Source organism: Sarcophilus harrisii, chromosome 4 (assembly GCF_902635505.1).
Source record: "Sarcophilus harrisii chromosome 4, mSarHar1.11, whole genome shotgun sequence".
NCBI classification, from domain to species: domain Eukaryota; kingdom Metazoa; phylum Chordata; class Mammalia; order Dasyuromorphia; family Dasyuridae; genus Sarcophilus; species Sarcophilus harrisii.
In genome coordinates this window covers 293,327,466-293,394,615 of record NC_045429.1, presented here as the reverse complement: position 1 = coordinate 293,394,615, position 67,150 = coordinate 293,327,466, and the positions used below count along the sequence as shown (strand labels likewise).

Sequence of the window (67,150 nt, the reverse complement as noted above, 5' to 3'; positions counted from 1 at the left end):
CAGTCTAGTGTTATACAAAAAAAAAAAAGTCCAGAAACTGGAAGATAGAGGAGGTGAACCTAGGAATCCAAAATATCATTAGAAGCCAACAGACAGGGGAAAGCGAGTTAACAGGTAAAGTTCAAGAAAGTAGGCCAGAAGCCTACTACAAGAAGAGAAGTTGTACCAGGAAAGCCAGCCTCAAGCCAGTTTGAACCAAACCTAGATTACTATGCTGAATTATCAGGAAAAAAAAAAAAATAGGGGTTAGAGATGTGGCCCAGAGGTCACTATGCCTAGCTATAACTCCTCATACCCCTGAAAGGCACATCAGGAGACAGGACCAAATCAGTGCTTTAGATAGGTTTGTATGGTCAGCTAAGAGTGGGAATATAAGACTTAGCAATCAAGAGCATGAACAACAGTTATGGGGCTTCCATATGTTTGGTTAACATTACATTTGGTTTCAGTTAAAATTTCCTATCAGTATGTATTTTAATTAAGTTTTCAACAAACATATAGCCATTTTTAAAGAGAACTTTGTATATGTATGTTTTCTTAGATTCCATCTGAGACATTCTTTTGCATTTGTCAAATGACCCCCTACTTAATATTTTAAAAATATTTTCTTTTTGTTATAAATTTGAAAAACATCACAAAAACATATACATTTCCCAATACCAATAAGAACAGAAAAGGAAGAAATTGAATCTCTACTCTGTACAGAATGGAGCTTTTTTATATTTCAAATTTTACAAGATAAAAGCCATTTCCTTCTCCAGATCATTTTAAAAGATGAGGAAACTTAGGCAAACAATGTTAAGTGATTGGCCCAATGTCACATAGCTAGTAAGTGTGAAAAGCCAAATGTGAACTCAGGAAGATGAGTTTTTCTTACTCCAGGCCTATCACTGTGCCATCTACCTAACCCTCATACAAGAAATAGCAAATCATAAAATAAATTGAATAATAAAAGAAAAAAATCCATTGATGATGAATTTAAAGAACTCAGACTGTAAAAGAATTAAAATGAAATTAATAGTTATGTAGAACAAAATAATACTTAAGAAAAAATATTATTTTAAAAATAATTTTAAATTGTATTGAAATTCCAGAGATTATTTTAAAGGAAAAATAATTAAATATTATATTTGAGAAACTAATTAGAGAAATCTTCCTAGAATGTACAATATAAGATAGAAAAATTTCACAAGAAACCAACTTTGGTATAACTTAATATACGTCTTTAAGGTACATAATGACTTGATTTCAAAATTATAAAGTTGAAGAAAGGATCTTCCAAGTTAAAAAAAAAAAAAAAAGAAAAGATAACTTATTTAAAATGCTGACTACATTACTTTAAATTTCTCAACCAAAACAGAAAAAAGAACTGGATAAAAATATATCTTAATGACAAAAAAGTAGAATCTGAAATTACATATCCTTGAACATATCATTTAAAAATGAAATAACATTGTAAAAATGAACAAGGCCTTAAAAACCTTATTTAAAAATTTACAATAAAAACATTCCCACAAAGAGCAGAGGAAGAATTTCAGATTAATTAAAGAAATGCTTCTTAAAAGTAATAACATACTTTAAGCTTGTTATTACTTATAGTAAAGATTATAAAGCAAGATATATAAACTCTGGTAAATATGATAGAAACAACCAAATTACAGCTTAAGTCTTACGATCAACAAAATATGTCATTAAAGGGTTGGTTATCGAGTATCTACAAAGAAAAGCAATGACCATAAAAAGTTATCAGAATTGAATCAAGAATAGGTCATGTTCAATTTTCGGATGGAGAAATTGAAACTATTTCCAGTCATGTGAAAAGGTGCTCCAAATCATTATTAATCACAGAAAAGCAAATTAAGACAACTCTGAGATACCACTACACTTCTCTCACATTGGCTAAGATGACAGGAAAAGATAATGATGAATGTTGGAGGGATGTGGAAAAACTGGGACACTGATACATTGTTGGTAGAATTGTGAATGAATCCAATCATTCTGGAGAGCAATTTGGAACTATGCTCAGAAAGTTATCAAACTGTGCATACCCTTTGATCCAGCAGTGTTACTACTTATAAGTGGGCTTATATCTCAAAGAGATCTTAAAGGAGGGAAAGAGACCTGTATGTGCAAAATTGTTTGTGGCAGCCCTTTTTGTAGTGGCTAGAAACTGGAAATTGAATGGATGCCCGTCAATTGGAGAATGGCTGAGTAAATTGTAGTAAATGAATGTTATGGAATTTTATTATTCTGTAAGAAATGACCAGCAGGATGATTTCAGAGAGGCCTGGAGAGACTTACATGAACTGATGCTAAATGAAATGAGCAGAACCAGGAGATCATTATGCACTTCAACAACAATACTACGTGATGATCAATTCTGATGGATGTGGATCTCTTCAACAATGAGATGATCCAAATCAGTTCCAAATGTTCAGTAATGAAGAGTACCAGCTACACCCAGTGAAAGAACACTGGGAAATGAGTGTGGACCACAACATAGCATTTACACTCTTTCTGTTATTGTTTGCTTGCATTTTTGTTTTCCTTCTCAGGTTATTTTTACCTTCTTTCTAAATCCGATTTTTCTTGTGCAGCAAGATAACTGTAAAAATATGTATACATATACTGTATTTAACATATACTTTAACATATTTAACATGTATTGGACTATCTGCCATCTAGGGGAGGGAGTCGGGGAAAGGAGGATAAAAGATGGAACAGAAGGTTTTGCAAGAGTCATTGTTGAAAAATTATCCATGCATAAGTTTTGTAAATAAAAAGTTATAATAATAATAAAAAAGAGATAATTCAAATGCCAAAAAAAAAAAAAAAAATAGGTCATGTTAGGCTAACCTCAGGTCCTTTCCTGAGAGTGTTATTAGGTTGATAGATCAGTGAAGTGGGATAGATATATTTTACCTAGATTTTAGAGGAGCATTTTACAGTCTTTTATGTTATATTTGTGGAAAACTTTAAGGGATGTAGCTTGCATGCATATTTGGTTTTGGAACTGATTAAATGCCTGGACATATATAATATTATTGAACGAGTTCTGTTCAACATGATGGGACATTTGAGGTCTTATGGTGTTTAACATAAGTTATACATTTTGGACTGTAAGGGATCTTAGAAGTCATTGATTTCGACACTCTAAATTCATAGTTAAGAAAACTGAGTACTGGAGAGGTTAAACAATTTATCCGACCTTGGACTCAAAATGCAGAACACTTTCCACTGCATCTCACTGTCTTTAATTGTGATAGTCACAATGGGAATATTTATCAAATCTGTGAATGACACACAACTATGGAAGAGATCTAATTTATTGAATGACAGAAAGTCAGGATCTTGATTGGCTAAAACATTGGGATGAATCTCATGAAATAAAATTAAATAGAAAGAAATATAAATACAAATACAAACATGGATGGCAAAGACTAGACAATTGCTGTTCCGGTACACTGGGAGCTTGGTATGAATCAATAATATAATAAATATAGCCAAAGAAAATTAATGTGATCATAAGCTACACTTAGGATAACAATAATGTAACACTTTCATATAACACTTTGAACTTTACAAAGTGCTTTAACATATGACTACATTTGAACCTTACCACAAACCAAAATTATTTTATACCACACATATATCATTCTAATCCATACCCCTAAATCCTTAATCCAAGACATGTCTTCCTTCTTTTGCACAGACTGAGCTAATCAAACTGATTAGCCTGTTTCCAAATCATTTCAACTAAAAAAGAATATTGTTGGAAAGCCACTATGGGGAGCAGCCAAGTCATTTTACTGTTGAAGAAACTGAACCCTAGAGGGTTTAGATAAATAACTTAAATGCTTAAGGTGTCATAGGTAGTAAAATAAAAAGACTGAGTGCCAAACTCAAGTCTTCTGACTCCAAATCCACTAATCTTTCTCCTTCATCACGCTATTTCAGTTATTGATAACTTGACTTGGATAAATAATAGAGTAGATTATATTTCCAGTTGAAAAATATACAACATAAAAAGGATGGAATAAGATAAAATTTTAATCTTAATTCTAAGGACAGAGATAAATTGGTGTGTAAAAAACTAATAGAAGAAATTATTCTCAATTTCATAAAAATTTTAAACTTCTATACACTGGAAAAAGATAATTAAGAAAAATAAACTGAAAAAATAGGAATATATGGAATACATGACATACAAATTTAGCATGAAAAAATTGTAAATAATTTATTAAAATATCATCAAAGCATATGGACAAAAGAGAAAACAAAAATTATAATTACTAGGAGGAATTTCAACTTTACTAATAAAATAATTAAAATAAATTTCAAAGTATTTCTTTGAAAAGTGGCAAAAAAATTGGTTTCAAATGACAAAATTCAGTAAGGACAGGGCTCTGAAAAAATCTGATAGTCATATATTAGTGGTAAAATAATAAAGTGATGATAACTTTAAAAATTCTTCTGGAAGTACATCTCAAAAGTTACAAAATAATCGCTTATCTTTTGACCTAATAATTCCAGGCTGGGAAATACATGCTAAGAATATTATTAAAAAGAAAAAAAAATTAAAAACATTTACAGAATCATTTTTATTACTGTGGGGGGGAAACTCAAAATATATCACATGTCTATTAAGTGGGAAATAGTTGAATAAATTCTGATGTATTAATGTAATATTATAATGTGATCAAGGTTGACAAGCATAAGGAATATAATGAAACCTGTTGGAATTATATTAAATAATACAAAGAAAGCAGAAGCAGAAAAACAGAATATACATTGACTAGGAAAAGTACACACAAATACATAATAACAAACAGACAAAAAACAGTTAAAAGGAAAATAGAATATAGCTAATAAGCTATTTAGGGCAATTAAGTGGCATGGTAGATAGAGCATCTGACTAGTCTCAGACACTAGCTAGAATACCTTGGACAAGTCACTTAACCCTGGGTTTGCCTCATGTCCCCATCTGTAAAATGAACTGGAGAAGGATATGGCAAACCAAACCACTCCTTATCTTTGCCACAAAAACCCAAATGGGGTCATGAAGAGTTGAACATCACTAAAAATGACTGAATAAATTATTTTGTATGTTGAAATGGATGTATTCAAATGTAAATGGTTGTAAAATTTTTCATTTACTTTGTTGATGTTAAATTCAGAATAAATAATGTTTTTGAAAAAAGAAATACATATATACTTCCCCATGGTTTTCTGGATTTAAAAAGAGCTGAATATTTTACTTTCAGTACTACTGAAATATTCACTGAGATATGTATCTCAATTGTTAAATTTACCCAAGACACAGGTCTATCATAGACTATATAGCCTCTCTGAATCCAAGAGGCAGAGTTTTGTAAGGAGCTGGAAGTGATGATGTGGTTTGATGTTTAAGTGAGAATTTGATTCTTCATGTTGGCTCACTGAAAGTCTTTCTATAGGGGCAATTCCTCCCCTTTCAGTAGCAACATATTGGCTAGGCAATATTATGTTATCCCACAGTGCAGAGACAACAATTGACTTTTAAGCAATATGATTTTCTGAAAGAGTGTATTGGGGTAAGCTACTAACAGCTGTACTGTCTCAGTTTCTGTTGATAAAAACCACATCCTGAATTCAGCATTTGTAGATAAAGGTCAAGGTGTCAAATAATTTTGATCAAGTTCCTAATAGTAAGCCTTGCCGACTAAATTTATGACTTAGCTCTAGATATAGTCTTAGAAAAATTCCCATGTGTGCCTATGGCATTTTCACTATCACCTGAATGACATAAAGTGGGAAAATTTCCTCAAACCACTTTGTGATATCCTGCAGGAATTTTGAGGAGATTTATATTCAGTGGAAGGAATCACTGGCACAGAGTGAAGAAGATCTGACTTAACTACAAATGCTCAAATAGAGTTCTGGGATAGCAATCAGATTTTTCACAATTATCATCAACTTTTGTCTTGCTAGCATATCAGGGTGATCCCTCTTTTTCAGAGACAAATAATTCATCATCTTCCTTATCTGTACCTGGAGGAGCCAGACAAAAAACTGACATCTTATAAGTACTAGTTTTGCAGTCAGATTCTTCAACAGAGCTCTTACTCATGTTTTGCTCGTGGACTGACTACTCATTTTAAGATACACATCCAATAGATACAGTTTCTGAATCTGTAGATAACAGAAGCCAGCTACTACCTTCTTTTTTCTGATTCATTCTTTTTGTTTTGTTTTGTTTTTTGCTTTTTGGCTAAAATAGACTTCTCAAGAAAGCTCTGGGGAGCCCAAGACACAAGAATAACTACATAAATTCCCAGTGAAATCATTTTGTTGTTTAATTCAGGCAGATTAGTCTGGCAGAAATCCAAAGGGAGAAAAATTTTCTAATTCCCAGGAGAGGAAGACTACCTCTGTAAAATCTATGAAGTAGAAGTAACAAACCCCAAATGGGAGAATCTGAAGCAGATCCAACTCGAGTAAAAGCCTTAATATACCGCTGCTGTGGAAACACAACCCAACTCAAGAGGTTAAAAAAAAAAAAAAAAAAAAAAAAAGCTCCCGATGTTACAAGGAGCCCAATGTAGGCAAAAATTTTCATGTGATTTGGAAGGGGAAAAGGGAAAATTTCCACGTGATATCTCAAGAAAAGTTGTGGGTTACAAAATTTTTCCTTGTTCCCCAAAGGATGTGGGTGTTATCATTGAGGTGACCTGAGGATTTCCCCATATGACATCATATGAGAAATCTTCTCATGCTATGGTTAGGAGGAGGTAGAAGACACCACAGGGTTAATAGTTTGAATGACAGTGGAGGAACTTTAACATTATTTACTATTTAACATTATTACTGACAACTCAATCTCTTGCTAGACTGGGCCCCTGAATCTCCCCTGAAACTGGTGTACAATTATATATCCTTATTTAAGTCCTGGACCCTAAACCAAAACACATTGGTTAAATCCAGATTAGGTCAAGTTAACTTTAGAATGTCCCCTGGAGAGCCATAAACATTATCATTACTTAAGGTATCTTATCGAATATGATGCTGTTATGCAAAGAAAATTACATAGGATTGGTTTCAATTAAACTCCTAGTTTATTTCCCTTCAGGAACTTACACAATGGATTATTCAGAGTAAATATTTATTTAATAGAATTGAAATCTAAATCAGAAGTTTATCTATTGAGATTAAAAGAAGGGGTAGAGCCAAGATGGCAGAATAGAACTCACCTGAACTCTCACCATTCTCCTCCAAACCACTTTAAAATAATACCTCAAATAGAATTCTATAATGGCAGAACCAACAAAAGGTCAGGGTGAAAATTTTCCTGCCCAAGACAATTTAGGAATCTAGCCGGAACATTGCACAGGCAGCAGACCTTGGCAGATGGCTGCAACAGTAGCAGCAGTTTTCAGAGTTCTCAGTTCATAGACAGTAAGGGATTTAGACAAATGGTCAGAAAGAGATTACAAAAGATCCTTTGCTGATGCTGGGTTCAGGCCTCCATTGCATTGACTATAAGTAGTTCGGAGTCACAGTTTCAGGGCAAAGAGGAATATTAGGGTTTGAAGCTCTGTTTTTAGAACAGAGGTCTGGTCACAGCTCCAGAGTGCTTGTGGTCATTCATAAAGGAGCAGGGGTCAGGTCTTGGTTGCAAGGCACAAGACACACTAGTACTTATGGAGAAAGAAGGTCAGGGGACCTGGTCGCAGTTGTAGCACCAAGAGGAGCACCAGAACTTGTTCTTACAAGGTAAGGTAAAGACCAGAGCACAGACCACATGAACAGTAACCACACCTGTCCTTAGATCATACCACTTTTGAAGCACCAAAAACTTACAGACCAGGAACTAGTTTTGAAAACAGTACACACAAAGCTTGGGACAATGCCCTCTCCACTCAGGAAGCAAAGCTCCACCTTGTCATAAAGTTACAGCCTAAAATAGGCTGTAAAAATGAGCAAAGAACAAAAAAGAATCTGACCAAAAAAGTTATTATGGCAAATGGGAAGATCAAGACACAAACTCAGAAGATGACATTGATTTCAAAACAGCTGACAAGCAAAGTCTCAAAGAAAAGATATGAATTGGACACAAATACAATAAGAATTCCTTGAAGTACTCAAAAAGAATTGTAAAAGTAATTTAAGAAAGATAGAGGAAAGATGGAGAAAGAAATGAGATAAAAGAATATTATGAAAAAAGAGTCAACAGTTTTGGTAAAAAATGCACAAAAAATACTGAAGAATAAAATAGCTTAAAAACCAGAAGTAGTCAATTGATTAAAGAAACATAAAAATTCACTGAAGGGAAGAACTCCTTAAAAAGCAAAATTGTCCAAATGGGAAAAAAAGATGTACAAAAATTCAATAAAGAAAATAATTTCTTAAAATTATAATTGGGCAAGTAGAAGTTAAAGAGTCCATGAGACCTCAAGAAACAATAATAATAAAAAAAAAAAGTTATAAAAAAAGTTAAAAGAATGAAAATAAGAGAAAATGTGGAAAAACAATTGACTGATAAAATAAATTAAGAAGTACTACTTTATGAATTATTGGACCACCTCAAAGGCATAATCAATAAAAATGTCTAGGCATCATTATATCGTAGAAAGAAAAAATTCATGGAGCCATATTCAGGATCACATAAGATTTTTTAAAATAGTATTTTATTTTTCCAAATACATGCAAAGGAAGTTTTCAATATTCATTTTTGTAAAACTTTGTGTTCCAAATTTTTCTTCCTCTCACTCTTACTTCCACCATCCCCAAAGTAGCAATCAATCTGATGCAGGTTAAATATGTACAATTCTTTTAAACATATTTTTTATTTGTCATGTTGTACAAGAAAAATCAGATCAAAAGGGAAAACATCATGAGAAAAAAAAACACACATAAGCAAACAAACAACAACAATTTAATAAAAAAGAACACAAGATTTAATAGCTTCCACATTAAAAGAATTGTAATAAGACATTCAAGATGGCAAAGACGCTGGATTACAATAAACAATAACCTAACTAAGTAAAATCCTTTCAAGGGAAAAAAATAAATATTCAATGAAATAGGGGACTTTCAAACATTCCTAATAAAAAGACAAGAGCTAAATAGAAAATATGACTTTCAAATACAAATCTCAAGAGAAACATAAAAAGAAAGAGAAATCATAAGGAACTCAATAAAAATAAACTGTTTACATTCCCATATGGGAATATGATCTTAAGAATTTTATCCCTATTGGTGGAGTTAGAAGGAGTCTATATAATTAGATGGCATGAGTTAACCATGATCGTAAAAACAAAATGAAGGGGTGAAAAAGAGAGAAGATGAAGAAAAACATCTCATAAGAGGCATGCAAGAAAGCACTTTTACAGTGGAAGGGGAAATGAGGGATGGAGTGGCAGACAATGCTTGAACCTCACTACCATCACAATTGGTTCAAAGAGAGAATAACATACATACTCAATTGGCTATATAAATATATATATATTATATATATAATATAAATATATATATTATATATATAATATATATATATATATATATATATATATATATATAAATTTATTCTATAGGGAAGTAGGTTAAAAGAGGACAACAGAAAGGACATTTTGATAGACGAGAGGGTGGATTAAGGGAGGCAGTGGTCAAAAGCAGAAAAGATTTTTGAGGAAGGATAGAATAAAAAAGAAAGAGAAGGATAAACAAGGAGAAATGGGATAGAGGGAAATAGTTACTAATCATAATTAGAAATGTAAATGTAATGAACTCATCCATAAAACAGTAAAAGAAAGCAGAAGAGATTAGAAACTAGAATCCAACAATATGTATGTACCAAATGATATAACATCCAAATTCCTAAAAGAAAAAGTTAAATGAGTTATAGGAGAAAATAGAAAGGAAAACTTACACTATTAGAAGATCTTCACTTCCTTTTCTCAGTACTAGATAAATCTGAGCACAAAATAAACAGAAAACAAGTTAAGGAGATGAATAGAATTTTTTAAAAAATTAGATATGATAGTCCTCTGGGGAAAACTGAATGGAAACAGTTGTATACAGCACCTTCACAAAAACTGACCATGTATTAAGGCAATAAAACTCTCAAAAATGCAGAAAAGCAAAAATATTAAATACAAAATTAGATTAGAGATTAGAGACCAAATTAAACACCAAATTGGAAATTCTGAAAATAAAAGGAGAAACTAAACACACACACATACACAAAGGAAATCCACTGAACTGATAAATACAAGTAGGAGCTGATAACATTAGCTAATTTGATTTTAAAAAGGAGAAAGAAGAAAACCAAACTACCAGTATAAAAAATTAAAGGGGTAAAAGTTTCACCAATAAAAATGAAATTAAAACAATTATGAGGAGCTATTTTGCCAATATATACCAATAAGTCTGATGATCTCAGTAATATGAATATTGTAAAAATATACATTTTCCAGATTAACAGAAGAAACAGGATAGGGGGAAGGGAAGGGCAGGGCAGGGCAGGGCAGGGTAGGGCAGGGCAGGGCAGGGAAGGGAAGGGAAGGGAAGGGGAACCATAAATGAGTACTCTAAGGAAAAATCCCCAGGACTAGATGGATTCATAAGTGAACACTACAAAATATTAATTAAGAACAATTAATTCCAACATGTAAAAAAAAGAGTTTTAAAAAATTCTTTTATGACACAAATATAGTGCACATATCCAAACCAGGAAGAGCAAAAACAATAAGAAAACTGTAGACTTATTTCCTTAATGAAAAATGATGCAAAAAATTTAAATAAAATATTAGTAAAACAATTATGGATATGTCACAAAGCTCATATATTAAAGCCAGGTGGGATTTATACCAGGAATGCATCACTGCTTCAGTATTAGAAAAAATTTCTTTATAACTGACCTATCAATAACAAAAATAACCAAAAAATCAGATGATTATCTCAAAAGGTGCAGAAAAACCTTTTTGACAAACTACAATTCATTTCTATTAAACAATAGAAAGAACAGGAATAAATGGAGTTTTCCTTAAAATGATAAATAGCATCTGGCATCAATCATAAACATTATCTATAATGGGGATAAATTACAACCTTTTCCATTAAGATGAGGGGCAAAGCAAGGATGCCCATTATCACCATTATTATTTGCAATATTAACAAGAGGAGAAAAAGAAACTGAAGGAATTAGAATTGGTAAATGAGGAAACAAAACTATCACTCTTTGCAGATGATATAATAGTATCTTAGAGAATCTACTAAAAAACTAATTGAAAGAATTAACAACCTTTTTGATGGACATGGCTCTTTTCAACAGATGATTCAGGCCAATTCCAATGACCTTGTGATAAAGAGAGCCATTTATACCCAGAGAGAAAGCTGTGAGAACTGAGTGTGGATCACAACATAACATTTTCACTCTTGTTGTTTGCTTGCATTTTATTTTCTTTCTCATTTTTTCCCTTTTTGATCTGATTTTTCTTGTACAGCAATATAACTGTATAAATATGTATGCATATATTGGATTTAACATATATTTTTACCATGTTTAGCATTACTTGCCATCTAGAGGAAGTGGTGGGGGAAAGGGGGGAGGGATTGGAACACAAGATTTTACAAGGGTTAATGTTGAAAAACTGTCTATGCAAATATCTTGAAAATAAAAAGCTTTAATAAAAAGCAAACATACAAAAACAATTTAACTTTAAAAGAATTAACAAGTTTAGCAAAGTTGAAGATTATAAAATAAATCCATATAACTTATCAGCATTTCTATATATCACCAACAAAGTATTACAAGAAGAGATAGAGAAATTTCAGTTGAAATAAGTGCAGACAATATAAAATATTTAGGAATTTACCTGCTAAGGTACATCCAGAACTATATGAACACAATCATAAAACACTTTTCACATAAAAGTTCTCTAGTTGTTTAGATCTAGAGTGCATTATACTCTAGATCTAGAGTATACAACTAGAGAAATAATTTTTCATGGGTAGGCTAAATTAGTTTGCTAATTCAGTGCCATACCAAACAAACTACAATAAAAGTATTTTACAGAATTAGAGAAAATGATAATAAAACTCACCTAGAAAAACAAAAGGTCAAGTTATCAAGGAAATGAATGAGAAAAAAATGTGAAGAAAGGTAGCTTTGCAGGATCAGGTCTCAAACTATACTGTTGTGGTCAGTTGTCTTTTCTGACTCTTCATGATCCCATGGCCCATATTGTTTATGAGGTTTTCTTAGCTAAGATACTAGAGCAGTTTACCATTTCCTTCTCTAGTAGATTAAGTCAAACAGTGATTTGTCTAAGGACACACAGCTAGTAGTGCCTGAGGCCAAATTTTTATTCAGATTTCAGTGATTCCAGGCTCAGCATTCCATCCACCCAGCCATCTAGCTTCTTGATAGTAATCATGAAAACAATCAGGTATTGACTAAAAAATAGAGTCTTACTTCCTTCACAAGCTAATTGTACAATATTTCAGAGTCTGATTCTTTTTGTACAGCAAAATAACGTTTTGGTCATGTATACTTATTGTGTATCTAATTTATATTTTAATATATTTAACATCTACTGGTCATCCTGCCATCTAGGGGGGGGGGTGGGGGGGTAAGAGGTGAAAAATTGGATCAAGAGGTTTGGCAATTGCTAATGCTGTAAAGTTACCCATGCATATATCCTGTAAATAAAAGGCTATTAAATAAAAAAATAAATAAATAAATAACAACCATTACATTGAATTCCCAATCCCTATATTTATGCCCACCTGCATTTTTGATTTCCTTCACAAGCTAATTGTACAATATTTCAGAGTCTGATTCTTTTTGTAAAGCAAAATAATGTTTTGGTCATGTATACTTATTATGTATCTAATTTATATTTTAATGTATTTAACATCTACTGGTCATCCTGCCATCTAGGGGAGGGGGTGGGGGGTAAGAGGTGAAAAATTGGAACAAGAGGTTTGGCAATTGTTAATGCTGTAAAGTTATCCATGCATATAACCTGTAAATAAAAGGCTATTAAATTAAAAAAAAAAAATAGGGTCTTAGATGTACTAGATTATAATAGATAGGTACATAATACATAGTAAATGACCATAGTAAACTAGTGTTTGATAAACTCCAGAATCCAAGTTTGGGGTACAAGAGCTCATTATTTGACAAAAATTGATGGAGAAACTGGAAAGCATTTGGCAGAAAACAGATCTCACTCCATATACCAAGATAACGTCAAAATGGTTACATTAAGACATAATGGTGATAGCATAAGTATGGAAAATGGTATCACATTTAAGAATAAGGGAAGAATTTATGACATAAGAATTATGAATTTTAATTTACATTAATTTTAAAAGATCGTGCCGAAACAAAATCAACATAGCTAAAATTAAAAGGAAAAAAGGAAATGGGGAAGGAGAATTTTACAGCAAGTTTCTCTGCTAAAGGTCTCATTTCTCAAATATACGCATGCGTGAGCACATATATAAAAATTATAAGAATACAAGTCATTCCCCAATTGATAAATGGTCAAAGGATATAAGCAGGCAATTTTCTAAAGAAATCAAAACTTTCTCTAGTCTTATGGAAAAATGTACTGTCCCCATGCATGTATTAAAAAAAGAAAAGAAAAATGTACTATCATTATTGATTAAATCAAGAAATGCAAATTAAAACAATTTTGAGATATCACCTCACACTTATTACATTGGCTAATATGACAGAAAAAGCACATTACAAATATCAGAGGGGATATAATGCACTATTCATGAATTTATGAACAAAGCGAACAATTTGGAACTATGCCCAAAGGATTCTAAAACTGTTCCTTCTCTTTGACCTAACTCTATAATCCAAAGAAATCAAAGAAAAAGGAAAAGGACTACTATCTGCAAAAATATTTATAACAAGTCTTTTTGTGATGGCAAAGAACTGGAAATTGAGGGGACGCCCATTAACAATGCACTGACAAACACTTATGGTAGAATACTATTGTGTTAAAAGAAATGATGAGCAGAATGATTTCAGAAAAACCTGGGAAGATTTATATGAACTGATACAAAGTGAAGTAATCAGTATGAAGATATTATACACAGTAATAGCACATTATATGATGATCAAAATCATTAAATATTTTGATCAATACAATGATTCAATTCAATTCAGAAAGACTGATGATGAAAATACTATACATCCCCAGAAAAGAACTGATGGAATCTGAAAACAGAATCATACTTTTTAAATTTTATTTTTGCTTTTTAAAAAAATCTGTTTTCTTTTCCAATATGGCTAATATGAAAATATGTTTTATATGAATTCATATCACATAATCTGTGGCATACTGCCTTCTCAAAAGGGGGAAGGGGAAGGAGGAAGAGATAAAATTCAAAACTCAAAAATTTCAAAAACAAATGTTAAAATTTTACACTTAATTGAGAAATATTTAATGAATAAATAAAACACAATGGGGGAAATAAAAATAGATTAAATCACAAAAAAGAAAAAAGTTCAAGATGGCGGCGAGGAAGCACACAGCTGTGTAAGCTCCGCATTTTCTCTCAGAATCCATCTCATTACAAGCCTGTGAATTAATGCCTGACTGAAAAAAAAACCCACAAACAGTTACCAAGAGAAGACATCCTTGAGATTCGCCAGGAAAGGTCTGTTTTTGCTCGAGGGTGGGACGGTTTTAGATTGGGCACAGGCTGAGGGCAGGCAGCAGCAGCAAGAGCTCGGCAGGCAGCTCACAGCCGAGCAGACTGGAGGGGGTTGGGGTGTGATCTCAGCCGTTTCTGCAGGGAGAGCTTTGCTACAGGATTGGATACTTTGCCCTGGTAGCAATTCAGTAGGCCAGCAGAGAAGCTAAAAACACCGGGGGTGAAGAATACAACCCCAAACAGCTGCAGTTCCTTGAGACTGACCACCCCTCCCCCACAGCGTCTCAGTACTCTTTCAGAGTCTCAGAGCGCAGGCCCAACACAGTCCTGCTAGTGCCTTGCTGCTGCCCCCTCAGTCTGTAGAGGAAGCTCGGTAATGCCACCCAGCCCCTCCCCCCAAAAGGCAGATTCCATTTGGGGTTTCTTTCCTTTTTTATCTTTGCTAGTTTGTCTCTGGTTTTTCTCTGACAAAATGAGCAAAAAGTTAAAAAGGACTTTAACGATTGACAGCTTTTATACAGACAGAGAACGGACTCTAAACCCTGAGGAGACTAAAAACAGATTATCTTCAGGTGAAGCCCCACAGGAGGAGATCATCTGTTACTCAGCACAGATGAATCTCATAGAAGAAATTAAAAAGGCTCTCACAAGGGAGCTAGAAGAAAAATGGGAAAAGGAGAGGGAGGCTTGGCAAGAGAGACTGAAGAAGTCATTCCACTCATTTAAAGACAGAGTGGATAAAGAAATCAAATCCTTGAAAAATAGGATTAGTGAACTGGAAACAGAAAATAGCTTGCTAAAGAATAAAATGGGCGAAATGGAAAAACATTCCATAGAACAAATTGGACAATTAGAAAAAGATATAAAAAAAGTGAGTGAAGAAAACACTTCATTGAAAATAAGAATAAAACAAATGGAATTGAATGACTTGAGGAGACAAGAAGAATCAGTCAAGCAAAACCAAAAAAAACAAACAATGGAGAAAAATGTGAAATACCTTCTGGGGAAAACAACAGATCTGGAAAACATGTCTAAGAGAGACAATCTGAGAATCATTGGACTCCCAGAAAATACGATGAAAAAAAGAGCCTGGACACTATTTTCCAGGAAATTATCAAAGAGAACTGCCCAGAAGTCATAGAAACAGAGGGTAAAAAAGACATTGAAAGGATTCATCGATCACCTACTGAAAGGGACCCTAAAATCAAAACACCAAGAAATATAATGGCCAAATGCCAGAACCCTCAAACAAAGTAAAAAATACTCCAAGCGGCTAGAAAAACCCAGTTCAAATATAGAGGAGCCACAATAAGGATCACCCAAGATCTAGCAGCATCCACATTAAAAGATCAAGGGCCTGAAATGATATTCCAAAAGGCTAAGGAACTGGATGCAACCAAAAATAACTTTTATCCAGCCAGAATGAGCATCTTTTCCAGGAAGAAGATGGTCTTCAACGAAATAAGTGAATTTCATATTTTTGAAAAAGAATTTCCAAGAAGTTTGACCTAAGAACTCAAGAAAACCAAAAAGGTAAAAAAAAGAAACTTGGGAACTATATTTTGTTAAAGATGTATAAAAACATGAACCCTTTGTTCAGAAATTAGAGGTGGGGACATTGTATCAGAAAGGGAAAGGGAGGGACATATCTCACAAAGAGGCAAAAAAAACCCATTATATCTGAGAGAAAGAATGGGGGGGATGAAATAGTGGATTTTACTGCCATAAGAATTGACTTTTTAAGAGAAAAATTTAGAATATTCAATATATGGGAAACCTTCCCATCCATTGAAAAAAGAAGGAAAAGGAAAAGGGGGAAAAACCTAACAGAAGGGAAACAGAAACTGTGAGGGAAAGGAGGGGAGCGAATAAAAAGGGGGGCTGTGAGAAGCAAGTGGTGCCCAAAAACCAAGGGGGGAAGGGGGAGAAGAAGGAGAAAAGTAAATAGTTAACAAGATGGGACAAGAATGGGTAAAACCATAAAATGGAAGGAAAACCCCCATAAAGAGGGAAGCATTAGGAATGGATTAAAAGCCAGAATCCTCAATATGTTGTTTACAAAACACAATCTAAAAAGGGGAAAGATACATGCAGAATAAAGATAAAAGGAGGAGCAAAATCACTTGCTTCAGGTGAAGTCAAAAAGGGTAGCCATCCATCCGACGCAAAAAAAATTGATCTAATTAAAAGAAAAGAAACACTATATCTTCAAAGGGAGCATAAATAATGAAGCAAATCGATATTAAAATATATGCACCAAGTGGAATAGCATCTAAATTTTTAAAAGAGAAATTAAGAGGGCAAAAGAAAAGAAAAAACTAAAGTGGGAGATCCTAACTTTGCACCTCAGAATTAGATAAACCAAATCCAAAAAATAAGGAAGTCAAAGAGGGAGAATATAGAAAAGTTGATATGATAGACCCTGAGAAAACAAATGGAGACAAAAGGAGTACACTTTTTTTCAGCAGTCATGAACCTATACAAAATAGACCATAATTAGGACATAAAACCTCAAACCAAATGCAGTAAAGAAAAGGGAAATCCTTTTCAGACCACGAGAATAAAAAATTACACCAACAAAAAGCCAGGGAAAGAAACCAAAAATAATTGGAAACTAAATAACTTTAACTAAAGAATGATTGGGTGAAATAAAACATGAATAATTAATAACCCAAAAGAAAATACAATAATGAGACATCATATCAAATGTGGGATGGCCAAAGTGGTAATAAAGGGAAATTTTTAATTCCTAGAGGCTTACTTGATAAAATAGAGAAAGAGAATCAAAATTGGCTTGAAATAAAAAATGCTAGAAAAGGAAAAATTAAAAACCCAGTCAAACACTAAACTTGAAATTTAAAAAAAAAAGGAGAGATCAATAAATTGAAAGTAAAAAACTATTGAATTAATTAATAAACAAGAGGGTCCCATGAAAACCAACAAAATAGACAAACCCTTGAAATCTGATTTTAAAAAAAGGAAAGAGGAAAATCAAATTTTATCTTAAAATGAAAAGGAGCCAACTATTGAAGAGGAAATTAGAAAATAATTAGAATTATTTGCCCCTTTATAATAAATTTGACAACTTAAATGAAATGGAAGAAATTTAAAAAATAGTTGTCCAGATTAACAGAGGAAGAAGAAAACATCCTAAACAGTCCCATCTTAGAAAAAGAAATAAAAAGGTATTAACCAACCCCAAAAAAAACCCCAGGACCAGATGGAACGGAATTTAAAACAAAAAGAACAATTAACCCCAATGCTATAAAACATTTGAAAAAATAGGGGACTGGGGAGTCCTACCAAACCCTTTTTAGCCAGACATGGATTGATTTAAACCAGGATGAAAACAGAGAAAGAAAAATTATCCAATCTCTTAATGAAATCGGCAAAACTAAATAAAATAAGCAAAAAGATTACAGAAAATCATCCCAGGATAATACATATGATTAAGGGATTTATACCAGGAATGATTTCAATATTAGGGAAAACTATTGAAATAATTACTAATACAAACTAACAAAACCATATGATCATCTCAATAGATGCAGGCATTTGATAAAATCCAACATCCTTTAATAAAAAACACTTGGGTATAGGAATAAATGGACTTTTTTCAAAATAATCAGGAATATATTTAAAAACCATCAGTAAGCATCATATGCAATGGGGGAAAACGAATCTTTCCCAGTAAGATTGGAGGAAGGGCCCATTGTCACCATTATTATTCAATATTGTATTAGAAAACTAGCCCGGCAAAAGAGTCGAAAAAGATTAAAGGAATCAGAATAGGCAGGAAGAAACCAAACTATCACTTTTGCAGATGATATGATGGTATATTAGAGAACCCTAGAGATTTAAAAAAGCTATTAGAAATAATCTATAATTTAGAAAGAAAAGTTTAAAAAAACCCCATAAATTCTCAGCATTTTATACATCACCAATAAAATCCAAAAAAAGAGATAAAAGAGAAATTCCATTCAGAATAACTGGACAGCATAAAATATTTAATCATCTACCAAAGGAAAGTCAGGAATTATATGAGCTAAATTACAAAAAACTTTCCACAGAAAAAAAGCGATTAAACAATTGAAAAAATATCAAGGCCCTGGATATCCCAAATATAAAAAGATGACAATACCCCTAAACTAATCTATTTATTTGGTGTTAAAATCAGACTTAAGAAAAAATTTTAATGATCTAGAAAAATAACAACAAAATTAAGGAATAATAAGAGGTCAAGAATCCAAAAGAATTAATGAAAAAAAATCAAACGAAGGTGGCCAGTTTTGATCTAAAAACTATATTATAAAGCAGCAGTCACCAAAACCATTTGGTATTGACTGTAATTAGTTATTTGGGAACAGGTTAGGGTTTAAAGACAGAATAGTCAACTAAGCAATTTAGTGTTTGACAAACCCAAAGATCCTAACTTTTGGGATAAGAATTATATTTGACAAAACCTTTTGATAACTGAAATTAGTATAAGAAATTAGGATGATAACTTAACATGTATACCAAGATAAGATCAAAATGGGTCCATGATTTAGAATAAAGAACGGATTATAAAAGACGGAGGAACATAGGAAGTTTTACCTCGACTTGTGGAAGAGGAAGAAATTTTAAATAAAGACGAAGAGAGACCATTATTGATTAAAATAGAAAATTTTGATTAAAAATTAAAAAGCTTCTTAAAACAAAAACAATGTAAAAAGATTAGAAAGGAAGCAAAAAACTAAAACATCTTCAAGTTAAAGGTTCTGATAAAGGCCCTTTCCAAAATATAGAGAACTGACTTAATTTTAGGGAAACCGCCATTCTCCAATTGATAAATGGTCAAAGGATATGCAATTTTCAGATGATGAAATTGACATCATTAAATAAAAGGTTCCAAATCAATTGATCAGAGAAATGCAAATTAAACCCTGAGAACCACAAACCTGTCAGATTGGCGATGATAGAAAAAAAATGAGATTAGGGGATCTGGGGAAAACTGGGACATGATCACGGGGGAGCGGAACTAACCAACCATTCTGAGAGCAATGTGGAAATGCCCAAAAAGTTATCAAACTGTGCATACCCTTTGATCCAGCAGTGTTTCATGGCTTATACCCCAAGGAGATACTAAAAGAAGGGAAAGGGAGGTATTGCCAAATTGTTTGTGGAGCCCTTTTGGTGGTAAAGCTGAAACTGAGTGGATGCCCCCAATTGAGAATGGTTGGGTAAATTGTGGTTATGAAAGGAATATTATTGTTCTGTAAGAAATGACCAGCAAGATGAATAAAGGAAGCTTGAGAGAATTACATGAACTGATGCAAGTGAAATGAGAGAACCAAGAGATATTATATACGCCAACAATGATATGTTAAGATGTAACTGAGGAAGTGGATTTCTTTGACAAAGAGACCTAACAGTTTCAATTGATCAATATGGGAAGAGCACACCCAAAGAAAAACACTGGGAAATGAAAAACTGTTTGATTTTTGTTTTTCTTCCCGGTTATTTCTACCTTCTGAATCCAACTCCCTTGCAAAAGAAAACTGTTTGATCTGAAACAATATTGTATCTAGGATATACTAGGACATATTCAACATATATAGGACTGCTTGCCATCGGGGAGGGGGTGGAGGGTGGGAGGGAAAAATTGGAACAGAAGTGAGTGCAAGGGATAACGTTGTAAAAAAATTACCCTGGCATGAGTTCTGTCAATAAAAAGTTATAATAATAATAATAATAATAATAAAGGACATAAAAAAAAAGAAAAAAGTTAACTACTCTAGTCTTTCACTTTCTTGGTTTTACAGAAGTCTAGAAAACTAATTTTGGAAGACAGAAGAAATGAGATGTAAAGAGAAAAGGCATTATGTTAAAGTAGAAAAGAAAGACAAAAAGGAAAGGTATAAATTTTCTTTGTGGACAAGGAAAAGTAGGAAAATGGATACATGTCCATAAAAAAGATGAGTACAGAAATAATAATTTGCATAGCATCCTAAAGTTTACAAAGCACTTGACAAGTATCCCATGTGGCCCTCAAAACAACATGTATGGCAAGTATTTTAGATGATTTTATCTGTTTCAAAGATGAGATTAAGTAACTTGCTCTGGATCCTAATACTGGTCTAAACAAAATTATTATCAATTATTTACTATATTACTTATAACACTGTTTTCTTATTTTTGCATGTAAATGTTTACGTATTGTTTGTCACTAGTTAAAGCCTAACTGGAATTTCGGAGATCTTCAATATGCACAGAAAATTTTCTAAGAGTCTGACTTTTGGCTCTGGTTCTCAGGTACTTTTAGTTGTTTAAGGATTCAGAGTATCATTCAACAATTGTCAAAAGAAATGAAGGAAGGGATGAAACAAGAGATTAAAAATTAAGTTAGAACAATTAAAAATTTAAAAGTTTCTTAACTGTTCAATGCAAGAAAGTTTAAAACTTACCCAAGTGGTCAATACCCTGAAAAAGAGAATGTTGCATACAATTCTATGATTCAGTGATACAATATACATACAACAAAGTGGAATATCTAGTGTCAAAAATGATTAGTTTGGAAAACAGGATGAATTAAGAATTTAAGCATTAATTGATTTCCTGAAAATTCCTGGCCCAACAAAAACCTGGATACCCTGAAATTATATAAGAAAACTGCCAAGAACAATCAGAACCACAGGACAGAGTGAAAAAAAAAAAAAAAAAAGATTAACACTCACCTCCTTTAAAAAAGTATATACACACAAATTGAACATACCCAGAAATGCACAAGCAAGATTTAATTAGAAATACTACAAGGGGTCAGGAAGAGATCAACTATTAGAAAATCATAAGAAGGATCCCACAAGACTTAGCAGCAACCACTACAAAGAGAGGAAATGTTGGAATCTGATATACTGAAAGTCAAAAGGCTTATTACAACAACAACAAATAATATTAATAAACTTATCTTTTAAAAAGTAAGTATAATTTCACAGAAGGAAATAAATCACTAATAAAATGGAGTACTTTCATATATTTCCATTGAGTAAATCAGAGCTGTGGAGAATCTTTGACATATCAATGCATGAGAAAAAGTAGAGTAGACAGAATTAGGAGAGTAATTTATATAATGAGCACTAGAGTAACATAAGGGAGAAAATCTCAGAATTTTGACTAATGCATAATGAAGTCTATTACAAGGGAGGGCTTCTTTTGGGAAAGGAATGTGTTGAACAGAAGAATTAATGAGAACTGACAAGTATGAAAAAATCATTAATAAAATATTTTTATTTGAAGGAAAAGTTTAGCTTGAAACACAAATGGTAAAATTGTTACTAACTCGTTAAACTATATATCTGTGTAAGTATATATATATATATAATTTGGGATATGGGGAAAAGAGATAAAGATGATGAATGAAACACTTGATATAAACTCCTTTTAGGGATGGACTATGCTTACCTTTAGCCTCCTCTAGCACCAAGCATATGTGGTTGGTGCTTTAAAAATATTCCTTGAATGAAGAAAATTTTGGTACATTATGAGTATTGGGACTTTATTTGTACTGTTCTCATCTTATCTATACTATTTTATTTTTCTGATGGGATTCATCATATCCTTCACTTAAATACTGACCCTAAAACATCATCTTCTAAGGAAGACTGTCATATTAGATAGGAAACTAAGTTCTTTAACTCCAGCAAATGTTTCCTAAAGTATGTATCCTATAGTCATTACACAAATAAAATTATAATATGTATGTAAAAATATATTTGTAATGTCTGGTACATAAGACTTATGTACCAGAATACATGTTGGAAGAAATGAATTGTGATATCAAAATACACACCCAATGTTTAGGGAATAATTAAATAACTATTATAAGACTGTAACAAAAAGTTATTATACTATGAAGAATTAGATATATCAAGAATTCATAGAAACATTCTTATATTGTTTTAAGGCAAAGGAAAAAAATCAGAGCAGAAAAAAACAATATACACATCTACTCCCTACAATGACATAAATAAAATCAAAATAGAGACTAGAATTCTGGCCCAATACAATAGCATTTGACACAAATGCTATGCTGTCAAAATTAAAAGACAATTCTTTCTGTTAACAAATAATAAACTGTACTCTAGAGAACATATTTTTTGAGAATCTATTTGGCTTATTGCTGTTCAAGGCTACGGTCTATTTTAAAGCCACATAGAATAAAATTATATTGTAATCTGTTAATTTAATGCTTCAATCACACTGCTCTCATTTTACATCAAAAGATCCAAGTCGAAAGCTAGGGTACACTTAAAAGCTTTTTTTGAGCATCTGGCTCATTTGTCTTCCTGTCCTTCATAATTCCTCATAGTAGAGGAATTCGACTTCCAATACTAATGGTCTTCCAAACTCTCAATTCCTTATTCCTTAAATCCTTTCACTTACTCATTTCACTCCACTCCACCTCAGCCACATATAGGATGGTCACACCCTGGGTGTCATCATTATTCACAATATTCCACTTTACTAATAAAAACAAAAACTTTGAAATTCTTCTGATCATAACCTACTATTCCATCTCTCTTTGTGCCTCACCCCTCCTAAATATCTCTTTTGTTTTCATTTTGAGAATCAATACCTCAGAACTTCTTGGGTCATTACCCTGTTGCAAAATTTCACATTCTTCTCTTTCCAATACCACTCCTATAGATCAGGGATTCTTAAAATGCTATTAATGGATTAAAATTTCCCCCCATAATTGTATTTCAATATAATATATCTCTTCCTAATCTTATGGGTTTTTATTTTATTTTATGCATTTAAAAACATGACTAAGTCAGGGATCAAATGTTTCACCAGCCTGTCTTAGGTTTCTATGATATAAGAAAATGATTAGGAAAACCTTGTTGTTATCAGTTCAATTCTTTGTTCTTTTGCTGAGACAATTGGGATTAAGTGATTTGCCCAGGGTCACACAGGTAGGAAGTGTTAAGTGTATGAGAGATCATATTTGAACTCAGGTCTTCCTGACTTCAGGGCTGGTGCTCTATCCCCTGCACCACCTAGCTATCTCTTCTTTGTTCTTTTCAATTTTGTCCTTTTCTCCCATTCCATTATCTTGTCTCTTTTGCTTCTACTAACATGCTGTAAGTGGATGAAGTCACACAATATTATATTTAAGATTTTTTATTCTTCCCTGAGTCTCTTTCTTCCCCCAAATCCTTCATTTCTTTCAAGCTTGAAACATCTTCCTGTATCACAACCCTATCCACTTACTTTATTGAGAAAATTGAGGCCTTGTGACATGAGCTTTTTCTTCTTTTCCCTTCATCTTGAAATCCACTGAAATAATATCCCAGTCTCTTAAGTTTGTAATAAGGTGACACTTCTCCTTACTAAGACCAACAATCCCTTTCCAAATAACCTTAATTCTACCTTATCTCCAAAAGACTGCATCTTCAACTCACAATTCTCTCTCTTCTCTGTCTCTGTCTGTCCCCTCTCCCTTCCTCCATCCCATCCCTTCTACTTTTAAATATGCCCAAGTCTTGTCTAACCTTAAAAAATCTCCACTAGATTAGTGGTTATCAAACTCTTTGGTCTCAGGATACCTTTATACTCTTAAAAATTTCTGAGGATTCCAAATAGTCAAACCAATAGCCAATTTGTCCATTAGACAAATATGTCATGTGAGACTGAAATTCAAGGGACAGACATATCCAGAAGAAAACTCTATCTTTCCCCCTAAACCCTCCCTTCTTTCAAATCATCTTATTTTTGTCAACCAGACAGAATTTCCATCATTCTTCCAGGTTCTTAACCACCATATTATCTTCCACTAATCACTCTCCATTACCCTAAACATCTAACTAAACAACAAAAGTTCCTACCTCTGCATTTCTATTATCTGACCCTTTCTTTCACATAGCCACCACCTATGCACCACTGCAAAAGCTTTCTAATTATTTGGGCCTCAACAATCTCTCCACTCAACTCATACTCTGATCTAACCACATTACAGCTTTAATCAATGAACTCCACTGATTCTCTTATTGTCTCTACAATCAAATATAAATACCTCTGAAATTTAAAGCCATTCTTAACATACCAATTTAACTTTTATACATGCAAACACATACATGTGTGTATGCATATATATATGTATGTATATATATATGCATATACGTACACACACACATATTTCTCTTTGCTTCAAAGTTCAATCAAACTGGCCTCCTCTCTGTACTTTACAGACTCCATCTTCCATCTCCATACCTTTACACTGGACATTTCCATGACTAGAATGCATTCTTCCCTTATCTCTAGTTTGAATACCTTTTCTTCTGAATGTCTGCTCAAGCACAAATTTCTACAGCAAGACTTTCTTAATCTTCTTCCAACCCCCAATTTCCCAGTTCAAATGTTAATTTGAACTATCTGTTCTGTATGTTTTTATATTTCCCAAATATATACGTGCATGTGTATACACGTATATATTTGGGAAATATAAAATATTTGTGTGTGTATGTATATATATATATATATATATATATATATGCACGTATGTAATTATTCTACAACTATATGGAAGGCAGTTAGGTGGCAGAATGCTGGGCCCAGTCAGGGTCCCAAGTTCAAATCTCATCTCAGACATTAGCTGTGACCCTTGTCATTTCTCTGCCTTAGTTTCCTCAATTGTAAAATGATCATAATAGCACCTACTTCAGGATTGTTGTAGTTATATTTATAAATTGCTTAGCAGTACCTGGCACAAAGCAGGTGCTTAATAAATGCTTGTTCCTTTCCTTTTACATTGTCTTTCCCCATTAGAATATAAACTCCTTAAAGGCAGAGATTACATCTAAAAATTTTTTGTCTTCAGTACCTAAGATAGTACATAGCATAAACTAGTTTCTAATGCATTTTTATTGATTATTAATTGCTGGTTACTGCCTACATACTGTTTTCAACTGCATTCAAAATAAAGGGGACGGAAGGGCACAGAAATAACTGGTTCAATAGCATATAACCAAACATTTCAAAAAACTAAACATAAATCCTTTTTTTGTTTTTTGCTTTTACAGTGTTTAGGTACAAGACACTAAGAGACCAAAAATGGGATTTTTATTTGGGGAAAAAAGGAAATGATGAAATGAAGAGAACAAATAATGCAAAAACAAACCTTTAGAAAGTCAAATCCAAAAACATTTTTCAATATACAAGAATGGAACTACTACTCTAACTACTATACATAATTGAATGTTATTACATATTAAATGAAATAAATCTTAGTATATATAAATAAACCCTAATATGTTACACTTTGGTGGACTGCAAATTTTTTTTTTTTAATGCAAGTTCATCATGTGATTACTTTATATGATATTCTCTGAAACATTTTGCATGAACACCTTTCTGGCATTTTTCACATCTGGTATTTGTTTGAGAATGGCAAAGTGCACATCGGGTTCGCTTATCCTGGTGAATGATCCAATGACCAATCATGTCAAATCTGCTCTCTGTTTCTAAACGTCTACTTCTTCTTCCTTGGGATGACATATCAGCATTGCTTTCCAAATAAACACAAGCAATGTATCTTCTGAAAGCCAAAAGATCTACCTGAGTCTCTTCATTACAGATTCTGTGAAGTTGCCATGCATTATTTAGAGCCACATCAATAATGTAACTTATAAAGGTAGAATACCATTTCATTCCTCTAATTTTCACCTTATATTTGGAAATGTTTTGGTCCATTTTTGCAACACCTCCTATCTTCTCATTGTACAACCTCACCAACGATGGCTGATGTACCCGAGTACTAGTTTTGGATGCACTTGAATGACAATTTGTTAGTTTTACAGGTTCTATTCCAACTGCATTGGAACATACATCAGTAATACTGCTGTCATGCCAACGGCATACAATGATTTCCTCACTTTCCTCCACTTTGTAATCAAATGAGCCTTTTGTTATTTTTTTAAAGTCTTTGGGATCTTTGAGTGGGCACTTTTCAGTCATGTATTCATGGACAGTTCCCGTGGCTTTAACTCCCTTTTCCCTCAAAACAGACATTAATTTGACACTTGTAAAAATTTTATCAAAAAAAATATGATATGGCAGGCAGCCTCGTGCCTGAAGTGCATCTACAAATTTTATCACCATATTTCCTCCTAAATCTATATCTTTTTCTGGTTTTGTGAATAATGTTCCCTGAGAGGGCTCAAACCAGACTAAATACCCTCTGCTAGTTGTTCCACACCAAATCTTATACCCAAATTGAATGGGTTTTCCCTTGTGCAACTGCTTAGATCCACGATGTCCAAAATATTCACACATGGATTCACCAAAGCTATAATATTCCTCTAAAGGAGCATGCTTTTGGAAATTCTGATTCATCAAAATTATGAGAGGCCTTACTTTTGCAAATCTATCACTCTCATCAAGTTCACTGTTATCAGCAAAGTGTAAGTATGAAAATATTAATTCAAATCTGTCCCTTCTAATTGCATCAGCAACAAGGTGATGATGTGAATCAGGAGATGTTTCCCAAAACATTCTCCTTCTAGGATAAGAAATATAACCACTCAGAATCAGTATACCCAAAACACACTTTAATTCCTGGGCTGTAAGATCTAAGTTGACATTTTTCTGCCAAGCATAACGATTGGTTTCACTAACAATGAAATTAATTGTTCTTTCATCAAAAAACAATTCAAAAAGTCCAACTGGGCTCAATTCCTGACTCTTAAGATACTCAATATGAGGATCTGATGCAGACCAACTTACAAAATCAGGTCTAATATCTCTTTTGGTCCAAACCCTCCTTAGTTCAGCAATTCTCTTCTGTCTCTTTCTTGCTGGTTGTAGTTCAAGTTCTTCATTGTCCTCCCCAGTTTCAGAGCCCTCAGATACCACAGTAGCATGTAGCATGCTTCCAGACAAGTTCCCTCCTTTATGTCCCTCTTCATCTTCTGAGTCCTCATCAGTAAAGTCTCCTACAGCATTATCAGGTGGTGAGATGAATATAATTTCTTTCTCTTTGGTGGACTCATCTTCCAGAGAATTCAGAACTTCAAGCAACTTAGCAGATCTTATCTTAGGGCTAAGCAATTTTCCAGATGCATCTCCTCTAAAAGTACAGAACACAGACATTACTGGGTGGGAGAAACTCTGGATCAGATAAATTTTTTTGTTACCTTCTATTATTTTTAAAGCTAATACTAGATAGGAAGAAAAAAAAATTTCCAAAATTTTCATCCAGGCACACAGGAATAAGAAAACAGAAAAAAAATGATGAATAACAGCAGACTTTGCCAAATTTTAGAGCAAGAAGGTACTTTAGTGACCATATAATTCACCTCTTTTCTTTTTGAAGATGAGAAAACTAATATCTGGTGAATAAAATAACTTTCCCAGGTTCATATAATTAATGAGTGGCAGAATCAGGCCTGAGACACGCCTACCAATTTCCAATTCAAGACCTATTCTACTATATTACACAGGCTGTTTCAAGTACAAAGAATTCATAAACCAACCCTCACACACTAATTTCCAATTCCTAATATTAGAAAAACAAGCATTATTTAAGAAAATCCTTGGACGTGAAGTGCTCAGGTGAGAGAAAAACAGGGCAGCCAAAATAATGAAGTTTTAAGAGCATTTATTGCTAGTTAGCAATTGAACCCCAACATCAATACTGGAGGGGTCAGTAATGAGTGGCCTCAGGGCCATATATTTATAGAAAGAAGAGAGAGACATCAAAATGTTTCTTGATACATTTGTCATAATAAAAGAATTTCTACTCTAAACAGGAGGCAACATTTCCAAAATATATAGAGAATTAACTCTAATTTATAAAAAATCAAGCCATTCTCCAATTGAAAAATGGTCAAAGGATATGAACAGACAATTCTCAGATGAAGAAATTGAAACTATTTCTAGTCATATGAAAAGATGCTCCAAGTCATTATTAATCAGAGAATGCAAATTAAGACAACTCAAGATACCCTTACACACCTGTCAGATTGGCGAAGATGACAGGAAAAATAATGATGATTGTTGGAGGGATGTGGGAAAACTGGGACATTGATTCATTGTTGGTGGAGTTGTGAGCAGATCCAACCATTTTGGAGAGTAGTTTGGAACTATGCTCAAAAGTTATCAAACTGTGCATACCCTTTGATCCAGCAGTGTTACTACTGAGGATTATATCCCAAAGAGATTATAAAGAAGGAAAGGGACCTGTATGCTACGAATGTTTGTGGCAGCCCTTTTGTAGTGGCTAGAAACTGGAAACTGAATGGATGTCCATCAGTTGGAGAATGGCTGAATAAATTGTGGTATATGAAAATTATGGAATATTACTGTTCTGTAAGAAATGACCAACAGGATGATTTCAGAAAGGCCTGGAGAGACTTACACGAACTGATGCTGAGTGAAATGAGCAGGACCAGGAGATCATTATATACTTCAACAACAATACTATATGATGACCAGTTCTGATGGACCTGGCCATCCTCAGCAACGAGATCAACCAAATTTTCTAATGGAGCAGTAATGAACTGAACTTGCTATACCCAGAAAAAGAACTCTGGGAGATGACTAAAAACCATTACATTGAATTCCCAATCCCTATATTTATGCACACCTGCATTTTTGATTTCCTTCACAAGCTAATTGTACAATAATTCAGAGTCTGATTCTTTTTGTACAGCAAAATAATGTTTTGGTCATGTATACTTATTATGTATCTAAGTTATATTTTAATATATTTAACATCTACTGGTCATCCTGCCATTTAGGGGAGGGGGTGGGGGGGGGTAAGAGGTGAAAAATTGGAACAAGAGGTTTGGCAATTGTTAATGCTATAAAGTTACCCATGTATATATCCTGTAAATAAAAGGCTATTAAAAAAAAAAAAAATAAATAAACAGGAGGCAAAAAAAGTTATCACTCTAAGGGAGTCGTTCTCAGGCAGCAGCAAGCAGCATTTCTTATCAGGTTGTCAAGGTCTCAGGATTCTCAGGACAGTACATCTGGGTTGTTAAAAATACCATCTGCATTAGGGAGTGAAGAACTAGTAATAAACTTCTCTAACTACAAAGATTCAAGATTATATTTCTCACGGTCCCATTTGGGGTGCTTTTCCATTTCAGAAGCACTAGGCAGTTTTTCTAACAACACTCCTCAAAAAGTAAATAACATCTTTTTAGATACAGAATAATCTACCAGCACTCAACCATTCTGTACAAAATACATTTTTTCTGTTTCTATCCTTTTTCCATCTCTCGTTGCTCTTTCCCATTTCCTTTTTTCTATTTCTTTGATTCCTGAGAATTGCATAGTTGTACCAGCAGCATTTTAAGATACTGATTTTTATTTTTCAATAATAAATTCTTTATTATTTTATTTTTAATTTAATAAAACAAATATTTCTATAACATAGTACAATAAAAAAGATGATAAAACTGCAAATCTACTATGCACAATTTGCTATTCCTTTCAATATACAATAAAATTATGTTAAAATAATAAATAAATTTTTTTTTGGCCCTGTGACTTCATCAATGTCTTAGAAAGTTGCCCAGGGAAGTAAGAGATTAATTAAGTAACTGACTTATCTATAGTCACAAAACCAGCACATGTTAGAAAATGAACTCATACACAAAACTACTACTCATAAAGTCAGCTCTTTATCCACTATATAATACTACCTCTCTATTAATTTTGTGGAAAAGGTAAAAATTATCAGAATATCCTGTATAAAATGGCAATTCTTACCTTGAGATTGATGCCATGGTGAGCTGGGGAAAAGAGCTCTTTTTTTCACATTCAAGAGTCCAAATTTCTCCCTACAACAACAATAAAAAATAATTTTCTTGGAAACACACTTGATTCAAACATTTTCATAAAAGAAACATAAAACTTTAGACAATTTTAGCCTAGAAATAAAAGTTTCTGATTCAAAAGTCTTCTTTCATAAAATGATTTCTACCATTTTTCTTATATTCAACATTTAAGAACCTACCACATGCAAAGCATTGTGCTAAGGAAAATAAATCTTTGTTTCACAAATAAAAATTTTTTAGATTATTAGGAAATAAGTAATTTCTTGATAGAAATATACTAAAATAGTTTTAGAAATACTATTGCCCAAATTCTTATTATCTCTTGAAACTTCTCACACCAACCTTTACCATCAGTTGAAGACCTCAACACCTACTTTACTGGGAAAACGGAGCTCATTCAAGATGAACATTCTCTTTTCTTAGCCTCAAAACCCTTTGATATCACTCCTCTAGTCTCTGATAATTATGTGGTTCTTTACCTTTAGTTCATTCCTTCCTGGTTTTTTCCTCCTGGAAGACTGCAATCTCACTCATCCCTCATCTTGCTCTTTAAATCTTCAACTTTTCTCTATTGATTCCTTCCCTACTAGGTTATTTAATGTTTGCCCCAGTTTCCTTTACTGTAAAAAGTAAATGTTATCAGCTATTTTCTTCCTCAATGAAAATGAGTCTCTGATTACCAGTGCTCTCTTCCCTGTGCCCTTTAACTGTCCTATAAATGCTAACATTATTATTATTGCTACTTTTGACTAGCTCAATGTCTCTCCCCGTCCTTAAAAAATTCTCACTTTCCCTGAAAACATACTTCTTTCTCTCTCCTTTTCTCATCCAAATTTCTAGAAAAAACTATCTCCATTCACTGTCTCTAATTCTTATTCTTCCACTCCTTGATTCTTTGTAATGTGGCTTTTGACTTCATCAGTCACCTAAAATCGCTCTTTCCAAAGTTATTAACAATCTCTTCATTGACAAACTTGATAGTTTTTTCTTAGTTTTCAATCTTTTTAATATCTATGCTTTATCTGATACTACTGTCTATCCTCTCCTCCTGGACACTTTTTCCTCTTGGTTTTCCTCTTTAGGTTCTCCTACTACCTGACTCACTGACACCTTCTCAATTTCTCTGAAGGTTAATCATTCATATTATGCTCTCTGAGGATGTTTCTCAAGACTTTGTTTGGATGTTTCTTCCTTCTTTATATGCTTACTACCTTGAGTTATTAATTACAATTGATTTAAATATTATCTTCACAGAGAGAACTCAGAAGACAAAGTAGATGTCCCAGAGACATCTCAAAGTCAGCATGTCTAAATCCCTTAATTCCACTCTCTTTCAAACTTCCCTGCTTCAGTATAAAGTACCATCATTCTTCTGGTCACCCAGTTACTGATAATAAGTTGATGATGCTATCTGACCCATATCAATGTTTCCAACCACCAGTTAGAGCTAAAAAATTGTACTAGTTCAGGAAACGTTTACTACTCAAAATCCTTATTTCTAAAAACCTATAATTTTTTAAAAACTAACTTCTAAACTATTCTTCCTACCCTTGGTTTCCTCCTCTTCTTACTTACTTACCTTGTCTAATTCCCAGAACTTCCTGGGAGCCAAGGAGAAACTACAATCTCACTGCTGAAGACAAGAGCAGCCAATAGTAAAGAATTTCAAAATTTTAGAAGTGTGAAGTATAGTTTGGGATGGAATAGATAAATGCTGATAGCATTAAGTCCTATTCTATGATATAAAAACCAGATAAACTCATACAAAATGTATCTTCAGCTTCGAATGACAGTTATCAAGATTGGAATGTTAACTTTTATAAAGGCCTCTTAGAAATCACTCAATATACCCAATTTGTTTTGATAAGGACACTAAAGTCCAAGGAGTTTATTACAGCTTGTTTAAGGTTACACAACAGGCCAGGGACTAAAACCCATATGTTAAATTCCCTTACAATTTCCATTTCACTGTAAAAAACAGAAGTGATTTCTTAGTTCCAACATACTTTCCTAAAACTGTTAATTTTCTTAAATGCAAAAAAACTACACAAGAAACTATTCTAGGATGATGTTCATGTGAGCATGTGATTCCACAAGTCACAACATGATTTAGACAACCTTTTTTAAAAAAATTAATCTCTTGAATGATTATAAAGGTGAATAACCAAAGAGGGAGATTCTCCTGGCTATTATGGTCAAACTATAAACTTATAGAAGCTACATCACAAGGTTGTTGTGAAGTTTAAATGAGATAATGAATGTAAAGTTCTTAAATAAAGTACAAAATGCACTATATAAATATTAGCTGTAAATGTGATTAACATTTGTGTATCTGCCATGTCTGTTTTATTAAAAAAAAAAAAAAAAAAAAAAGATCTGCAATCCTATGTACTACAAAATGACTAGAGTTAAAAACTCATTATTTAACAAAAATTGCTGAAAAACTGGAAAATAGTAATAGAAATAAGGCATAGATCACCTTAGCAACATAAAGTAAAAATGGGTTCATGATTTAGGCGTAAAGAATTTTACTATAAGCAAACTTAAAAAGGAAAGAATAGTTTACCTATCAGATCTTTAAAGAAGGAAGGAATTCACGACCAAAAAACAAGAGAACATTATGAAATTGCAAAATGGATAATACTGATTACATTCAATTTAAAAGTTTTTGCACAAACAAAACCAAGATTAGAAGGGAGCAGAAAGCTGGGAAACAATTTTTATAGCCAGTATTTCTGATTAAGGCCTCATTTCTAAAACATATAGAGAACTGAGTCAAATTTATAAGGATATGTCATTCCTCAATTGACAAATGATCAAAAGATTTGAACAGATTATTTTCAGATGAAGAAATTAAAATCACTATAGTCTTATGAAAAAATGCTCATAATCACTAATGATTAGAGAAATGTACATTAAAACAATTCTAAGGTACCACCTCACTCTTATCAGATGACTAAGATGACAGGAAAACATAATAATAAACAGTGGAGAGGATATGGGAAAACTGAATGCATTGTTGATGGCATTGTGAACTGATCAGCCACTCTGGAGAGCAATTTGGAATTTAAAACTGTGCATACTGTTTGATCAGCAGTGTCACTAACTGAGTCTTGTATCCCAAAAATATCATAAAAGAGGAAAAAGGACCTACATGTACAAAAATGTTTGTAGCAGCTCTTTTTGTGGTGGTCAGGAATTAAAAATTAAGTCAGTGCCCATTAACTGGAGAAATTAAATGGAGAAAGTTATGATATATGAATGTAATGAAATAATGTTCTATAAGAAATAATAAGCAGAATGCTTTCATGAATATCTGGCAAGTCCTCCATGAGCTCAAAGTAAAAGGTACTGTGTACAAACTAATGGCAATGTTGAGGGATTATTGGCTGTCAATGACTTTGCTATGCTCAGCAATACAATGAGCCAAGAGTACTCTGAAAGACTTAGGATAAAAAATGCTATCTATACCAAGAGAAAGAACTAATTGTGTCTGAATACAGACTTTTTTTTTCTTGACAGTTTTTTTGGGGAGGGAGAGATCTGTGTTTTCTTTTGTAACATGACTTTTATTAAAATATTTTGTATAACTTTACATTTGCCTTCTCAATGGGGAAGTAGGGACAGAAAATCTGGAACTCAAAATTTTAAAAACCATGTAAAAAAATTGTTTTACATATAAGTGTAGAAAATAAAAATATTAAAACATTAAAAAGAAAAAATGATAAGTAAATTGATTTCAGAAAAGCCTGGAAAGACTTACATGGACTGATACTGAGTGAAGTGAGCAGAACCAGAATAATACACAATAATGGTAAGATTATTTGATGATCAACTATGACAACTATGACAACTATGTAGTACAAAGTACGACTTTGTACTACAACTTTTTTCTTCTCAGAAATGCAGTGATCCAAGATAATTCTAATGGACTTGGGATGGAACATGTCAGCCACATTCAAAGGAAGACTGAATCAGATTGAAGCATATCATTTTCCCCTTTTTTTGTTTGCTTTTTCTTTTTTGTGTTTTTTCCCCTTTTGCTATTTTTCTTTCACAACATGTTTAATATGGAAATATATTTTAAATGACTATACATATGTAACCTATATCAGATTGCTTGCTGTCTTGGGGAGGAAGGAATCAAGTGAGGAAAGGTGAAAAATTTGGCACTCACAATCTTACAAAATGAATGTTGAAAACTATCTTTACATGTAATTGGAAAAATAAAACACTACTGAGGAAAAAAGAGACTACTGCTATAGTTTAGGTTTTGGAGGAAGGATTGGATGAAGGGAAGAGTAATGGCCAATTAGGTGGTAAGTAGGGGAGAAATACAAGAAATACTATAGATCTAATAGAAAAGATTTAGCAACAGATTTAATGTAAGTAAAGAAAAGGGTAAGAGTCAAGTATGATTCTAAGATTTTAAACCTTGGTGTCTAAAAGGACGAAGATGTCCTCCAATGAAATAAGGAACTTTAGGGAAAAAGTTAGATTTTAGAAGATAGAGAAGATAGTAATGTACTCTGACTCCTTTTGATTTTTAAAGGGAAAAAAAAAAATTAAAGTTAAGTCACAACTAAACTATTATCATACTTTTATTTCTGAACATCTAGAAAAGTCTAAAGACAATCTATACTTTCTCTCCACCATCAAAACTTTTGGTATGTTGGCTCCCATCTACATTACTTTCTTTGACTTGCTAAAAGTCTTGCCCATTCAAGTCCTTTCATAATGTTCAAAAGTGATTACACATTTCTCAACATTTTTGCTTCTTAAGAATTCTGTAATAATATTCTCTCTCAAACTTTTCTTCCTCTGGCTCATCTTCCTTGTGTCATTTCAAGGGGACTACCAGAAGGCTCTTTGCTTAGCTTTTGTTGCTTTTCTTGGTTCATTCTCCACTGGTAATGTCATCTACTTCTATGGATAATCTCTATGCAGAGGACTTCCAAATTTATATCCCTAGTTAAAATCTCTTCACTGGTTTCCAGTTCTGTATTTCTAAATGCCTGCTATGTATTTATGCTGGATATTCTGATATCAACAGCATCTTCAAATTGTGGATTCACAGATTTTAAAGCTTCAAGATATCTTATTAATCACACTGTCCAACACTCTCACTTTTATGTTATCCAACTGAAACAATTAAATACTTATGTATAAGGTACTGTATTAGGAACTTTGAATATATATATTTTTTCAAACCCATAATATATGCCCTTAAGGAGCCTACCTTTGTGGAGACCATTGTAAAAAAAGACTTCCAAAGCCCATTCCAGCTCCATATCTATGATCCCAGTAGAAAAAGTATAGGATTTAGAGTCAGAATATCTGTATTTAAATTTCAGTTCCAATACTTTCTGACTGCATAACATTACATGGGCAAGTTACTTAATTAAGCCTCTGCTAACTCACCTGAAAAAAAAAAGAGGATATTCACATGATACTATCTACTTGATAAGAAAGTTCTTTATCTCCCGGGTTATTTTTATCTTCTGAATCCAATTCTCCCAGTGCAACAAGAAAACTGTTTGGATCTGCACACATACATTGTATCTAGGATATACTATGAGATATTCAACATATATAGGACTGCTTGCCATCTAGGGGAGGGGGGTGGAGGGTGGGAGGGAAAAATCAGAACAGAAGTGAGTGCAAGGGATAATGTTGTAAAAAAATTACCCTGGCATGGGTTCTGTCAACAAAAAGTTACTATAATAAAAAAAAGAAAAAAGAAAAGTTCTTTATCAACCTTAAAACATTGTATAAGTATGAAAAATAATTCAGGACAATTTCATCTAGTCAAAGCTAAATGTTTGGATTCAGCCTAATATCAGCAAAAAAAAAAAAAAAAAAAAAAAAAAAAATCACCAGATCACTGCTATCATGAAATCACAAAGCTGTATCAAAATTATTGATTATTTCAAGTAATTTGCACATTATTACAGGTAGAATTAGCAGGTGGCAGTGCCATGGAAACCAATTAGGAGACTATCTTCTTAAAAGACCAGTCTTTTTAAGTATTGTGAAAGTGAGGAAAGATAGCTTAAGAGGATGACTGGTTATAGTGAAGGTTTTTTTTTTTAAATGATGTAACCTGAGGTTATTTGTAGGCAGCAGAGAAAATGATAGGACAAGGTCAAAAATGAGAAGAGGAAAAGGAATGGTGCATGAGGCAAGTTTCTAGAAAGGGCACAGCCTTGCCAAAGGAGAATCAGCTGTTAATCAGACTTGGTTTTGAGATGAAGATTATGATAAATGATGATTGAGTTCACAATGGATGATGAATTTTTTTCAATAAATTAGGAATGGTCATCTCCTGAGAGTCTAATTAGTATGGATATGATTAAGGGTTCAAAGAAAGAGGCTGGTTTGGAACAAAGACCCTGGGGAGCTCAAGAAAAACAATCAGGAAAGAATAAAATTTTTGCCATATAGTGTTAAGAACTCTAATACAATGAAATTTGCAGTGGACTCAAAGTGGCAGTTACTTTGGTGATGATAGCATCTACCTTTTCCTGATAATGTGGCGAAGGATAAGTGTTACATTCCAAAGAGAATTCAACATGTCCAAAAGTGAACTCTTCTGTTCTCCCCACTATAAAAAAGGTCCCTCTTTCTAAATTCTCAATTTCTGCTGATAGCACCATCATTCTTCCAATTTCAAAAACAGTCAAAGCTGCTTCTCCCTTTTCTTTCACATCTAATAACAATCACCAAATGCTGTTGAGACTATTTCTATTCTGTCTCAAGCTTCGTTTTTACTCCCATTGTCGTTATTCACTTATATCATGCTGTTTCTCCATCCTCAAAATGGTACTTAAATTACGTACCTGCCTTTTCTCCTTTATAGAGTTAACCTCCTTAAAAATAAGAGTTTTATAACCTCAGTGTTTCATTATTGTATTCTTAGTACATGTGGATACTTAATGACTGTCATTTAAAAATGAGAAAGGACAAAATAATACTCGTGTGGCAGGTTCACTTCTGTACTCTTCTCAGAAATGGCTTCTGTTCTTGTTAGTTCTGGCCTATCTTTAAAATTCTAGGATCACAGTTCTAGAATTGGAAGTGCCCTCAAAGCCCATCTAATTCAACCCCTTCATTTTTCAGATGAGAAACTGAAACACAAAGAGACCTGCCTAAAGACACAAAGGCAGTGAGCATCAAAGACAAGATTCGAACCCATGTTCTTTAAATTTAGAGGGAATGTTCTTTCCCCTATCATTTTATAGAGCTTCTTTCTGCAAAATGGATAAGGGAATCTATATTAATAAGAAATATATTTAAGAAATAAAGTATAACCCAAAAAGGGTGATATCACTATCTACTTTTAACAAATGCTAAGAATTTTTATACATAATCCATAATACCCTTCCATCCACCCCATTTCCCCTAATTTTACCATGAAAAAAGAGAAATGTTCATTTTTTTTCCTACATGGAAAAAGTTATGTAAAAGCTTTTTTTTTTTTAAACTAGAAATAAAGAAATAAAATTAAGCTTAAAACATATAAAAAGGTAAATGGAAATTTAATAACAAAATAGATTTTGACTGTTCAGTAGAGTTTTTTTTTTTTACAATACTCTGTAATCTGTCAGGAATTCAAATTTAAAAGGATCACAGGGTGAAGAACTGAAAGAGACCTTATTAATAATACTGTCCAGTCACTTACTTAATTCTAAGGAAGAGGAAATGAGATTGAGTAGTTAACCAAAACCATTCTTTCCACTATACTATACTGAGAAAAATTATGAGGGAATATTAGCTGAGAGGGCAGTGTGAAACTAAAAGAATAATTTTAAAAATAACCAATATATACAGAAAAATTTTGAGATTTTACAAAACAACAAGGCTATGGTAAGCCTTGAGCTCAAAAGAACAAAAATGAAAAACACCACTCACCTCCTAACAGAGAACGATAAATAACTTAAAAAGTAGAAAAAAAGACATAATTTGGATATGGCTAATTTGAGTATTCGTTTTGTCTGATTATGCAGCTATATATATTAAGGGGCTTGTTTTTCAGGTTTTGTTTTGTTTTTAAATTTATTCAAGGTGCAAAAAGGATTATTTTTTAATTGAAAGAATAAACTTTCAAAAAATGAAATTAAATTAAAAAAATTAAAAATTAAAAAAACAAAATAAAAAATAAATCTTAAGAAGGGCAGATCAAAAAACAATTCAGTCGCATAAAGCTCTATCTTTCTTCAGTCTTCCTTTAACACTTTAGTACTATGGACCCCAGGGCAAGAGCAAATCCAGTCCGCCTGTGTTCAACGCAGCCCCGCAGTGCGGCCCTCGAGGAGCACAGCAAGCAAAGACTTTGGCTCGTGTGGGCCTCATTTCTCCGCCCCTAGGCCTACCCCATAGACCCTCCCCTCAGTCTTGGTAGGAGCCAAGTGGAGATGAGGAAGGTGGGAAGCGTGTGCGTCGGGGCCTCTGGTCTGTGAGCTGCAATGTTCCCATTTTAGGCCGCAGATCCAAATTCGCAGTATGCCTCGAACATGTCGCGAACCTAATCCGGAAGGGAAACAATGAAAAGGGCAAATCGTGTTCCTCTTGTTAAGTCCTGCCCCAGAGAGCCGAACAGTCGGGGCAGTAGGGCCTGGAGTCTCCCTAGTCCAGGGAACCAGAAATGGATAGAACACGACGTCACCATTACGAAAGCCTGGCAGGGATCTTCATCATTCACCCACCACCACCACCACCACCACAAGAGGAGATCCCTGAAAGTCATTCCCTCGTGAAAGATGGGGGAGAAAGAGTCATCAGGATGGACTGAACAATCAACATTTAGGTAAAGAAACAGACACATGAATTTTACAAATGATGCTTACCTGCGGGGAAAAGGGTCGAGGGAGGAAAGTGGGGCTTTCCGCCGTCAGCCCCGGGCATTCTCTCTAAGGCGCTCAGTCCATACTATAAACGGTGCACAGAACAGGCAGCCTACAGTAGGCTACCAGAAATGGGCCCAAGAGGGAAGGGACTTCGGACCTGCGCAAACGCCACCGTCTCGTATGCGCAACCTCCGGCACAAAAGCTGTTAGATCGCGTTTCTCCGGGAGGCTCCGCCCCTTCCCAGCTGCTTGGTTTAGCTTCCGGGAAGCCGGGAATCCCCGGCCCCAGGATTGGACCACTGTGGCCAGAGCGAATTGAATGAAAGAAAGGGTGACATCGCAGCCTTGTTTGTAATGCATTTTCAGTCCAGGAGGTCCTCCTGTGTTGAAGAAGCAGCTGCTTCTCCACTTCCATGCCTTGTTGCCATCAAGAAGGAAAGGGAGTTGTATTTGGACCTCTGCTCTGCGGCAGGGAGCAGCTACATTACGTGCACACCACTTGTTGTATCTCACTAAAGCAATATCCCACCTTGAGCAGCACTCAGCAGCTGGCTCTCTTTTTCAGCTAGGAGGCATGGGAAGTGAAAAGTGCTGGACTTTCCAATTCCGAACATCCGAGTTTCAGCTTCTGCAACTGATGCTTGAATAGATATGTGACCTTGGTTACACCATTTAACCTTTGACAGCCACAGTTTTCTACATCTGTAAAATAAGGATAATATTCTTAACCTTCACATGTTTATTGTGAGCATCGAATGAGAAGAATTTAAAACTTTTTGCAAACCTTGAAGTACTATTATTTATCTGTTACAATGACTTTTGTAGGGTTAGTGTTTTCATTTTCTCCCCATCATTTGTGGTGGGGTTTCTTTACTTTTTTTGCAGAATTTTTTGTATGATTCATTATCCGATTATAGTTTTAGGAGTAGGGATAATTTCATTTTAATCTAATCTCATTTTACAATTGATGAAGCTGAAACCCAAAGAATTAAGTGAATTATGGTCACACAGTAATGGAACTTATTGAACCTAAATTCTAAACCGATAGTTCTAGGTAGGCTAAATCTTTCTAATTCATGGATGCTAACATATAGGATTAATCATTCAAAGATTGTGATGTAGTGAAAAGAGAAAAAAAAGATAATTGGGAATCAGAAATCCTGGGTTATAAATTCAGTTACTTTATGTATTCACTCACTTCTCCAATCTGAGCCTCAGTTTTTTCTAGTATGGTTATTCAGTTTGAATGTAGATGGGTAGTATTGTAGAGTTTACAATTTGAAGGAACCTTGGGAATCAAGGAGTGAGCTCCTTGAGGGCAGGAACCTTGCTTTTGCCTTCAAAATGCTTTTGTATCTCCAGCACTTAGGATAGTGACTGTCATAATGATTAATAAATATTTATTGATTGATTGACCAGTTCAAAGACTGACATAATTAACTTGCCCAAATTTCCTTTGGTCAGTTACTTTCTTATTTAAGAGAGAAATGTGAAAATTCCAATCTACTCATTCTTAAGCAAAATAGAGAATAGGGAAAAAAGAAATTCAGTCAATAAATACACACCAGAGTATTTGAAACCATGGCATACAAACAAAAATAACCCTTTTTCTGTATGTTGAGTTAAAGGACAGGAAAGTTAAAAGGGCAAAAAGGAAGCCAAGGAAAAGTGAAAGACAAGAAGATAGAAGAATGGGGACACAGGGAAGGAGGAAAGGAAATAAAAAGGAAGAAAGACTCAGTTATACCCTTTCTAAAGTAAAATCAACAAACAAGTGCTCCTAAATGTCAGGTACTATACTAAATGCTAGTGATATAAAGAAAGCCAAAAACTAGACTCTATTCTCAAGGTTTCTATTCAAAACCTAATAGGGAAGACAATGTGCAAGCACTTATGTAGAAAACAGGTATATATACAGGAAAAAATGAGTAATAATCTCATAGAGAAGGCACTAAAATTAAGAATGACTCTTAAAGGCTTTTTGTAACAAGTGGGACTTTAGCTGAGACTTGAAGAAAGGCAGGGAAGGCTGGAGGCAAAGATAGAGAAAATTCCAGGCATTTGGAGACAACCAAAGAAAATACCCAGTTTAGAGATGGAATTTTGTGTTGAAGGAAAAACAAGGAGGCTTTTGCCACTAGATCCCAGAGTACTTGAATAAAATGTAAGAAGACTGGAAAGGTAGACCCAGTTATCTGGGGCTTTTATGTTTGATTTTGGAGATGATAGGAAACTTCTGGAGTTTGTTGAATGGAGGGGCTAGGGGAAAACTCTGATATCATGAGACTTGCATTTTAGGAAGAAAAGTTTGACAGATGAGTAGACTAGAGTGTGTGGTGGGATTGTCATAGCAGAGGGGAACATATATAAGAGATAAAAATTAAAAACAGTGGGACTTGATAATTAATTGGGTAGATGAGAGGGAAAGAGTAAGAGAGTGAGAAGTCAGGGATGACACCTAAGTTGCCAGTCTGAATGACTGGGAGGATGGTCATATTCTCAACAATAATAAGGTAGGAAGAGGGAAGGGGTTAGGAAGAAAGATAATGAATTAAGATGTCTATGGAACATCCAGTTTGAAATGTCTAATAACAAATTGTTGGAGATGTGAGACTGCATGATAGAAGGGAAATTAGGGTTGGATAAATAATCCTGAGTGTCATCTGTCTAGGCATGGTAATTGAACCTATGGGAACTGATGAGATCATCAAGTGAAACAGTATAGAGGGAAAAAGAGAAGAGAGTCCAGGACAGAGTCTTGGGGGATAGTATCAGTTTGCAAGTATGACCTGGATAAATATGCAGCAAAAGAAATTGAAGAGTGGTCAGAGACTAAGGAAAAGCAGGAAAGAATAGTGTCATGAAAACCTAGAGAAAAAAAAAGTATAAAAGAGAAGATGGTGACTGCAGTGTCAGAGGAATCCCAGAAGTCAAGAAAGATGAGAATTGAGAAAATCATTAGATTTAACTACTAGATCATTTGTAATTTCACAGCGTGCAGTTTCAATTGAAACGTGAAGCTTCAAACCAGAATGTCAGAGGTAAGAAGAGAATGAAATGATAGGAATTGGAAACACTTATTCTAGATGGCCTTTTCAAGGAATTTAGTCACAAAAGGGAGGAGAGATAGATTATTACTATTATGGATGGATGGATTAAGGTGAGAATTTTTTGAGAATGAGAGAGTCATGAACAATTTTGTAGGTAGATAGGAAGCAACCAGTAGACAAGGAGGAACTGAAAATAACAATGAAAATAGGGACAGTTTGCTGGAGAAGCAGAATGAAAATGGCTTGTGCATGTAGAGTGATTTGACAAAGAGAAAGACTCCTTCTTCATGTGAAATTAATGTGAAGGGGGAGATAGTAGGAGAAGGCACCTGAGTAAAAGTAAAATGAAGAAGAGGAGAGGAAAAGCTTTCAGTGAATGCTCAATTTTTTCAATGAAATATAAGGCAAAGTTTTCAACTGTCATCTTTCATTGATCATTATTTGTGTTTTGTCCTCTATTAATATATCCCTGGACTCTGGGTTTTTTTTTTTGTTTTGTTTTGTTTGTCCTTTAATTTCTCTGTCTGTAATTTAGCCACTTCCTGTGGATTAATTGGCAAATAACCAATTATACAAATATACCCATTATCTTAAATTATGTCCAAACTAGAACTCATTATTTTTCATCTGAAACCTACCCGTATTCCTAACTTCTCTGTTCTGTCAAGGGCGCCACCTTTCTTGCAATCATTCAAATCCTCAACCTCATCGTCATACTTGATTCTTAATTCTCCCTCATCTCCCATATTCAACAAGTTACCAAATCCTTCACAATAGCTGTAGTATTCATACCTTTTTCTCTGCTCATTTGATCACCATTCTTTTGCTTGGACTATTATAATAGCCTCCAAATTAGTCTGCCAGCTTCTAGTCTCATCCTTCTTTAATCTGTCTACAGGATACAAAATAAATCCACATAACTCATCAGCATTTTTATACATCACTAACAAAATCCAATAGCAAGAGATACAAAGAGAAATTCCACTTAAAATAACTGTCCACAGTATAAAATATTTGGGAATCTACCTGCCAAGAGAAAGTCAGGAATTATATGAACAAAACTACAAAACTTTCCACACAAATAAAGTCAGATCTAAACAACTAGAAAAATATTAAGTGCTCTTGGATAGATGGAGCAAATATAATAAAAATGACAATACTACCTAAACTAATCTATTTATTTAGTGCAATACCAGACTCCCAATAAACTATTTTAATGACCTAGAAAAAATAACAAAATTCATCTGGAAGAACAAAAAGTCAAGAATTTCAAGGGAACTAATGAAAAAAAAAAGTCAAATGAAGGTGGCCTAGCTGTACCTGATCTAAAACTATATTATAAAGCAGCTATCACCAAAACCATTTGGTATTGTCTAAGAAATAGACTAGTTGATTAGTGGAATAGGTTAGATTCACAGGACAAAATAGTTAATAAATATAGCAATCTAGTGTTTAACAAACACAAAGACCCCAACTTTTAGGATAAGAATTCACTATTTGACAAAAACTGCTGGGAAAATTGGAAATTAGTATGGCAGAAACTAGGCATCGACCCACACTTAACATTGTATACCAAGATAAGATCAAAATGGGTTCATGGTCTAGGTATAAAGAATGGGATTATAAATAAATAAGAAGAACATAGGATAATTTACCTCTCACATTTGTGGAGGAGGAAGGAATTTGTGACCAAAGAAGAACTAGAGATCATTATTGATCACAAAATAGAAAATTATGATTATATCAAGTTAAAAAGCTTTTGTCCAAACAAAACGAATGCAGACAGGATTAGAAGGGAAGCAATAAACTGGAAAAACATTTTTACAGTTAAAGGTTCTGATAAAAGCCTCATTTCCAAAATATATAGAGAATTGACTCAAATTTATAAGAAATCAAGCCATTCTCCAGTTGATAAATGGTCAAAGGATATGAACAGACAATTTTCAGATGTTGAAATTGAAACTGTTTCTACTCCTATGAAAAGGTATTCCAAATCATTATTGATCAGAGAAATGCAAATTTAGACAACTCTGAGATACCACTACATACCTGTCAGATTGGCTAAGATGACAGGAAAAGATAATGATGATTGTTGGAGGGGATGTGGGAAAACGGGGACAATGATGCATTGTTGGTGGAGTTGTGAACGAATCCAACCATTATGGAGAGCAATTTGGAACTATACTCAAAAAGTTATCAAACTGTGCATACCCTTTGATCCAACAATGTTACTACTGGGATATAAGCTCAGGGGAGGTCCCTGGGAAAGGGACCTGTATGTGCCAAAATGTTTGTGGCAGCCCTGTTTGTAGTGGCTAGAAACTGGAAATTGAATGGATACCCATCAATTGGAGAATGGCTGAGTAAATGTGGTATATGAATGTTACGGAATATTATTTTTCTGTAAGAAATGACCAGCAGGATGAATACAGAAAATTTTGGAGAGATTAATTGATGCTAAGTGAAATGAGCAAATCAGTAAATCATTATACACTTCAACAACAATACTGTATGAGAATCAATTCTGATGGAAGTGGCTATCTTCAACAATGAAAGGACCCAGGAAAAGAACACTGGGAAATGAGTGTGGACCACAGCATAGCATTTACATTCTTTCTGTTCTTGTTTGTTTGCATTTTTGTTTTTCTTCCCAGGATACCACTTCCCAGGATACCATTTTTCCTGTGCAGCAATATAACTATATAAATATGTGTGTGTGTGTGTATATATATATATATATATATATATATACTATTTAACATATACTTTAACATATTTAACATGTATGGGACTACCTGTCATCTAGGGGAGGGGGTGGAGGGAAGGAGGAGAAAAGTTGGAACAGAAATTTTTTCAAGGATCAATGTTGAAAAATTACCCATGCATAAGTTTTGTCAATAAAAAGCTATAATTTAAAAAAAAAGAAAAGAAAGAAAGCTACTTCCTACACGATACATTCCTCATCCTCCTCAGTTGTTAAGGCTTTCTCTCCACTCTCTTCTATCATACCAAATTATTTTGTATTTTTTTTGTGCAAATTTTGTGTAAAACCTGTCTTTGATTATACTCAGTAGATGCAGAATCTCACAGATGAATCTTAAGTCCCAGAATAAGGCTTTATTTCCCTACTAAGATCCCTAAGGAAATCAGGGATAAATATCTAATACCTAATTTCAAATTTAATATCAATTCAATAATAAGCCCCCTCTGGAATGCTTCTCTCTAAGATCAACAATTGAGAATCATTTAGCAAGCCAGCCTTTATGTAGCTTTTAGAAAAGGGTGTTTCTTGAGGTAATAGAGTAAGAATATTTAGTACAGAGCATTCCTCCAAATGTCAATGATAACCTTTCCTCACAGCTACATACAGTGTCCAAGGGAAAGTGAGTAAAAGCTTAGAGAACACATCTGGAAAAGGAGTACTTTATAGCTTCTGGTTGTTGAATGTCTTTTGCTTCTGTTTATTGGATACTGAAGAAGTTCCCCTCATCTGATGTAGTTTCTTTGCTAGGTTTCTTTGTGGACCTGCAAATTTATGTTTAGTCTGTCCTTAGCTCCCAAAGCTATCATTTGTCTTCAACTGATCTGAAGATTTCACTAGGACACTGATGACAACATGGGAAATCTAAAATTGCCTGGATCTTTTGAACCTTTCAAGACCTTCTTCCAGCCAAAAAAGATAGGACAGAGGAAAGGAGATCGAGGGTAAAGTAAAAACTGAGGCCTGTCTTTCCTTCCCACAACCTTCTTCAGAGGTTTAGTTGAAAGCCACACTTGGTCCAATCTTTAAAATAAATCAAATGGAACTGATATGGAATAAAATAAGCAGAATCAGGAAGATAATTTTGTACAACAATAGGAATATTGTTAGGACAAACAACTTTGAAAGACTTAGGAATTGCTGATCAACACAGTGACCAACCACAATTCCAGAGGACTTGAAATGAAACATACTACCTGTCCCCTAATAGTCAAATGATAGAATACAAATTGAGACATTTCTTTCTGGATATGACTAATATGTTTTTGTTTTACTTCTAGTAGTTTTTTCTTACATGCACATGTACATGTAACAAAGTTTTATTTTTCTTGTCTTCTTACTGGGAATTGGCATGAGAGGAAAAAAATGTAAACCTAAAAATAAAGTAAAATTTGAATTAAAAAATAAAATAAAATTTAGCTTTTAGAAAAGATATACATTTTACTAATGTATATTAAGAACAGTTGGTACAAAATATCTCTTCCCCCTCCAAAAAAAAAAAAAAAAGGATCTAGGACATGCTCTTCCACAAGTGCAGAGCCATGCCAATAGATAATGACAACTTCACAAAACTTATGTGAAAACTAGATTTACTACAACAGAAATGAACATGCATGTAGAATCTGAATAATTGACAATCTATATAAAAAGTTTTCAGTTTTATAACACCAGGGTTAAAAAAGGAGGGGTAAAAAGAAATCTTGAGAACTATATTTCTGTTGTAAAGATGTATAAAAAAATACATGTATACCTTGTTCTAGAAATTAGAGGTGGAAAGGACATTGTATCAGAAAAAGGGTAAAGTGGGGGTACTATATTTCACAAAGAGGCAAAGGAAACCTATTATATCTGAGAGAAAGAATGGAGGGGGATGAATATAGTGGGTATTTTACTGCCATAAGAATTGACTTTAACAGAAAAAATTTTAGACATATTCAATATACGGTGAAATTTCTCCCATCTCATTGAAAAGTGAGAAGGGAAAAGTGAAAAGGGAAGGAATAAGCTAAGCAGAAGGGAATACAGAAACTGAGAGGGTAAGGAGTAAGATAAGGGGAGGAACTCTAAGGTGGGGAGGAGGGATACTAAAAAGGGAGGGCTGTGAGAAGCAAGGGGTGCTTACAAGTTTAATACTGGGAAGGAGGGTAAGGGGGAAAGAAGGAAGAAAAGCATAAATAGGGGTTAACAAGATGGCAAGTAATACAGAATGGGTAATTTTAACCATAAATGTGAATGGGGTAAACTCCCCATAAAGAGGAAGCGATTAGCAGAATGAATTAAAAGCCAGAATCCTACAATATGTTGTTTACAGGAAACACACCTGAAGCAGGGAGATACATGCAGAATAAAGGTAAAAGGATGGAGCAAAATCTACTATGCTTCAGGTGAAGTCAAAACAGCAGGGGTAGCCATCCTGATCTCAGATCAAGCAAAAACAAAATTGATCTAATTAAAAGAGATAAGGAAGGGCACTATATCTTAGCTAAAGGCAGCATAAATAATGAAGCAATATCAATATTAAACATATATGCACAAGTGGTGTAGCATCTAAATTCTTAAAAGAGAAATTAAGAGAGCTGCAAGAAGAAATAGCAAAACTATAATAGTGGGAGATCTCAACCTTGCACTCTCAGAATTAGATAAATCAAATCACAAAATAAATAAGAAAGAAGTCAAAGAGGTAAATAGAATACTAGAAAAGTTAGATATGATAGACCTCTGGAGAAAACGAAATGGAGACAGAAAGGAGTACACTTTCTTTTCAGCAGTTCATGGAACCTATACAAAAATAGGCCATATATTAGGACATAAAAACCTCAAACCCAAATGCAGTAAGGCAGAAATAGTGAATGCATCCTTTTCAGACCACGATGCAATAAAAATTACACTCAACAAAAAGCCAGGGGAAAGTAGACCAAAAAAATAATTGGAAACTAAATAATCTCATACTAAAGAATGATTGGGTGAAACAGCAAATCATAGACATAATTAATAACTTCACCCAAGAAAATGACAATAATGAGACATCATATCAAAATGTGTGGGATGCAGCCAAAGCGGTAATAGGGAAATTTCATATCTCTAGAGGCTTACTTGCATAAAGTAGATAAAGAGAAGGTCAACGAATTGGGCTTACAACTAAAAATGCTAGAAAAGGAACAAATTAAAAACCCCAGTCAAACACTAAACTTGAAATTCTAAAAATAAAAGGAGAGATCAATAAAATTGAAAGTAAAAAAACTATTGAATTAATTAATAAAACTAAGAGTTGGTTCTATGAAAAAACCAACAAAATAGACAAACCCTTAGTAAATCTGATTAAAAAAAGGAAAGAGGAAAATCAAATTGTGAGTCTTAAAAATGAAAAGGGAGAACTCACCACTAATGAAGAGGAAATTAGAGCAATAATTAGGAATTACTTTGCCCAACTTTATGGCAATAAATTTGACAACTTAAATGAAATGGAAGAATACTTTCAAAAATATAGCTTGCCCAGATTAACAGAGGAAGAAGTAAATATCCTAAACAGTCCCATCTTGGAAAAAGAAATAGAACAAGGTATTAACCAACTCCCTAAAAAAAAAAAAAAATCCCCAGGACCAGATGGATTTACATGTGAATTCTACCAAACATTTAAAGAACAATTAACCCCAATGCTATATAAACTATTTGAAAAAATAGGGACTGAAGGAGTCCCTACCAAACTCCTTTTACGACACAGACATGGTACTGATACCTAAACCAGGTAGGCTGAAAACAGAGAAAGAAAATTATAGACCAATCTCTCTAATGAATATCGATGCTAAAATCTTAAATAAAATATTAGCAAAAAGATTACAGAAAATCATCCCCAGGATAATACACTATGATTAAGTAGGATTTATACCAGGAATGCAGGGCTGGTTCAATATTAGGAAAACTATTAGCATAATTGACTATATCAATAAGCAAACTAACAAAAACCATATGATCATCTCAATAGATGCAGAAAAGCATTTGATAAAAATCCAACATCCATTCTAATAAAACACTTGAGAGTATAGGAATAAATGGACTTTTTCTTAAAATAGTCAGGAGCATATATTTAAAACCATCAGTAAGCATCATATGCAATGGGGAAAACTGGAATCTTTCCCAGTAAGATCTGGAGTGAAGCAAGGTTGCCCATTGTCACCATTATTATTCAATATTGTATTAGAAACACTAGCCTCGGCAATAAGAGTCGAGAAAAAGATTAAAGGAATCAGAATAGGCAGTGAGGAAACCAAACTATCACTCTTAGCAGATGATATGATGGTATACTTAGAGAACCCTAGAGATTCTACGAAAAAGCTATTAGAAATAATCCATAACTTTAGCAAAGTTGCAGGTTATAAAATAAATCCCCATAAATCCTCAGCATTTTTATACATCACCAACAAAATCCAACAGCAAGAGATACAAAGAGAAATTCCATTCAGAATAACTGTTGACAGCATAAAATATTTGGGAATCTATTTACCAAAGGAAAGTCAGGAATTATATGAGCTAAATTACAAAAAACTTTCCACACAAATAAAGTCGGACTTAAACAATTGGAAAAATATCAGGTGCTCCTGGATATCTCAAGCAAATATAATAAAGATGACAATACTCCCTAAACTAATCTATTTATTTGGTGTTATACCAATCAGACTTCCAAGAAAATATTTTAATGATCTAGAAAAAATAACAAAATTCATATGGAATAATAAAAGGTCAAGAATCTCAAAAGAATTAATGAAAAAAAAAAATCAAATGAAGGTAGCCTAGCTGTACCTGATCTAAAACTATATTATAAAACAGCAGTCACTAAAACCATTTGGTATTGGCTAAGAAATAGATTAGTTGATCAGTGGAACAGGTTAGGTTCACAAGAAGAATATAACTATAAATTTAGTGTTTGACAAACCCCAAATCCTAACTTTTTGGGATAAAATTACTATTTGACAAAAACTGCTGGGATTTAAAAAGTTGGCAGAAATTAGGCATGGACCCACATTAACACCATAACCAAGATAAGATCAAAATGGGTCCATGATTTAGACATAAGAACGAGATTATAAAAAAAATTGGAGGAACATAGGATGTTTATCTCAGATTGTGAAAGAGGAAAATTTGTGACTAAGACAAGTAAGACCATTTTGATCACAAAATGAAAATTTGTTCAAAATTAAAAAGCTTCAAAACAAAACTAAGTAAAAAGATTAAAGGGAAGCAACAAACTGGGAAAAACATCTTACAGTTACAGGTTCTGATAAAAGCCTCATTTAAAATAAAGGCCTCTAATTTATAGAAACCGCCATTCTCCAATTGATAAATGGTCAAAGGATAAACAACAATTTTCAGATGATGAAATTGACATCATTACCACTCATATGAAAAGTTTCCAAATCATTATTAATCAGAAATGAAATTAAGACAACCTGAGATACCCTACACCCTTCAGTTGGCTAAAGATAGGAAAAATAATGATATTTTGGAGGGATCGGAAAACGGAACTGATACATCGTTGGTGGGCTGTAACAATCAACCATTCTGGAACAATTGGGTTATGCCCAAAAAGTTATCAAATGTCATACCCTTTGTAGCAGTGTTTTCTGAGCTTATACCCCCAAGGAGATACTAAAGAAGGGAAAGGGACCAGTATTGCCAAATTGTTTGTGGCAGCCCTGTTTGTAGTGGCTAGAACCGAAACGGTGGATGCCCATCAATTGGAGAATGGTTGGGTAAATTGGATTGAATGTTATGGAATATTATTGCTCTCTAAGAAACGACCACAAGATGAATACAAGAAGCTTGGGAAAATTACATGAACGATGCTAAGTGAAATAGCAGAACCAAGAGATCATTATATCCAACAACGTCTGTTGAAGATGAATCTGATGGAAGTGGTTTCTTTGACAAAAGACCTAATTCGTTTCAATTGATCAATGATGGACAGAAGCAGTACACCCAAAGAAAAAAAAACTGGGAAATGAATTAAACTGTTTGCATTTTTGTTTTTCTTCCCGTTTTTCTACCTTCTGAATCCAATTTCCTGGAACAAGAAAACTGTTTGGATTACACCTTGTATCAGGAATACTAGGAATATTCAAAATATAAGGACTTTGCCTCTAGGAGAGGGAGGTGGAGGGTGGGAGGGAAAAACGGAACAGGGAGGCAAGGGATAATGTTGTAAAAAAAATTACCCCGGCATGGATTCTGTCAATAAAAAGTTACTATAATAAAAAAAAAATAAATAAAAACAGCAATGATGCTCAAAAAAATAAAAATAAAAATAAAAATAAAATAAAAAATAAAAAAGGAGGGGATACCAGAAATCTCTACCTAGAGGCATGACATGGGAAAAGGAAAGGTTCAGTAAAGGTAGGAAAAGGATGAAACCTCTCTCAAAGGGGAAAAACAGAATGATGAAAGCCCACTTTCCTTTGGAAATTGCTAGACTATGAAGATAGGATAGTCTGCTTATCTATACTGCTTATCCCAGCTGCATAAGCAGTTTCTCAGTCTACCATAGGCAGACTAATTGATGTCTGTCTTGACTCCCAAGAATATACAGGGAATCCAGTTTGGGAAACAAACAAATAATTGTGCCATGGTGAGAGAGGAAAGGAGGGGAGCTTTGACCTTGGACACATTTAGAATCTCCTGCATTTTCTGGGTCTGGTGTTTCTGGAAAATATGGCAATTTAAAAAGATCTTAATGTCTATGAAGAAATGTACCTAACCATACAAGCCACAGATGTAGCCAAACTTTGTCTTTCTCTGCTTCCAGTAGGAAGTATTGTCTCCTTTCCAAATAGCTCCTATGACATGGTTGGGAGAGAGAGGGAAGAGGGAGAAGAACAGGACATTCCCTCTGGGCTTCTTCCTTATTGCCATCTGGCACAGATGCAAGGTTCTGCCTCTTCAAGGCACTTCCAAGCCTAAAGTCTTTCATCAAATCACTGCTTCACTGATAGACTGATTTATGTTAAAATTCCAGCTATTCAAAGCCCCCAAAGGTGTTCGAGTTAGCTTAACCAACAAGCTGTTGCCTTCTTGATACAAAAAGTGAATTCATACCTAGTAACGAAATCACAGAGAATGAACCATTGTGCTAAAATATTTAAAATTGTATCTGGTCCTTATACTGACTACTTTATATTAAATGAAACTGGGGTATAGAATACCCCTTATATGTTACCCTTCCCCTCTGACCTTCTTCCTCTTAAATATTTGCAGTGTTCAGTCAGTTAATTAGGATAGATTTAACAAAGTCTATATTCCCAAATCTTTTTTTATATATTCCCAAATCTTAAATAGCTCTCTGTATTAGAGGCTTAAAGAAAAAAAATTATTGATATGTAGATACAAATGTATAACAATAAACATAAATTTTCTATCTTTTCTATCCTAGCTTCCTAGGACTTCTTCCCACAAAGATAATTCACTCTCTGGATCTATAGTCCTGTATCATCAACTGCCTTTTGCATATATTAAAATGGATGTCTCATAAGCATCTTAAACTTAGTATCTTTTCCATATTCCCCATTTTCTGTTACTGTCTAGAACACCCTATCCTCCCAGCATATAAATCCACAAACTCAATTGTCATCTTCAACTTTTCATTCTTATTGTTTCCAACTGTTGTGTCCTGCTTTCTGGAGCCCCCAAGTTGGGATGACAAAACATACTGTGCTTTCTAGAGCTCTCATACAGGGGTGAAAAAACATATTGTCTTAGTGGGAATGATGAGGCAGGACTCCCAAAGATGGTTAAAATATGGAGTCCATTTATTTCAAGGTCTTCCCCCTTTATATAATCTAATATGCATGCGCTAAGTATATACTGCACATGTGGGACCACATGAACAACTTGCTACTGTATGTAGTTTGCCACCTGGCATCACTCTTTGCCACTTGATATCACTTTGCTTAAAGTACAAAACAGGTTATCACCACCTCCTGACTTCTTAGGAAAGCCGAGAGCCCTTAGGGAAGATGGGGAGCCAAACCAGACATTGTTAGCAGGTTCCCGCTGGGCTGAAGGGTTTTGTATCTTAAAGGGTAAGATATTAAACCCAGAGTTCCCCCACTATCTGTGGCTCTCTACACCCAGCTATCCAATTTGTTGTCAAATTTTATTGTTTCTACCTTTATATATCTCACAGAATTGTCATTATTAGATACTTTCATTTCAGATACCCACTAGAGAAAAACTAAAATTTTTGTTTTCAAGTGTATTCCCTTTAAGTTAAACCAGTTCCTTTGAGATCTTTTGCTTGTTTAAATGCTTATAGAATATCTATTATATTACCATACTAATTTGTTCAAAGGCAGCCAACCATTTAGTTTTAAAATGCTGAAAAATTTTTAGTCTTTAAATTTTATTTGATTTATTTTGAGATCCTTATGGATTGTAATGCTATAGAATAACATTTGCCTCCCAGCCTAGAAACTCTGAATAATGAACACTAACTGCTGACTACATTTTGGCACCACACAAGTTTGGGACCTATCCCACCTTGTTTTATTTCTTTTCAAATTGAATGTGTTGTTGCATGGCTGAAATTCAATTCATATTTTCCTTGCAGTAGGAAGAATCCACTGGGCATATGTTGATGTCCTTTAGTATAGGAATTCATAGGAAATATGTGTAATCTCCAAGGAGATTTGACAATGGTACAGATACTTGTAGCAAAATTTGGTATCCTTTCTGTAGAAAGGGATACTTAGATTTTGTTTAGATACTTCATTTAGGTGGTGTCTGAGCTAAATAAATCATGGAATAGTTTTTATCTAGGAAATTTAATGTGTTACCTGAGAATGAAGGAGTAACTTTTAGCTGACCCCAGGTTTTAAATTACTGAACAGAGAACCCCATGTGTTCTGGAAAACCCTTTAAAGATCTAGTTTCTATATGATTTTGGAAGCTTGGTTTTCTTTTTTTTCTTCAAGTCTCTTGATTGAAGCTGTAAGAGCTTCTTATATATGATCTCTTAAAGTTGTGAACCCAAAGGTTGACTCCTCCTCTGAGAGAGTAGGATTGTGGGTTTCTGACTTGTGAATCTCCCGAACTTGTGAGCTAATGTCTGAATTCTTAAAGGTGTAAACTTAAGCATTGTTTCTGTCAATTCTAGTGACTTAACACCTTGTTTCAAGTTCTGGCTCATAACACAGAACATGTACTGCTCATAATAAAAAATTGGATTTCTAAAACTGATTTTGTCCAAGATGGCTCAGAATTAGTACTTTGTGACAATGAAGCTTCTGGTTAGCTGAGAAAGCAGAGGAATGATGACTCAGGAGAAGCGGAGGCAGAACTGAATGAGAAGACAAAAGGTTCAAGTGGAAAATCTCCCAGTGTCTTCCCTGATGGCCTTCAAGTGAGGATGCTATCTGTGAGCTATTGGGAAAGACTTGGTCACTACACCCAACTTGGCCTTTAGTAACTACTTATGTTTATGCTTTCCTGATTTTAGGTGAATTAATATTCTAAGAAGACAGTTAGAGAGTTCAAGAGATGACCAGAGCTTTCAGAGAGGCCTACCAATAAATGGAGCAGGAGTAAGGAACTAGCAAAGTAAGCAAGCAACATGATTTTCCTCATCAGGTGAGATACTGCACCCTACAAAAAGCCAGCCCAGCAAAAAATGGGAATGACATTCATTACTAATACTTTTGTCAGAAGCAAACTTGGTGGAACACCAAAAGGAGAAAAAACTACCCAGGAAAAAACTATACCTCAATCATGAGATATCCTTTGGACCCACATCTTTTCTTTATGGATATTTGATACATTTGTACTTGAACTTTGAACCTACTCTCCAGCAAAGCCTTTTGTATGAATGCAGGAGTATAGTGCCAAAATCATGATTGGGAAGATTGTTTTGTAGGATCTGACCTCATTTTACTTTTTCAGTTGATACCCATTAGAAAAGTTAGTTGATGTCAACCAATCATAGGTTTATTCTAAAGATAGTATTTGAAGGCACTGAAACCAGTTTTAACCACTTTTCAAGAGGATTACAAATCAGGGCTTGATTTACTGTTTTGTTGATTGTCTAAGAAAGTTGTAACGATATATAATAAATTTAAAAGTGTATTGCATACCAATTTGCTTCTTTGTGAAAGTGAGAGATCCATAGGTGCAGCATATTGTACATGTTTCTGACTTTTCTGACATAAATTTTTTTTTACCTACTCTTCTGTAACTTCCTACCTCCAAAGCTACTGATTGCCAAGGTCATACATACCAATCTTCCCCAGATAGATATGGAGAGAAGACTGATGTTAAAGTGCCAAAACAGCCTTTCTTTATTGGTTATCTCAGCAGGGGTTAGCAGGAAACAAGAGCAACTATATGTTGCTCTCTACAGCTCTCTCTCTCTGTTTCCCTGAATCTCTCTACATGTCTGCCTCTCTACTTCTCTCCTCATCCTTCTCTTCTGCCTATGGCAAAGCTGGCCATTTATATTTACTCTCCTCTGGGATTACCTTGTACCTAACCCACTCAGCACTGTGTAGATGGATCCACAGAAGGGATCTAACTAACTAATGAGGAGTTAGTGCTATGTCCTAAGAAAAAATCTAACACCTGTAAGACACAACCTCCTGCCTCAGAGGCCAAGCCCCCTTTCTATTGTTATGTTACAGTTTTCTTTAACTGTCCTGACTCAGTTTCCCTGCACTAATTTCTGTCTCAGTTTCCTTAACTGTTCTGTCTCAATCCCCTAAGCTGTAAACCCCCCCCTCTGGTCCATTAAAACTGAGGATCTGTTGGAATCTTTACAAATTGTTAAGTCATTAGAGTTGATAAAGACAATAATTATCTAATTTAGCATGACTCAGTATAATTGATCTGATCTTAGAAGGAGATGTTATGGGCAAAGAAACAAGGTACTAAGTACAACTGATAGAAGCAATTCTTGTGTTCACCCCTTTAGAGAACTCATATAAACAAGAAGTATTTAAGTACTCATTGAAGTTGGGAGATTTCAGGGTTTAGTATGAGATATCCGAATTCACACCTCCTTTAATTCCTGCCTCCAGAAGGAGGAGTTAACCTTTGGGAGATCATATATAAAGAGGCTCTTAGCTTCGGGTGAATTACTTCGGACATTGACTGGGGTCGGAGAGGAGCACTCTGGGAGGAAGCCCACAAGCCCTCTCTCCGAGGCAAGAGAGATTCATTGCATCTTCCACCTTGGTTCTGGCTGGAGGCTGAAGAAAGCAAAGGCAGAAGCAAAGGACAAAGCTGCAAGAGCTCTTAGAACCAAGCAGAGAGATAGGCCTCTGAGCTAACCGGGCCCAAGGAGAGTACAGCTGAATTAGATTGGAGAAGGGAGCATCAGTCAGTTCAGCAAAAGCCCACTCTCGGAGGAGCAACCAGATTCACTTCATCTCACACAGCTGTGGTGGCTGGGCTCTTGCACTTCCCCCACTGAGACCAATGCTGGTCTGAAAGGTTCTCCAGAAAGCTGCCCAGCCCCAGGCGAGGAGGTACTGACTGGAGGCTGAAGAAAACAGAGGCAGAAGCAAGGGACAAAGCTACAAGAGCTCTTGGAACCAAGCAGAAAGAGAGGCCTCTAAGAAAGCTAACCAGGATATATTGAAGGACACAATAAAAGATCTGAACTTTCATCACCTGACTGCGTTTTGAGATGATTATTACTTTTAACTGAAATGAAGGCTGCCTCCAGAAAACCTCCCCAAGAAACCTCTCTCCCAGAAAGAACCATTATTATTTTAAAGAAAAAGAACACCACAGGGACCATTTGCTCTGGGGTTGTAAATTGTCAGTGTGGGACTCAGGATGGGGGGAGAACAGACTTCCTGACCCCCTAGCTCTTTCTGGCCTCAAGAATTTACATTTCAAAAGATAAGGCTATCTGGGATACCTCAGTGACTTCTGTTTATTCAGACATCCTGACTCTAGCTTTTAGTAAGAATTTATGGCCTCCCCCATCCTGACAGAGCCAAATGGGTCTGTTAAGAACTTCTGTCCTCTTCTTTGTCTGTAACTTCCTGTTCTCAGGGTTCTGACTCTGCCCCTGCCTTGGTCTACCCCTGTAGCTGAGCCACGTGGCTATATATGTCATTAAGTTCTCAAATTCATCACTGGACACTGGATGTTGGATTCTTTGAGATGACAGTCTCATCCAGCCCTGGGACCAACATGAATTCACTGGTCCCAGTATATTTCCCCATTTAATTGGTCTTTAATCTCTGTCTGACTGGATAATTTGAGACAAGAGTCCTGTTTAGTCAATTATACTCTCCCATTAATAAAATATTAAAAACTCCCTAATCTCTCTCCTGCCTCAGTTTCTCTGGTATTATACTATCTCCTGGGTCTACCCTACCAGCTGATATGGCATACATGGCAATTCTCAGAAGGAAAGTCTTTAACACTCTTCCTCTTGTTTTTCTTCCTCTTCCTCCTTCTTATTAAGTATATGCATATATATATATAGATATCTTCCTCCTCAAAGAGCCCAGTATTTCTCTATTAACATTGCTTGAACTTAATAGGAGGGCAGTAGAAAGCTCAGGAAATTGTTATTACCACACTGGAGCCCTGATGATTGTAATATAATAATAGTAATTAACAATAACTGATATTTATGTAGTGATTTAAATTTGAAAAATGCCTTGCTACCTTTATCTCATTTAAGCCTCATAACAATTTTAACTAGAACCCTTTGAGAAATAGTAGTTGGAGACCTCTGTCTCCTATTCTTGTTCTTGATGATTTACCCCCAAAAGGTAACAATAGCTCTGAAAGTAATAGGTAGACCTAAGGATGACCTCTGGGAATGCATATCTTTTTTCTCCCTACTTAAGGAACAAGTCCCTAAGGAAAATTCCTACTAATTATTACTAAAATCCCTACATAATAACTAGGTCTCAGAGAATCTGGACACTTGAAGAAATCTCCAAGAAAACATTCTGAATATAGGGGGAAATTAAGAAAGAAGTAGACAGTGGTGATATTAGTATTCTAGAGTAAGTTGTAAGTCTCTGAGATGATTGTTTAGGGTTTTTGGTATTTACTGAATCCAGCACCATTCCTAACACAAAAGTAGAAGCTTAGTTATAGTATAGTACATGAAGAAAGTATATTGTGTCGAATTGAATCCAGTTGAACTGAAATGAGTTGAATTGAGTTGGGGAGCTAACTCTTCTGTCCTAAAAGTAAAAGGGACAAAAATAACCTTTTGGCATTTTTGGGAGGTGTGACAAAAATGAACATGATGTCTGTGGCATTGCATCTTAGGAATATGCCCAACTAACTTGGTTGTCACATGTGAACCCCATCTTTTCATCTCTTCCTGGTTGTTTCTTCAGGGTTTTCTTGGTCTTAAAAAAACAGGGAAAACAAGAAAAGAGGAGATATTTAGAAGAAGTGGCATGGAATGAATCATATTTGTTGGGGAAAGACAAAGTTTGAAGATAAAAACAGTGGATAGCCCCTGGGAAAGGTACCCAGATCCCAGAGGTGGGAAGAGGAGCCTCTGGGTTGTTTATGTAGCAGAATACTATAGAATATTTTGAGCTCACCAAAGTCAAAAGTATCCTTCCTTCTATGCTCTATATTCATACTCACCCAAATGGGTGCACACCTTTTCAGAAGACTTTATGGGAAGAGGGAAAATAGTATAAGACTAAGAGGGTTAGACTTTTGGAAGAATTTCCAGACTACCAGTATTGAGTTGTAATGGCTTATTCATGATCATACAACTAATTACTGTGTGTGGGGTGGGGTGGGAGTCTGGGGCAAAATCAAGATGGTGAGATAGCAGGAAGCAGTGCAACTGAATTCCCATCCATAACTCTTCCAAACAGAACTAGAAAAACCATCAGATTGAATCCTGATAGAGAAATCCAAAAAAAGTCACAGTGAGTCCTTTGTCTTGTCCATGTCAACATAGGACAAGAGAAAATTCTACTTATAATAAAGATTAACTCAAAGAGGGACACACAGCACATGGAGTACTCCAATACTCAAGGAGAATCTGTGCATCTTGGTAAGAGGAGGTCCCAGACCCATACTGTCCACGGAGAAGTGCCAAATGACAACTTTGTTATTCCCTATGCAGTTCTGGGTTACAGATCCAAATCATACTGAGAAGGGGACTTGTGCATAAGAATGGGATCCCAAGTAGGGAAGCTAGCTTAATAGATTAAGAAAGGAAGAAATTTAGAAGCAAGTAGCAGCAGTTTGGTTTGGGCCCCAGAACAAATCACAATCTCAGTTCTAGCATCTAGGCTAAACTACGAAGAAATAACTAGGGCAGAAATCCCAAACTGAAAAAAACTATAGTTTGGACATTCTGAACCAGCAGATCTTCCTAGCTGATTGATAGGGGCTGAGTCTGGCAACATTCTACTATTGCTCTGACAAAAACCAAGGAACTTGTAGAGCTGATATCCAGGTGGGCACCATAATCAGACTTTTCCCTGTGTCAGTAACTCTAGGATCATATCTCCAGTCTGTCCTTGAGATCCTGGAATAACATAATATTCAGTACTCTCAAGAAAACCCCTCTTCATTCCAATGACCTCCCTCATTTAATTATTTTCTATTTATTTTGTATATAGCTTACTTTGTACATATTTGTTTACCTATTGTCTCCCCACTAGATTATAAACTCCTTGAGGGAAGGGATTGTTTTTTGCTTCTTATGGTATCCATACTATATGGCACATTGTATGGGTTTATTAAATGCTTATTGAATGAAGCTCTCAGAGTCAAGGAGATAGAGAATCATTTCACCTTTGGTCAGGCTCCTGGTGGCAGGCTCTCCTCCTCCATTCCTCCACTGAAACCAAGACTCTGGAAAACTATTAAGAAAGCTAACTGGGTCTCAGGAAAAGTGACAAGACTTTGAAAGAGATAATAAAGGATTTGGACTTTAACATCTAGCTGTTCTTGTGGTAATTACTGAACTGAAAGGAAGGCTGCTTCCAGAGACCCCACGAAAACAGAATCAAAGAACATTACATTTTGTCTAAAGTCAGGAAACAGGTTGAAAGAATGAGCAAAAATCCCACAATAAAAAGTAGTTATGACAACAGGGACTCTGAAGACATAGTCCAAGAAGAAGAAGTTGACTCCAAAATATCTACAAGCAAACCTTCAAAGAAACTGGGCACAAATTCAACCAGAATTTTTAGAAGAGGTAAAGCAAGAGTTTTGGGTTTTTTTAAGAGTTAAAAATATATGTATAAATTAAATGAGAGCACTTGTGGAAAAATTGAAAAGAATTGGAAAGATAATTAACAGCTTGGTAGAAGAAGTACAAAACTTTATCCAAACAACATGCTCCTTAAAAATTAGACTAGACCAAATAGAAGCCAATGACTCCATGAAACCACAGAAAATATTAAAAGAGTAAAAAAACTGAATAGAAGAAAATGTAAATTATCTCTTAGCAAAAACAGCTGACTTAGAAAATAGATTCAGGAGGAAAAAATTAAGATTCATTGTATTTTCTGAATATTGTGACCAAAAAAGAATCCATAGATCATATTTCAAGATATCTTAAAATTGCCCATATCTTTTAGAAACAGAAGGCAAAGTAGAAATAGGAAAAAAAAAAAAAATTCATTGGTCACCTCCTGACCACCAAAAAACCTCCAAATGAAAATGTTGCGAACATGATTGCCAAAATCCAGGAAGAAAGAATTTAAATACCAAGGAGCCAATCAGGAGAGCTTCTGAGAAGGAGAGAACTTGGAATATAATATTATATATATACACACACACACACACACACACACACATAATATTCTAGAAGACAGAGCATATGAACTAGAATAATTAGCAAAACTGAGTAAAATACTCCAGGGTAAAAATTGGTCCTTGAATGAAATAGGGGAATTTGAAGCACTTCTGGTGAGAAGACTGTATGGAAACTTTGAAGTTCAAGCAGAGGAGTTATAAGAAACATACAACTAATTAATGATAATGCAAAGACTAGAACCCAAATCGTCCATATGAACAGAGGAGAGACTGTGATTACTCTCTACAACTCCCTATTTACCACCATTTGTCAAAGATGGTCTGAGGGTCATCCTGTTTGAAAGCAAGAATATAAATACTAAGAACAGAATTTCAGGGTTGGAAGGGACTTCACTGGCCATCTACTGATCTTGAAGGAGCTATTCATGATTTTTCTACGTGAAACAGGTGAAAAACTGAAATCTTGAGAGAAGATAGATTTGGTTGAGGATCAATTAATGCATCTGGACAGTCAAGTTAACTCTGCCTATACTACATAGCTATATTCCTTTCCCCATCACTAAATCCACTCCCTTGATTTATTGGTTAATCTGAGCTACTAGTAATTCCTTTCTCTCTCCCTTCCTAGACTTGAGGGATGAATGATGTCATCTTCCAAAGCAAGACTATACTCGATTGAGTGCTAGACTACTTAGTAATGTCCAGATCTTAGGCTACCATGTCTTTTTTCTATTGTGACAAATGAAAAACTGTACAGTTAAAGTTTTAGGCATGTGGCTAGTGTCTTCTGGGGATTATAAATTATCAATTATAATCGATTAAGACACCTGGATTCTTGGTTTAGCTCCTCTCATATTTCTCCAGACCAATGCCACCCACTTCAGTGTAAATCAAGCTACTTTCTTCTAAATTATTAACAGATAATAGACATGGCAAAAATCAGACAGGGAGATTGGATTAAGTCAAGGTAGAAGAAGGAAGATTTGAGTAAATGATTCTCAGTCAGAATACGACCTGGACTTCATTTTTCTATATACAGTCAGTTCTGCTATAAAGCATGTTTCAAAATTGTGAATTTGTTTGAATGTGATTGATGTATTTGCTTCTGTGCAATCAAGAAATGGTGAGGATGCTGAAAATTGTTACTTTATAATAATTCACAAACTATAACTCTTTTGATGGCCTCTTCCACAAGTAAACTCCAAGTCTCTGACAAGATAAAGTGCTATATTTATTGTTGTATATTTTCTGGTACAATACAAGCTTTGTGTGAACAGATAAGGACTGATCCAGATCACCCCTACTCTATTCTAGCAAGGCATCCTGTCCAAGGCCTGGAGTTGCAGCCTGCCTAGCTTACTAATGCTGCTCAAGTCTATCAATTTGGCTAATATTTATTGAAGTATTTGTATATTTCTTAAATCATTTAACATGTATAAATTATGCTATTGTTTTTTATTATGTTCTTTTCTTTTTTATGTCACTGACAAAATTTTGAGCATTGTACCCCTAACCTCATGTTCTTCATCTTATGCAATTTTGCAAAGCAGCATTATTTTTTTTTTTTTGGAGCATATATATCATGTAACAGCAGAACTGCCTATATATGAAGTAGGATGCCATGAACAGCACTCCAAAGACCATAATTTTCTTCTTCCTGTCTTAACACAGAATAGCACACACACCTAGCTTCTAGTCCTAGTTTTGTTACTAACTAATTATGTGACCTTGGGCAAGTATCTTGGACATGTAATATATACTCCTTGTAATGGGCTGAAGCGCGAGTTGATGCACTGAGGTCCCAAGCACGTGAGACTAAATAGTAATTGGACCATACTCTATTAATATATATGCTTGGAGAAAGAATGGCCCCCTGCCCACACTTTGTGCAAATCCTGATGTGTTGTATAGGAAATGATGATTTTGATGGGTGGAGGCGGAGGGGCAGAGAGAGGAGTGGAAAGAGACTGCTGGCTGCTGGTCAAGAATGACGCAACTGCACACATTGCTATCAGGATCCCCCCTTCACCTCCGATCCCCCTTCATCTCCTATCCTTCTTCACCTCTACTGAAAATAAAGATTGAAGATTTTCCCTTAACCTGAATTTTTGACTCCAGCTGATTTTAAAATACATCGTCATCACAACTCCTATCCAAGCATCCACTATAAACAAGGTTTCCATGACTTCCATGATTCCTTCAACTCTAAAATTCTGTGATCTTATATTTTTATGATTATGTAGAAAGCTTTTTTCAGAAGTCCACTAGTCCTCATTCTTTCTTTTGTATGTTCTTCCTTCTTGCAATAAGACCTGATAAGTTGGCCAGAAAGAGAGATGGGATGTCAGAGGAAGGGGAAAGAGAACAGAATGAAGACAAAAGGTGTCACACAAAGGAAGGGCACAAGTTTCCCAGACTCTTAATGATACTTTTAATTACCACCTCACTTATCTTTACTAGACAAATAATCTATGTCTGAGTGACAGAACTGGTTGGGGATAAGGGGTGGTGTTAGAAGGTCAGACACTGTGAAACTTAGGCTCCTAAAGGGTTTTGTAACACTGACTTAAAGAAATGATCAGGGGATATCTTCCTTTCAATTCTAACTTTAGAATAGATAAAACTGAAAAATTTGACCATGAAAAACATTTATCTAAGTAAAACAGAGTTTTCTACCATGCATTTCCAATGAATTTTTCTCAAAACATGATTCTATTCCATATTGACTCTTGATGGTAGATATTTTAGGTCTTATTCTTCAGTCTTTAGGCTTTGTTCTAATATTTCTTGTTACCTTAGTAAATCATTTAGTTCACTTTGTTTCATTCTATTTTTAATTTGTCCTCTACTTAGAAAAGTTATCTTCAGATTGCATTTTGAATTTTTTTGTTTCAGCTCTTCTATTCCCTCTAAACCAGTTCATTGTTTCCCCCCCCCCTTTTCCTTTTCTCCCCCCCCCCCCCCCCCCCCGCCCCGAGGTTATCATCATAATTTTTTTTGTAGTTGTTTCCTTTTTCTCAGGGTTTTATATTGAGATTCTTATAATGCATAAGAAAGATATTATGATAGAGTTTTCTGCTTTTTGATTATGTTTTTAGCTTCAGTTGTCATATAATAAGATTATTTCATGGCCAAAATATGCTTTTTCCCCACACTCTTGTGTGGACTGGTTATGGCCAGGTCCCATCTCTTACTGCAGTCCTAGAATAGAACAGTGTTATACGGGAGGTCCTGATATCACTAAAGTCAAAAGGACTCTGCCATGTTTTTAGTCCTAGATGGCATGGATGAATTTTGATGCTACTTCCCCAATTGTAGTTTCTGGAGTGATGGCTGTTTAGGTCCAGGTCCTGCCTTCTTTCACAACCTTAATCTGGAATCAAAGTCCTGACTTGAGAGCAAGAGCCAAACCTTTGGATCTACCTAGGATTAAGTTGACTTCAGATCCATTTTCTAAGTACTATCCAAATCCTGTCCATATGGGCATGGGCCCAATTTCCTTGCACCTATTAGACAGTCTTAACCCAACACCTGAAGAAGACAATTGTTTCAGGTACCATTTTCTTATATAATCCTTTGTGGGATAGAAGAATCTGTAGTACTTCCCTTTGGTTCTTTTGTTTCACATGATGTTCATATTAGTAAGTGTTTTTCAGAGGCTATATTTTTCCATATCCTTCTAGAGCATAGGAGCTGACAGTCCTGTTATATTTATTTTAAAACTAGATGTAAATTAACCAATGCAAAAAGGGGGAAATGAGAAAAGAAAAGGGAATATACTACGTTTCTGAGAAAATCATTGAAACAAAATGAAAATCATTGAATCCCAAGACCATTGGGAAATATTAAAATGATCAAATGAGTCAAATGAATAAACCATAATTATAGAGCCAGAAGAGATTGTGTAGTCTAACCCCATCATTTAAAAAATAAAAGAAATTTTGGCCTTGTAAAATTAAATGATTTGTTCAGGAACACACAGGTAGTAAATATAAAAAGTATGGTTTGAACCATGGTCCTGAGTCCCTGCTTTTTTTTTCCAAATTATTATGCAACATTTTGAAGGATAGGCAATAACTAGAAAGAAGAGTACCCCCTAGAAGAAGGAGCAGAGTGGGAAAAATAATTCTATTCTCTGTACCTAGAATCCCTTTCCTTTTTATCCCTTTCTGATTCCTTTCCACCGCTAAATCTGCTTATTAAAATTCTATTATCCTTCCAATGACACCATGAAGCTTTGTCTTATTTTCCTATTCAGAAATAATAGATTCATAAAATAAGTAGGATTTGAGAAATCATGTAATTTAAATCCCTCTTTTTATAAATAAGGAAGCTGAGGCTTAAAGAGGCAAAATGATTTATCTATAGTCAAACAAGTGTCTTTTCCTTTTCAGAAGCCTAACAGCATTTTCTTTGTGCCTTTCATACATTTCTCATGTTCTACTTTGTATGATAATAATTTGTCTTATTTTTCTTGCTAGATTAAGCTCCTTGAGGAAAAAAAGGGGTTCTTGCTTATCTTTACATATTCTTCAGCACCTAATGTAGTGTTATGTGTCTGTTTATCACTTGGATTTTTGTTGAATGAATGAATTAGGATATGAGAGAAAGCTGGAGAGTAGGAAGGAATAGGGAGACCTGGGATAGGGAGTGGGATAGGTGGGATGTAGTTGCAGATTGGAAAGCATTGCTTTTTCCCCCTCCTCATTCTCTTCCAATCTTCCTAATTTGTCTGATTCACCTGAGTGCTTTTAAGATTTTCAGATAGTTTTTTTCTTCTTTTTTTTTTCTTTTTTTTCTCTCAGAGATAATGGTTACAAAATATCTTGTTTGGCCCAGTGGATAGAGCACCAGCCCTAGTCAGGAGGACCTGAGTTCAAATGTGGTCTCAGACACTTAACACTTAGTTGTGACCCTGGGCAAGTCACTTAACCCAATTGCCTCAGGAAAAAAAAAAAAGTCACATATGTAGCATACAAAAACTCCAAAGAAAGAAGGGAGAGTTTAGAGAAGTTTTTATATCAATATATACAACATTATATCAGGAATGGGGATGGGACTGGGGAATAGCTGGGTGAAAAGCTGATGAACAGCTTCATATCTAGGACCTTCCAAACAAGTGGTCAATAGCATCATCTCTCTCATAAACTATAAAACTAGAAAATGGCAGGGCTGGGAGAAGAGAAAGGATTGAAAGTGCTCACTCCTATGGGACCCTTTATCATCAGAAGTCTGAATGAAGTTTCTCCTTAAAGAGGCTAATATCCTCTACCACCAGAATACTGAAAGAATCTAAAAATCTAACAGTGGCTGTTTCCCTCCCTATCTATCTAATATCTCCTTCCTGTTTCTCAAGACTTAAAGGGAATGACTGATTTAAGAGTGGGAGGAGAGATGTGTAATTAAACAGGTGGAGAGAAGAGTTCAGAGGAAAGAGAAGGAAGACAATATATTACCAACCTCTGACCCAGTCTCTCAATGAAGGTGTACAACTTGAACCATCTAGGAGAACAAGATTTCCCTCTACATCCTGAAGACTATGGACACCTTCTGTAAGTAACCAAAAGGTAGAGCCAGGATGAGAGCTTAATGGGAATCTCTACTTTCCCCTAACTTTCTGGCCTGGCGTTCCCTTCCTTCTTTCTCCTTTGTCTCTTTAGTTCAGTGTCTTTCTCTCATTCAAGAGAGGTGCCCTTTTGCCCCTCAATCTTCCTGGCATAGAATATAATGCTTTCTGGAGTTTTTTATTAGGTCATTTCACACACATCTCCCCTTCTTCATACTTTTATCTCAGTGCTAAAGGGAATATTTAAACAGAAAGATGAGGTAATCCCAAACCCAAATACAAAGAGTAGCAGATTAAAGCATCTTGCCAACCATACAGGACTCTTGTCCTCAAAAAAACAAATTATGAAGCTCTCTCTTTTATCCACTAAAAACAATTAGCCTTATTTTCTTATTAACCATCTCCTTGGCTAAAATAAGAACCTATTATTTATATAGCTGTGGATCGAAGTCAATATTAAAGGTTTGAAGACCAATTAACTTTGGTCTTGGCCCTGCCCTTTATCCCTCATTAAAAGAAAGATAAATGGGCAAGAGGAAATAGAACAGCAGGGAAAAAAAATGGAAATTGGATGTTAAGATGATCTTCATATGGATAAGATGAAGAGACAATGAAAATCGGTCTTGAAAGAACTTGTGGTATCAAAATGGGGTGGAATAACATCTCACTTCAAAGTAAAAGATGAGGTAATCTCT

At 34.6% G+C, this 67,150-nt stretch overlaps 2 protein-coding genes across 3 annotated transcripts in view; one reads left to right on the top strand and one right to left on the bottom strand.

Annotated features, from left to right (window-relative positions):
* Positions 1-25,419: 25,419 nt before the first annotated feature.
* On the bottom strand, positions 25,420-39,391 carry PGBD2 (piggyBac transposable element derived 2). 2 transcript variants are annotated; one of them, XM_003768687.4, is made up of 3 exons: positions 39,329-39,391; positions 30,415-30,485; positions 25,420-27,763 (listed from the first exon to the last, which is right to left on the bottom strand). In XM_003768687.4, exons 2-3 carry the CDS (start codon positions 30,429-30,431, stop codon positions 26,005-26,007), a joined length of 1,776 nt encoding a protein of 591 aa, XP_003768735.1. In that variant the 5' UTR covers positions 30,432-30,485; positions 39,329-39,391; the 3' UTR covers positions 25,420-26,004. The 2 variants fall into 2 exon arrangements, with proteins under 2 accessions (XP_003768735.1, XP_031824290.1); XM_031968430.1 differs by lacking the exon at positions 39,329-39,391 and adding an exon at positions 38,394-38,577 and having other exon boundaries at positions 25,421-27,763.
* A 26,514-nt stretch (positions 39,392-65,905) lies between these two features.
* LOC100923259 (L-amino-acid oxidase) overlaps positions 65,906-67,150 on the top strand; it is a 13,387-nt gene continuing 12,142 nt past the window's right edge. Inside the window, exon 1 of the mRNA XM_003768689.4 lies at positions 65,906-66,441. Coding sequence (XP_003768737.4) covers positions 66,429-66,441 — 13 coding nt within the window. The 5' untranslated portion in view covers positions 65,906-66,428. The remainder of the gene's footprint in view (positions 66,442-67,150) is intronic.